The sequence below is a fragment of the Emydura macquarii genome, unplaced genomic scaffold (assembly GCF_026122565.2).
Source record: "Emydura macquarii macquarii isolate MOO-44397 ecotype Brisbane River unplaced genomic scaffold, CSIRO-AGI_Emac_v2 contig_705, whole genome shotgun sequence".
Classification (NCBI taxonomy): Eukaryota; Metazoa; Chordata; order Testudines; family Chelidae; genus Emydura; species Emydura macquarii.
The window spans coordinates 133,137-204,773 of record NW_027130842.1 but is presented as its reverse complement, the minus strand read 5'-3'; the positions used below and the strand labels follow the sequence as shown (position 1 = coordinate 204,773).

Genomic DNA, 71,637 nt, shown 5'->3' with positions numbered 1-71,637 from the left:
GTTGCTAATTTTGGTTGGATGTATTTCTGGACATTTCATCACAAGATGTAATCTTTAATTAAAGATTAATTTTTAATTCCTAGAGGCTCCAGAACAATCCTGGACGATTGGCAACTCTAGCTAGTGCTGGGACCCAACTCACGGACTCCTTCTCCCCAGCTAGGCATTGAGAGAGGAAGCCAGAGACTGTCCGTTGTGCAGCAGATCTGAATTTGGCTCACAGATGATTGAGGAAAGACTGACTTATCCCTTTAGCAATGTTCTCGGTGTTGAAGACAGAGTATTAAGGCTGTGTGGCTACATTAAGTCTAAGAAGAAAAGACTCATTGTATGATCAGATTCATGGGCTATTGGTCTTGGCTATAACAACCAGTATTACCAGCTAGTATTGTTCAATCTAAGCTGGTCACAATACAAAATTGCCTCACTCTTTTTTGTTTCAACTGGACTGCTTTTGCCAGATGTACAGAGCATTGGCCTGAACTCCAGCGTGTCAATGCACAAGACTGTGACTTAAGGGAGACTGTGCATGGGATGGATTTGTGCATAATGCTAAGACTGTTGGTTAGATTTGTTGCTTTTGAAAGCTGCAGCCATTAACTGATCTATTGAAGTGCTACCTGCTGACCTCATGCAGTTATAACAACAGAACCTGTATTAATCCACTGCATTTGCCATTGTATGTTGCTTGGATAACTTTTAAGTAAAATTGTGTTGTTTCTATTTTGGGTGTTTATTGCCTGTCTAAGCATATATACTTCTGTTCCCAGAGGCAACTGAGATACACCTTTAGGTGTGTACAGTGTCTGACTAGGTGGAGGCATGCCAACTATAAATATTCACATAAGGAAGAGGATTTCTGCAGAGCAGTGACTAGAGGATTTCCACCTCATTCCCCATCTCAGCTAGGACTCCCAGAATTTCCATTATCCTTAATGACATAAGACCAGGCACCTGTAACGATCTTGAGGGTCCATTAAAGACCACACTATTGAATGAGTAAGGAATAGAACTTCAACAACACACACAGGTGTGATTCCCAGAGGTGCAGCTGAGAGCAGCCATGTTACATCTGATGTAGGGCACATCTCCCAACTCACCCAACATTATCCCATCCTAGGGAATGTCTCTAAATCACAATGTTCTAAAACATCTCTCTACAGCAACAGGCGTGAGTTGCCTGCTCCTGAATAACTTAGGAAGGAAAAGGGGATTATAGGGCAGTGTGGGAACTTGACTCCATATTCCCAGGAATCCCTGGGTGAATCACTAGTGTCCCACAAAGCACTGTGAAAATGTCTCATCAGGCATTGCACAGAATGGCGGCTCAGGACACACTGGGATACCTATCCCTAGTGCACCACTTTTTCTATAGACACCCCCACTCTTGGTGGGTATGTACAGTGCAAGCAGCCAAGCATGGACATATCCACGTGAAATACAAATGTTGTTGGCAGTATGTCACTGTAACATACATCAGTGAAACGTTGTATGGTGGACATCGTCTCCATTTCCCATCTGTAAAATGGGAATAATAATGCTACTTCACAGAAGTAGACTTCACAGACTGCTGTACTGGGTGGCACAGAATGGGAAGGAGGCAAACATCCCGCAGTGCTGAAGGAACAGGTTCAAGACTATTTAGAAGGATTGGACATTCACAAGTCCATGGGGCCGGATGCAATGCACCCGAGGGTGCTGAGGGAGTTGGCTGAGGTGATTTCAGAGCCATTGGCTATTATCTTTGAAAGCTCGTGGCAACAGGGGAGGTCCCTGAGGACTGGAAAAAAGCAAATATAGTGCCCATCTTCAAAAAAGGGAGGAAAGAGGATCCGGGGAACTACAGACCGGTCAGCCTCACCTCAATCCCTGGAAAGATCATGGAGCAGGTCCTTAAGGAATCCATTTTAAGGCACTTGGAAGAGAGGAAGGTGATCAGGAACAGTCAACACGGATTCACCAAGGGAAAGTCATGCCTGACCAACCTGATTGCTTTCTATGATGAGGTGACTGGCTCTGTGGATGTGGGGAAGGCGGTGGATGTGATATACCTTGACTTTAGCAAAGCTTTTGATACGGTTTCTCACAGTATTCTTATCAGCAAGTTAAAGAAGTATGGGTTGGATGAATGGACTATAAAATGGATAGAAAACTGGCTACAGCATAGGGCTCAACGAGTAGTGATCAATGGCTCCATGTCTAGCTGGCAACCGGTCACAAGCGGAGTTCCCCAGGGGTCGGTCCTGGGGCCAGTTTTGTTCAACATCTTTATTAATGATCTGGAGGATGGGGTAGATTGCACCCTCAGCAAGTTTGCGGACGACACTAAGCTGGGGGGAGTGGTAGATACCCTGCAAGGTAGGGATAGGATACAGAGTGACCTAAACAAACTGGAGGATTGGGCCAAAAGAAATCTAATGAGGTTCAACAAAGAAAAGTGCAGAGTCCTCCACTTAGGAAGAAAGAATCCCATGCACAGCTATAGACTGGGGACCGACGAGCTGGGCAGCAGCTCTGCAGAAAAGGACCTGGGGGTAACAGTGGATAAAAAGCTGGATATGAGTCAGCAGTGTGCCCTGGTTGGCAAGAAGGCCAATGGCATATTGGGCTGCATTAGGAGGGGCATTGCTAGCAGGTCACGGGAAGTGATTATTCCCCTCTATTCGGCATTGGTGAGGCCGCATTTAGAATATTGTGTCCAGTTTTGGGCCCCCCAATACAAAAAGGATGTGGACAAGTTGGAGAGAGTCCAGCGGAGGGCAACAAAAATGATTAGGGGGCTGGAGCACAGGACTTATGAGGAGAGGCTGAGGGAACTGGGCTTGTTTAGTCTGCAAAAGAGAAGAGTGAGGGGGGATTTGATAGCGGCCTTTAACTACCTGAAAGGAGGTTCTAGGGAGGATGGGGCTAGGCTGTTCTCGGTGGTGGCAGATGACAGAACAAGGAGCAACGGTCTCAAGTTGCAGGGAGGGAGGTCTAGGTTGGACATTAGGAAAAAGTTTTTTACTAGGAGGGTGGTGAAGCACTGGAATGGGTTACCTAGGGAGGTGGTGGAATCTCCATCCTTAGAGGTTTTTAAGCTGCGGCTTGACAAAGCCCTGGTTGGGATGATATAGCAGAGGTTAGTCCTGCTTTGAGCAGGGGGTTGGACTAGATGACCTCCTGAGGTCCCTTCCAACTCTAATATTCTATGATTCTAAGTGTTGAGATGATTAATGAAGGTGTATAAAGTGCTAACATTCACCAAAATACACAACTCCCCCCCTAACATCTGGGCACTCCATTGACTCCCACATCCTCTGCTTATTTTGACAAATGACTCTTGAAAATATTTTTAAAATGTTGATAACTATGCACAGACCCCAGCCCAAGTGGATGATTGATCACTTTCTTTGTACATAAAGTGAGTCCGTTAGCTTTGGAAATCCACCGAAGCATCATGTTGCGTAAAATCTTTCTTAAAGTCTGTGGGCTGGTCCTGTTCATAGAGGCGTGATCAGAGTGGACAGCAATCAATATGTTTATTGAAGGAAGGGCCTAAATATTTCACAGGCCTATACAAATATACAGTACCAGACTGAGGAATAGACTGAGAGAACCAGACTGGTGGTCTGAGCATTTCAGGGCATTTATGTTCATGAGTTGACATATATAGAGAGCAAATTATTGTACTTATTGTGTTTTTATGTAGTAGACATAAATTAAAAATGCATGCAGACTTTCATCAATAATACTATGACCTGGGTGAAACATTGTTATGGGTTAAGTTAAAACCTCATTAAGATTCATAGAAGTGAATGCACCCTTCAGTTAACATAACTGTAAGGACAAGCCCCCACCTAAAATAAAGGGAATACTTAAATCTGCCCAGGAGCTTTTGAGAATAGTGTTTTGGCTGAGAGACGGAGAGTAAAAATTGGCAAAATACAGAGGACCACAGCAAGCCAAACAGCCTGAAGAAGCTGCTGAAAATCTGGCGTATGACCTTTGAAGAATGCTGGGAAGAGGATTTGGGGCTCGGGTGCAGGTTGAAAAATGTGTCCTTGGTGCTGTGAACAAAGAAGCTGATTCCTGCTATTTGATTCCTTCTGCGTTCAGAGACACAGGACTATGAACTTTCTCTGTAAATAATCAAAACTGCACCCAAGAAATACCTTATTTTCACCAAATTCTACGCCTATCTGGAATCATCTACTAGACCCCACATTTTTGATTAGCTGCCTGGGTCAAAACAGGTAACACTGGTGTTAAGAGTAGGATCTGGTTTCTAAGGAGAGAGATTGTGAACTGATACAACTGTTGAACCAAGTTGAAACAAATGACGACAGTGCTCACAAAAATCAAAGATGGCCAAAAGGAATTAAAGCAAGACCTAAAATAGGAGCTTGTTCACAACCAGCCTACAAGCATGTAGGTCACACCCTGAATGTCTGGGTGCTAGACCGCCCTGGTTTAGCAGCTCTGACCTAGCTGCTAAAAATTAACTAGCAAGCACAATTGTCTTGGAATGTGGTGCCCCCCTCACAATACCACAGTGAAGGCTTTGGAGTGGGAAAGCTTGGAGTTCAAAGATGAAATATTATATAGGAGGTGGGAGAAACCAATGAGTGATGAAGGATACAGGGACCAGTTGATTGCCTCAGAACCTCCTTTGACAATGTATCTAAGGTTATGTTATGATCTTAAAATTGCCGGACATTTTAGGGTTGCAAAAACCCTAGCCAAGCTACTGAAGAATTTCTATTAGGTAAAATGCAGGCAGGATGAAGACTATTGGTGCAGGAAATGTGATGCTTGTAATGCAAAGAAGGGCCTCTGTAAAACAGAGAGAGCCCCTTTGCAACAGTATTTTGTGGGGGCACCACTGGTGAGCATTTGCCATTGATATTTTTGGGCCCTTGCCTGAGTCAGAGGCTGGCAAGCAATACTTGCTAGTAGTTATGGACAACTTCACAAAATGGCTGTGACTGTAGGAAGGGCCCGAGTGAATGAATCCTTCATTAGATTTGGGGCCCTGGGTGAGTTACACAAAGTGTTTCAACAAGTTAGTGAGATTCTAGGGATCCACAAAAGTCACACCACCCTAACAAACCCTCAGTCTGATGGGAAAACGGAAAGCTGGGAGTTCACTTGGCTACCTTTGTGGAACAGCAGCAAAAGAACTGGGACCAGCATATCCCATTCCTTTTGATTGCTTATAGAACAGCAGTCAATGAGAGAAGTGCTGCACACTTCATACTCATGGTTGGGTATGAGCTAAGGACCTAGCAAACCTTTCGTATGGAGTTCCTGAAGAGGAACAAAGAGATTTGGACTATGTAGAAACCCTACTGTTGTGTATTTTGTGTGTCTTGCCTAATTGCCTAAGTTGCTGTAGCAACAGAGCTTAGCTTGTTGCCATAGCAATAGAGTTAGACTATTAGGGGATAGCTCAGCCAGCCCTGGCTGGTTTTAGTGTAGTTCAACAAAGACTTTTCGTGGGTTTGCATCTCTGTGTTCCGTGCTGATTTCTCTCTGGATACAAGTACTTTCCAAGAATTTAACATAACACCTACCATCCAAAACTGGGGGGGAGGAGGGAGGGAAACAAACAAACAAATAAAAACCCCTCACACCTTTCCTAGGAAAAATTTGGAGATAGAGCTTTTTCATTTTGTCAGAGGCTATGATGTAAGGTCATGTGGGGAAATTTTTAAAAGAGGGGACCTGGTCTTGTTCCACAATCCTACAAAAGAGGAGGGCAGGAGCCCAAAACTGGATAAACCCTGGGAGGAACCCTATACAGTATTCACCTGAATGCATAAAGTGGTCTATAGGATACATTTGGGTCCCAGGATGAAACTCAAAGTTATCCATAAAAGACTATCTAAAGAGGTATCATGGGGGCATGATATCAATAAGGCTGCCGCCTGAAACTGAGAATGTTGGATGTCACTGTGGAAGGCTGGGAAGTTGTGAGGGGTCTATCAGCCAGCCAGTTCCACAGAAACAACACACAGACCCCTTAGCAACACACTGTAAGGAAGTCCAGGAAGTAAAAAACCCAAAAAGATTTGGGTAGGAATAAAATTCTTTTGAGCTGATGATGTGCAATAAGCCTGACAGAAACACCCTGTAAATAATTGTAGATAATTAACCTAGTATCATTCTTAAATTTGTTAAATTGTTGGGTTTCCTCCCCGTGTTTGAGATGGGTCATATGAGGCCTCACCATTTTGAGCATCGGCAGGCTGATGGGTGGCGTTACAACAGGAGTTGTGTTATGCTGAAGGGTACTGGTGATGGCATGGATCACAAACCTTTTTGAGACTGGGTGTGAATGTACCCTTCAGTTAACATAACTGTAATGATAAATTAGTTCTAAACCCAAAAGGCTTGTGAACCTCCCTGGGAGTTTTGGAGTGAGTGGGACAAGAGGTTTTGCTGAATATGGTTTAGGTAAGGTGTGTGTGTGTAGGTAGATGAGAGAGCCACACAGACAGCCTGAAGGAATGGCTGGACGCATATTACTCTGGAAGAAAACTTAGAAGAATTTTTGAGGCAGGGGTGCAGGCTGAAAAGAGTCATGAGCAAAAGAAGCTGTTTCCTGCTATTTGATTCTTTCTGTGTTCAGTAAGACAGAAGTTTGTACATTCTTTGTAAATAAACAAAACTGCATCAAAGAAATTCCTGACTACCACCAATTTCTCCTCCTAAATGGAACAACCTGCTAAGTTTTTGTCTAGCCACTAAGTTAAAAGGAAGGATAGTGTTTATAAAGAGCATGTGGCATCAAGGCATGAGTTTGACATACCGTGTGATTTATATCCTGAACAGAGGGTGACTTTTGAAAAGTTGCTGTGGGCATAATAAAAGCAAGAAAGCACCTTTATGGTTTGTTTTTCCTCTTGTTAGGCTGGAAAGGAAATCAAAGATTGTGGCTATTAATCTTGTCACATGCTAGTGTCAAGTCCCAGTTGCAAAGTTATAGCTTATAAATATTTAACTATTTTGATCATTTCCCTTTTTAAACATAACAAGAGTCCACACTCTGGTTTAGTGAATCCATTTTTCTTTAAGAGTACATGCTTAAAGCTACATAGCAGTATAGAAAGTTCATAGCTAGTTGTACCAGGTGACTACCAGCAGAATCACTTGCTTTTTAAAATTACTGGTAAAGATCCATAATGAGAGCTGATAGTTGACTCCTGTGAGTTGCTGACAAACCCTGTATGGTGGTACTCATGGTAGTGGAGGATGGATGCAAAGAAGCTGGTGCCTGAGAAAGGTCATGAGCCTGAGGTGGGCAAGGAATGGGAGAAGGTTGTAATTGCAATGGAGGGGGCCTTTTGATGTAAATAATCTACAGCTGTAAGGGGGGCAGTGATGGCTTATGTGAAAATGTTCATCTCCCTGAACAGATTGTTTCCATTGTCCATCTCTGCCTTCAAAATGGAGGCTTGGTTTATACTGTTTCTTCCTTTCACAGCTCTAATCCCTCTCTCTGCAGTTTTCCTTGACTTCCGTATATTTTTGCCTTTTGCTCCACATATGCCAGTATTCTGTCTTTGCCCTTTTGCTGAACGGAGGATCACCAACGGTGCCTCTTCCCTTGTCATCGTCCTGAGGTTGTTTGAGGAGCAGCTTCTACAACAGATTTTTGTTTGTTTGTTTTGCTTTGCTGGAGGCAAATGTGGAGAGTCAAGGATGCCCAAGTGAAGTCCATAGGAGGAATGAGGTAGGAGGAAAATAATATCACTTCTCAGTCACTATGTGCAACATATGCTAGACCATCAAAATGGAAGGGAAGGATGTGTGACTCCGTTGTTCTGTGTGACTCCGTTGTTCTTTGTGACTGGGAAAGGATTGTAAAGTTTCTTAATCCCACTATCAGAAAATAATTCCATTCTATTCTGTCAGATAGGTTGTAGTGTTCTAAAGTTAGATAGCTGGGAACATTTGTCTTTACATTGCTCTATTGTGAATCATAATAATATAATCTGTGCCCAGATAGTATTGTGATGGGTATATTAAAAATACGTGCCCGGCACATCAGACAGACCTTGGAGAGTAAAACTGCATAGGCAAAGCATAGTAGATCAGTCTAGAAAAATCCCAGGTCTAGTCAGAACTGAGCATCCATTGATTGTAAATGGACTTGTGAGTGCTCAGCACCTCTGGAAATGAGGCCTAAAAGCCTCAAGAAGAAATGTTATCTGGGCAAGTAAAAAGCATCTACGTTTCTGCCCACCAGATAAAGACAATCAAGAAGTCTGCAGGGTGGGCTGCATGACATACAGCTGCCAATTGGAAAGCAGGGGGGCTAGAGAATTACAGCTTGGTCTACACTTAAAAGTTTCGCTGGTATAACTGTGTCGTTTAGGAGTATTCAAAAAAATCCCACACACCCCAACCATCCTAGCTATGCTGGCAAAAGCTCTACAGTGGATGCAGTTATACCAACAAAAAAAGTCCTTTTGCTGGTATAGCCTATTTTGTTTGGGGAACTGGTATAAGCTATGCTGGGAAAAGAACTATTTTGACAGTGTATAAACTGTGTTAGAATCATAGGGTGAGAAGTGACCGCAAGGGTCATCTAGTCTAACCCCCGGCCAAGATGCAGGATTTGTTGTGTCTAAACCATCCAAGACAGATGGCTATCCAGCCTCCTGTTTTAAAAGCTCCAGTGAAGGAGTTCATGAACAGAACAGCCTGCGTGTATACTTCTCAATTTATGACCTCTGAAATGAGGGACTAACAGGGTATTAAAAAGAGTCCAATAAATAAATGGTCAGTCTATTGCCCCAGCTCTGGGCTCTTTAAATTCAGTCCTTCGTCCCAAATAAGCTCCGTCTTCTTTTTGGGGTTTATGCCAATTTACCTGTTACCAAGTAACCCTTAAAATGAGGAACATACACCTTGAAATGAACATTTTTACTGGACATTCTGTATTAATAAAATATAAACACAAGCATGCATGAGATTCCTAATTCTCTGTCAACTAGTCAGAGATTATACTGAAAAATAAAATGCAACAGATTCCTCATGTGGTCTGCTGTGAGAATTTCCATCTTTCACTCCTCCCCCGTCCAATTTTTATCCCCCTTTCTCCATCCCATTCCTCCCCCCTTTCCCTCTTCTCTTTCTTTTCCCTGCTTCTATCCCCCATTCTCTGTCCCAGCCCACCTCCCCATCTTTATCCCCCTGTCCTATCCCCTCCCTTCCTCCTCTCTCAATTTCCCACCCCTTTCTGTCCATCTCTGTCCTCCTTTCAGGTGACAACTGCAACCACTCCCTCCCCGCCACTTTGTGCTCTCAGGGGCCATTGGCATCTCTCTTCCCCTTCTCCTTTGGACCCACTCCAAAGATTCTGCACAGTGACTGGTGCTGGACTGGTACCTCCTGATTGGCTGCCCTGCATGAGGGAGGAGAGGGGCCTGACGCTGCCTTCTCACTCACGACATTGTAATGGCAACATGGAAGCACAGGAGAACCTTCAAAATCATGGTTCAATGCAGGATGACCTGCACAGTGTGGGATACGTGAGAGGTATAACTGGGTGCAATTGAGGAGACTAGAAGCTGCATAGTTGGTAAGGGGATGTCACTCTGTCCCTGTTTATTGAAATTATAATTTCAAAACAAAAAAATTTACAGCCACAATCAGGACCAATCACAGATACAAGAAGAAGTCACCTGAACCCTCACCACCCCAGAGTCTTGGTCCTGAAAACAAGTAGGTCAATCCAGTATCATACATCCCCATGCCACTGACAATGGGAATTCAGTAAAGACAAGTGCACAACAATTCATTTAGAAAGGAAAAATCAAATACACATCTAGAGGGTAATACTTCAGAAAATGATCTGGGTTTATAGTAGATTTCATACTGAATATGAGTCAACCATGTGATGAAGCTGCAAAAGAGGCTAATATTTTGGGGTGTATTCAGAGGAGTGTCATATGTAAGACACAGGAGGTAATTGTCCTACTCTGCTCAGCACTGGTGAGCCCTCAGATGGAGTATTGTGTCCAGTTCTGGGTGCCATGTTTTAAGAAAGTTGTAGACAAATTGGAAAGTGTCCAGAGGAAAGCCACAAAAATGATAAAAGGTTTAGAATATGTGCCCTATGAAGATGTTTAGGCAATGGCTTCACTAGGGAGCTTACAGCGGCACAGCTGCAGCGTAGCTTCTCTAAGCCAACAGGGGAGAGCTCTTCTGTCAATTTTAATTAATCCACCCCCAACAAGTGGCAGTAGCTAGGTCACTGAAAGACATAGCGCTGTCCACACCGGCGCTTAGGTCAGTGTAACTTATGTCACTCAGAGGATGGCTTATGCACATTCCTGAGTGACATAACTTATACTAATATAAGTGGTAGTGTAGACATAGCCCAAGACTTGAGGAAAGACAACTGAGGGGGGAATCTGATAAATCTTAAGTAATCAGCAGCAAGGGAGATTTAGGTTAGATTTTAGGAAAAACTTTCTAACTATAAGGCTAGCTAAACTCTGGAATAGGCTTTGAAGAGAGGTTGTGGAATCCCCATCATTGGAGGTTTTTAAGAACAGGTTAGACAAACACCTGCCATGGATGGTCTAAGTGTACTTGATCCTGCCACAGCACAGAGAGCTAGACTAGATGACCTCTCAGACCCTTCTAGTCCTACGTTTCTACAATTCTGTGATTCTAAAAGAAGTAAACACAAATGAATTATTCCACAGGTGTGGTAAAGCTCTCATCCTTCAGAGTGCTTCTTTCAAGCTGTGCTCTCACTTCTTCCTTTCCTTAAATCATGAAATCTGTCATTTCATGATTACCAACCCAAATTGCTTTCAGTCTTCAGATTTGCAACGAATTCCTCTCTGTTAGCCAGAATTAAGTCTAAAATGGCTTCTCCTACCCACTTCTTGCCCAGCTACCTTCTGAAACAAGAATTTGTCCATGGGTGCCAGGTATTATAAGCGGGGGAAGACTTAGACTTCCCAAACAGCCAGGCGTGGCCCCACCCACCCTCCATCCTGAGGCGTTGCCCCCCTCCTGCTGGGGCTGCCAGCAGGCTCAGCCAAGGCCACGCATAGCTGGTGCTCCAGGGTGGCCAGGACCATGCATGGCTCGGGCCCCCCGGCTAGTGGTAGGGCTGCTGGCTGGGATTTGGGGCGGCTGGGGACACTCGGCACTGGGCACACCCGGCTGGGACTCAGCACAGTTGGGGCCATGCGCAGCTGGGAGTGCTGTGGCCACCTTGTTGGGACTCAGGGTGGTCTGGCTTTGGAGTGGAGCTCTTCCAGCTGCAGTAGGGAGGCAGCTCCAGGTGGTGATGAGGGAGGCGGTGGGAGGGGCATGGCCTCAGGTGGGAAGGGCGGGGCCATGGGCTCGCCTTCCCTCATGGGCAGTTCACCAGGTGCCCATGGTCCCCAATACATTGACATTTTGTATTTTGCTGTATTACTTTTCCAACAGATGTCTGTGGAGTTAAAGTTCCACATTACCACCAGGTCTTGTGTTTGGATATTTCTGTTGTCTGTTCTAGAAATGCCTTGCCTACAGGAATCCGCCTGGGCCAGATGTATGCATAATAATTTACCAAAAGGTGCCATGTGAGGTCTCTACCAAGAGTCATCATAATCATTGCAAAATGTATGTGAGGATAGTATTTAAAAATTGATGTATCTACACTGATATTTATGTTAAGGATTTGGGATTAAGGTAGGTAAACAGGAGGTGACATACCTCAGGAATGTTCCTTTCAGGTAGGTGGTAATAGATGCTTATCTCCCTGTCTGGCTATCTGTGTACTGTCTGCCTCATAATATATGTCTATTTGCATACTGAGCCTGACGCCAGTTAGGAGATTGTTAAAATTGATATGCGAGGAAGGCTGTAGGAAGATGCAATCAGCAGGGGGGGAGAAAGAGGGCTGTTTCTGAATAAGGAAAAAAGATTGTTCTGATATATCTAGGGGTACCAAGAGACACCATGGATCCTTCACCAAGGAAGCAGGCTGACAGTGTGGTTTGTCTTTTGAAGGAGGGGTCATAGCCAGCAAGGCTGCAAAATGGTGGTGAGCAGTACTTTATTAGACATGAGAGTATCTTGTTAATGAAATCTAGGCTCTAGAATGCATGTTATAATTTTATTTTAAATGTGATCATTTGTTTCCAATACTTCTGCTATTACTTTGAATCTCCATGCTTTGTTAAATAAATCTATTCTTGATAGCACTTAGATATGTTTATAGGGAAATGTGTTAAGCGGAGCAGTGATCGGAGGTGGAACTGGTAAGTTGGAGTGTACTGCTTCTATGGAAGCAGTGGATCTGTGAATCTTGCAAGTGTCCAAAGGAGCAGGGGCTAGACACTCCAGTGAGATGCTCAGAGGGCTCAGGGATTGGAAGGTGCCTATCACAAACTGCAGAGAGACAGTGGCGCTAGTGTAGGCCTGAATGGGAGTTCTTGTGTTGCTGTTTGCTGGTGGTGGGGAGCAGACCCCCGGCAGGCATAGGTAAGGCTTCCTATTGCTAAGGGAAGCTAGCAATGAGGTGCCTCGCAGCTTTGGGTACTCCCAGGAAGCATCACAAATTCATCCCTTTTTTTTTTCCTGCCTCTCCTTCTTGAACAAACCAGATCCCTCTACACCAATATTCCAGTCATGAGATTTATCCCACCCCGTCTCTGATGCCAGTCGTCATAATTTAGTTTATTTACCAATACTTCCAGGTGTTCCTGTTTATTCCTATACTCCTTGCATTTGTGATAGAAATTTAAGATGCTGAGCAGATTTCCCCACTGTTATCCCTCTTGTTGCCCCTGTGACCCTACTTTAATTTTCCATTCCTCCCGCCCACACACACACAAACATTTAGCCCTCTTTTAAGGCCAACTTTTTTTTTTTTTTTTTTTTTAAATACCTACATGTGGGCAAACAGGTGAAATTCAGTCGCAGCTCCTCATCCCTGTGCCTCATCAACACAAGGTCATGCAATTAGCTCTGCAGGTGACCTCAGCCAGGAGAAGACCCAGAACAGGATTATGGACCACTTCTACTCGCCCAGGATTCATCAAGAGGTCAAAGACTTTTATGGCTCCTGTCCTGAGTACCAACTTGTTGAACTTAAATGGGTGGCCAAAGCCCATCTACTCATGCTCCCTGCAACCTGTTTGAAAAAAACTAGGGATGGACCTGGTTGGCACCTTAGATAAGAGCGCAACTGGGTATAAATGTGTATTAGCTATGCTTGATTATGCCACCTGATATCCAGAGGCAATCCCACTGCACTCCCCTAGTGCAAGACTATTGCAGCAGAACTGCTAAAGGCCTTCGCCAGAGTCAGGATACCCAAGGAGATCCTCACTAATCAAGGCACCAATTTTACATCCCATCAGTTCAAGGAGGTGTGTGACTTGCTAAAAATAAAGCCCCTATGATCATCTGTTTATCATCTGCAAGGTTATGGTCTGCCTGAATAATTATGATAAATACAAAGGATTAAGTTGGAAAGAGGTTTCTAATGTGTTGCTGTAAGGATTTGAGAAAGTAAACATCACTCCAGTGAAATTCACTGAGATACTCAAGTGTATGAGATTCTGCCTCCCTCAGAAATATTAAAGAATAAATACAAGAAGAGCTAATATTACTTACCAGTTGTAAGAGCAGGACATACAGCACAGCAGACACACAGCTACACAAGAGCTGCTTGAGAGCAGCAGTTGCTTGTATTTGCACATATAAAGGACCAGCAGCTCCTCAAATGGTATTTTGGGAAAAAAGGTCCTAGAAAAGTGTGACCCTGGGGAGATTTGGTAAGATCAAGGCATTCACACCATTTGTGGATTTAAATAGCAGATTAAATGGCCACAGTGGAGTACTGCCATTCACTAAAAAATGTTGGAAAAAATGAGAAAGTTTTTAAGTGTCATTTAAACAATATTTGTGGCGTGACAGCACATGCTTGTTTCATCACAAGGGAAAGATTCATATTTACTTCCTGTTTAACACAGTTACTCTGTTGATTACATTGCATGTGTTTGTGTTATTCCTTGGGAGTCTCCAACTATCTAGCAAGTAACTCATAGAAACCCTGTGGTTAGAATTTTCCTTCCAAGCTTTCCTGCTGATCCTGCTAGGATGGAATGAGGGGAGTGGAGGCACTGCCAAGTAAAGTTATCAGGGAAGAGCATAAAGAAGTAAATTCGTGCTGCACTGGAGCTGGGATTCAGATGAACCTAGGCCCATCCATCAAAATCTGTAAGGAGACTAGCATTAAAGGAGGTAGCCAGGTGCTTTGGAGTGCTACACAGGTAACACTCAGCATCCATCCCTACCCACCCAACATGCCCAGGTTCCTCTCCTCTTTGGATGTGTTCTAAAATTCTTCCTACACTCTTTTTGCAGAGGGAGCCAGATGGCCTGCTTCCCTATTTGTGTCTTCATGTGAGCTGAATAAGCTAGGTCAGCTTCTCAAAATACTCCTGAAAACTTTTGGGAGAATTGGCAGCCTGTATGGACCCTCTATTTAGCAGCAGATCATAAGATGGGTTCAAGATTGGGCATAAGATGGCTCATATTCCACATAGAAGAAAAATCCAGACCTTCTGTCCAAATCTTGGCCCAGAGAAGTATGAATTGCTATCGTTCACTTTAATGGGACATTGACTCTGAAACCTAATGACAATGTACACATCCATGTTAAATACTTCACAGCACACAGCAGAAAAAGAGGCAGAATCATAGTTTGTATCTATACATTCTACTGAAAATGACATTTCTTTTCAGCATCATGAATGGGTAAAGTTTGATTGATAGGCAGCTTTTCTAAGTGTAACACCAGTTATGTTTTTCCAGTATGACCCTAGGCTTCAGCTAGCTGAAATGTCCAAACCTCAGAGACTCTTTTTGTGAACTTGGCCTAAGGTTTATGTTGCTAGTTTTTGTTTTTCATTGAGAGAGAATCATACATGTAGTAAAGGACTTGTTACTGAAAGAAAGGTGTTGTCATTAGTACCTCCTACCTGCAACTCAGGTCCAGGGGACTTTTTGCTATGGGAACTTTTCAGTGGGGTGGCGGGTGACAGAAGAATATGGGTAGGATTTAGTGTTGGGATACTTTGTTGTAATCTTAAAGAGAAAATAGGGAGTGGGGGAAGCATTATGAGAGCCAATAGCTGGAAGCTGAAACTAGATGGGGGTGCAACTTTTTAACAGGGAGGGTAATTAAGCTTTCGAATAACTGATCTAGGGAGGCAGTGAATTCTCCATCACTTAGTCTTTAAATCAAAACTGGATATCTTTCTAAAATATGTGCTGTAGCTCAAATGGAAGTTGTGGTCTTGACACAGAAATTACTGGGTGAAGTTCTGTGGCCTGTGTTATGCAGAGGGTTTGACTAGAAGATCATGATAGTCCTTCGGGTCTTGACTTCTGTGAATCTTGTGTAATGCTCACTCCTACTTCGCTACAGTCTGCGCATACCTGTGTGCACACACACCTGTCTAGCTCCCACACGTTTGTCTTCCAGCTGGGAACACTGACTGACAGGCTAACCAAAGAACAGTGACGCTGATTTGATACCAGTGATCACGTTTAATGTCCCTGTTGCCCTGCTCTTCTTTGTAACTCTTCACAAGTTCTCAGGGCAGGAAAAGAACACCTATGGACCCAAGCCACGGATCTGAAGATGGAGCCGTGCGCCTTTGAGTGGAAAACCGGGATGGCCGGGAAGGGAAGCGTCAGCTCAGCCGCTCCTCCTGTGCTGCTAATGAGCGTATTTAGTGTGTGTGCGCTGAGCATGCTCAGTAATAAGCACTGAGGCTGCCGGTGTCGTAAGCAGGCTCCCGTCCCGTCTCTGCTGGAGTCACACAATTCTTTGCCTGGTCTCCTTGCAAGTCAGTGCCAAAGAGCGGCACTGGAGGAGTCAGTCGGGCGCAGCTGCGTTGGAGTGCTGGGACAGAACTCCTCGCTATGGGCAGCCAGGAGGCAGAGACGCAGGAGAGTTTGCACAGCGCAGGTGGGAGAAGGGGAGTTGGCTTCTTTCGGATCCTGCTCTCGTTAGTGTTTTGGCGGCGGCGTTGTTGTTGTTTTCTCTCTCTGCCGGGCCAGCGGGCACCGGCCTAGCTCAGCCAGGCAGTCTCCGAATCCTTTGGAGACCCCGGGCTGGCTCCTTGCATTTGGTTTCGTGGCGGGTTTGTGTTGGCTCAAGCTGGGAGCTGTTTTGTCCCAGGGCGGCGAGAGATTTCCCGCTCCCCCGCACTCTTTGCCTTTTGTTCTGTAAATCTGCACAGCCAGAGGACTTGGAACTGCTGCCCTAAGATCGCTCCCGGCCGCTCCCGGGTGAGCTCGCTCCTTGCTGCCTCTAACCCCTCGCATGCCGTGCTGGGGTAACGTGTTCGGGTGGCTTTTTCTCTGTGTGGGAAAGCCGGCTGGAGCTCAGCGGTTAGTGAAGGTTATAATCAAAGGGTGAAGTCGGAAGGCTTTCGCTGGCTATTTAAAAACTTTCTGAAGCTAATTGCGACCCTCTCCAAATACTGGAAGGCCTTCCTGGTGGGGCATGAAGCCAGATCTGTGCAGTAACTATCCTGATGCACATGGGAAAAAGAACGAAAGGGTTTTTTTTCCCCTTGGTAACCTCTTCTGAGCACAACCTCCCGCTGGAATGCAGAGTGTCGGCAGCACTTTTCTGTTAAAGAACACCGACTCTACAAAGTATGTAGCAAACCGAGAGGTTCAAGTCTTAATCCTTGTGCCCAGTGATCAAAAGAGAGAAGTGAATTTCAATTCAGTATATTGAACATTTTCTTTGAAGGATGCAAAGAGCTGGCAGATGAGCTACACCGTATTTTGAATGTTCCTTGCATCTTTATTTGTAAGCTGATTGTTTCTGGGTCTCTGAGCTGTAAATGTGGGTGAGGTGCAGACTCTTTGCATCGCATGTAGTGATCATTAATAGGTTGGAGACAAAACACTACAACTTTATATGGCACAAATTGTCAATTGACAATTCACTTAAAGGTGCCCTGGGATGTGATCGGGCAGGCAGGACTCAGGTGGGCAGTTCTTACTCCCACAAGTAATCCCATTAACTTCAGTGGAGCCATGTGTCAGTCAGGGTGGCAGTGTCAGATCCTGAGTTATCGAGCAGCTTGCAACATCAGTGTGGAAAGATGCTGGAACTCACAGAAGTCAAAGGGACTCTGGGGGCCAGGGACTAACTGTACAGATCAGCTTGCAGGATTGGGGGGCTTCCCTTGGAAAATGGTACAATAATATAGTGAGAAAATGATGGGTGTCAAGCTCTTAATGACAGAACATCAATCACCTTTTCTGAACCTTAGATTTAAATTAATAATTCCAAATTCCTGGAGGGTATATCTCTTGTAAACAGACAGTTTGAAGTTGTTTATCAAATTACCTAGTTTATCAAAGCCTAATACAAATATTTTTAATTCAAGAAAATGGCAGACCAGAAGTTGTCAGTGAAGAGTCGAGGAGGTTTACCAGGGATCAGCTCTTCACAATGGCAGCAACAGCTTCTTTGAACTTCAGTTCAATGATCTGCTATTCAATCCTGGGACCCTTTTTTCCAAGAGAGGTAAATAAATACACAATTCAGCAAACTATTATTCACATTACCTGCATATTTTGTAGCGCGCGTGCTCTCTCTCTCTCTCTCTCTCTCTCTCTCTCTCTCTCTCTCTCTCTCTCTCTCTCTCTCTCAAATAAAGGGTTACTTTAAAAAAGAAATGTAATCAGATAATTTATGTTGCAGCATTATGTGCCTAGAGCAGTGTTTCTCAACCTGGGGTTTTAGAGGGGTCGCAAGTGCAGAGCTGGTATTGGGGGTGGCAAGAAAGGCAATTGCCTGGAGCCACAGGGGCGCCATGAAACTAAGTTACATGCCTCAGCCCCGTGGGGGTGGGACTCAGGCTTCAGGGGTACAGTAGTTTGGAAAGGTTAAGAACCACTGGCCTAGAGGCTACATATGAGCTCAGGCCCCTATTGTGCCAGGCACTGACAGTCTATTTAAATGAGGCAGACAAACTGTAGAGAGAGGTGAAGTGATTTACCCAAGGTCACATAGCAGGTCATTAGGAGAACCAGAAATAAAACCTGGGTCTCTTGATTCCCATTCCTGCCCCCGTATCACTCTATTTTTCTCAGAAGAGTAGCCATATTAGTCTGTATACAGCAAAAACAACAAGAGTTCTGTAGCACCTTAAACTTCTGCCTGCAGAAATTGGTTAGTTTTTAAGGTGCTACAGGACTCTCGTTTTTGCTCTATTTTTCTCAGTCCCCTACCCAACCACTTACAACTTCCCCCTCACCCTTTCCCAGCCTAAGTTTGCCAGGCTGGCAGCTAGGAGAACCACCTTTACTGTCATAATAACTTAGGTAAATGATCAGCAAGTTGAGAAAAATAAATAAATGAATGTAGAGCCCCAGAGTACTTCAGAGTAGAGAAAATCCATTGCTCAGAGAGAGGGAGGGAGGCCCTGGTCTGTTGGCCAGATCATCCCCACCTGGGGCAACATCTATAAGAGAGGGCTAAGGATTTTCTCCTTGAACATTCCAATGTTCCACCCACCTGCCTCGTGGAGTGATCTTCAAAGCTTGCCACCAGATGCTCTATAGCCACCAGAATCTGAGAGAATCCAGTGCCCTCTTTGCAGAGGCCTTGTACCTCTTCCTCCACCTTCTGCGCTCCCTTGGCAGTGCAGCTCCAGTGAAAAGGAAAAGTACAGCGACAGAACATATTACCTTTTCCCAGGTAATTTCTTTGGGGCCAGTGGAAAGATGTAGTCTTTCCCCCTGCCTAGTCCACACCCCCACCCCTGCAAGGATCTCAAATTGCAAAGTGTCCTTTGTGGCATCTTGTACTGTGGGGGTAGAGGAACCATGCTGTGGAGACAGAAGATTCTTTCATTTGCTCCTTCCTTGCAGAGGGGGATGAGGTCTGTGCACACCAAGTTCCACCTGCGTACAGATTAAGGGAATGCATTCTGGACCTGAGTAAGGTCCTACCACCTGACCTGTAGTGCAACACAGCAACTTAGAATATCCATCCTTCATACCTGCTTCCAGTTGGGAATGAATGATGCTTCTGACTACAGAAATAACTGATTTGTGGTGCAAGGTGATTTTAAATTGCTGCAGAGTTACTGCTGAATCTCCCACTCCTCTTTAAAAGAGAAAATACTTTGACCATACGGGCAGATACAGTGAAAGAAGGATAAAGATGCAAGACGTGATTAGAAAGTATTTTAACTTAATGCTAACGTGTACAGTGGTGTGTGTGTGTATGTCCATGTTCTATGTCTGGCTGTAATGGTGTTTCTTTCTACAGGCAGAGAAAAAGGGTGCTAGCGATACAGTGGTTGGACTGATTTTTGGATGCTTTGCTTTATTCAATTTTTTGACTTCTTTAATATTCGGCAATTATGTAAGTATCTTTACAGCTTTCAGTATTGATTTAATTATGGAATAGTACCTAGCAAGCTCACAAAGAGCTCAATCCAGATAAACCAATTTGTGATTGCTGGCACTTATAGGCTTGCTTTTTTAACCAGAGGAAAAGAAATGGGTATTTAGTGGCTAGGGAAATCTAACTTAGGCACTCTGAGACTCACTCCAACCTCGTAAATGTGTTTAGGTTGTCTCTTCTTATTTTCCAGTTGCTTTTATGGACATCCAGGGTCCTCTTGGCAATGAAAAGAGAAACTGCTTTTTTAACAGAAGGCACATTTCTCTCTGATTGAACATTCAGCTAGTTGGTTTAGAAGCAATAGTCTGTGCGCAGTTTTTAAAACACGGAGAAGGGGTCAAAAGCTCAACCAGAACATACCGCAAACGTGCTGCTTTCCAGTCTTTTTGGAGTATCTTTAAAAATTGCACTTGTGTGTCTTTTGGCTATCAGTACTTACAGATTTGAGAAATGCCTCCCATTAGATCTTCCAAAATTGACATTTCCTTAGGCACTCTCTGCATTGACTGCAGTCTGGCCAGCCAGCCGGGAGGGAACTAAATATTGCAATGAAAACATTAAGGGTAGAGAATGGCTTCTTGGTTTCTACCTTAAATGTTGCTATCAAATATGATTCTTTTAAGCTAGTGTACAGGCTGCTTTAAGGCCATAGCTACACTCTTTCAGTGTGTTAAGGTTAACTTTTCTCTTCTTGCCCCTTCCTTATCCAAAGGAAAAAGAAAAATCTTCTAGTCTTTTCCAGGAAAATGGAGTTAGATCTCTAGTGTCTCCCATGGAGACATCCCTTCTAATTATATCCCCCTCCCCCTCACAAAAAAAGGACCCTTACAACAAACCACTGATCTAGGGGAGGGGAAAAAGGGGACACACCCTGCTGTCTTCTCACCACTGCTGTTCCGTCAAGCATATTTACCCTGCAGCATTTGTTAACTACTTCTACCCAAATCCTGGCCAATTCTAAGTTTATCTTACTACTTGCTCCTCTCCATCAGTCTACATCCAACACCCTTTTTCTTCCTGTGTTTCATGTTGTTTTCTCACTATTCTCCTGTCTCTCCTCTCTCTTCTGCTACCTTCCCCTGTGCACATTAGACTTCGAGTGTTTTCACAAAGTGCTAAAGATATTCCTCTTGCTGAGCCGGGAGACTGCCTCACAGCAAGCTGTGGCTGGTGCTGTAGTTTTTTATGTATCGTGGTAGTTGGGAGTACATTTGACTGCTTACCTTTCTGCCTTTGAAGTAGGCAGGAGCTGTGGAGCAGTTGAGGCCTTCACTGGAGGTGCTGCTGTGTGAAATGCACAAAATTCATTACTAATGGAAGCCACAAGTGGGTAGCCCATAGCAATGATCAGACATCCCAGCATCTCATTGAAAGCAGGACAAAACTGTGGCTTTTGAAAAACTGGCTGCAATACAGGGACTGTTTCTTCAGCCCTGAACAATTCAAGGAAACTGAAACATGTGCTCACGTACGTGTGGGGAGGCCCAATTAGAAGGTCCAAAGAGTGTAAGATGACTGGCTATAGACCATGCCTTGAGTCATCTGTTTCTTAGCCGGTGATGAAAGGAGACTGTGCTGTCCTGCCTATGGCAATTCTGAGAATGGGGAGAAGTGAAGTGTGTTCCTTCCCTCAGAGTTGGTCATTAGTATTCGCTTCCAGTGCAGAATGATCTTTTCTCTGAATAACTAGCCTTCCACAGATCCTGCGTTTACTGCTTTGTGGGGCTTATGCAGCTCAGGGTATATACCACATTGTCTTGGATTAGCTGCCAGTGTGTTAAATAGCTGATCAAAGGGGGAGCTGACTAAAATGACTGTTTATCACCTACCTTAATAGCACCATTACTGCCTGCTATAGGCAATGCTGGAGGTATGTGTCACTCCATCTAACCGACATAAGATGCTACCACATTCTGCCACTGTGTGAAGGCTACAGCAAACAGCAGTGAGAGAGTTAGCTTTACCAGTGACTTACTGTTGGGAAAACTAGGTTAAGTCACTTAACCATTTAGAACATGTTTAGGTTTGTTTACAAGCTAAATGTGTGTGGGGAGGGGGGAAATCTGATTCTCCATCTTTGTTCTGTCAATGATTTTTCTCTAGAGTGCACACAGTGTTTTAGTTTCATAACAAAATTCCTAAAGTAAATTTCCTTGATAAAAATGGACTTGAAATAATTAAAACGTAACATTTTTCACCAATTGCAGCTTGTACAAATTGGAGCAAAATTCATGTTTGTGGCTGGGATGTTTGTCTCAGGATGTGTTACAATTCTGTTTGGGTGAGTGTTGGTTTTTTGCATCTTAATTCTAGTGTGAAATTTGCATTGAGTTCTAATTCTATGAAAAACAGATACTCTTGCTGTTAAAACTTGGGGCTAGGATTCAGAAGTCCTCAGCTCTGTTTCTGTTGTTGGGCTGATCACTTAATTTTCCTCCACTGTACAGTGGGAATAATACTTCTCTAACTCATGGTGTTATAAGGCTTGTTTAGTACTCAGATCCTTGGCTGGAAGATGCCATAAATGCAGCTTACTATTATAGTTATTGGAAAAACCTTAGCTAAATATGGTAATACGTGCATATAAATTCTAGCTTACAAAAATTGGGATTTTTAATAGTTTAAAATCCATTTGGAAATCAGAAGCTTTGCCCGCCAGTTGTAGGGGGCTAAGGCAGTAACTTGTGCAAAATGTAGGCTTTATTTCTAAGAAGTGTCTTGTTCCTATTAGGCAGCTGTGAAATTGTCAAATCAAGTCACTCATAGGTTTTGCCAAGCAACATCGCTATGTGGAGCAACAGAGGAAGGCACTGGAGTTCTTCACAGAGAAGGACCCTGTGCTGGCCTCCTCTCCCCAGCAATAGGTGGTAGAAGATAGAACTTTCCTTTTCCCTTTCAGGCACTAAGGGTATATCTACATTGCGTTGTCAGTCAGGGTCTGTAGGACCTGTGTCTGCAGACTCAGTGTTTTGAAGCCTGTGCTTTTACATCCACATTGCATAGTAGACCTGGGCTTACAATTTCTTGAACTGGGTCTCACAACCATGTGGATGCATCCATACAGTGTTACACAGACCCCAGTCAAACCTTCTGATTCAGGGGAGGTATCCAGACCTTTTAGTGCACTCTCCAGCTGTAGCCATTCTACCCCTTGGTTCATGGTGTATGAAAACTTGACTGTCCATCCCATGACACTTGACCGGAAGTTCTCACCTGCCAACCCATGCAGCTGAGCCATCTTTGGGTCTACACGCTCCTACCAACCAGAGCCACCAAGATGAAGCACCATTGGAAGAACTTGTCCAGCTTGCATTTTCACTCCTATTTCAGAAAATGGCAGAGCATCCATGATATACTGGTGGACCTTTTGGCCGTCTTTTTTTTTTTCTTTTTTTTGGTCCTACCAGAGGGACTGCTCAGAAGGGAATACAGACATAGCTGATTCCAACTGGCTGCTGACTCTTGATTATAGACTCTTCTCACGACTCTCGCTATAGCCACAAATGCCCTGTTCTAGAGCAAGGCCATGAGCATAGAGTAGTAGGATCACATCATCATACAGACCTGGGATGCCCAGCAGTGGCTCCAGAACTTTTGCATGATGTATTGCAGCCCTCCTGAAAGCACTCTGCATTCAGGCAGTGACCCTGGTTCAGCTTGGGCTTACAATACAGCCCCCATGGACTACATACTGGACAACTTGGACTCCTAATACAGCATCCATGGACTCTCTATACACCCCAGGGACAGGCCAGACTTATACTAGGACATACATCACCTAAATAACATCCTCCTTTGCCTGGGAACATACTTGTGTAACAAGGGACTATAAACACCCTCTCCCCCCCCCCCCGATCACATTTCTAGATTCATAATATAAACTATGGACTACGTACAACTCCCCCAGTGTATTTCAGACCGTTAATATGGCACCCCTGGATTATAGACACCCCCATTATAGTTCAGAGTAATTGGATGGGCAGCTCAGCATGGTCTGAGAAGACTGAGTTCCAGAGGGGTAGCCGTGTTAATCTGCTTTTAGCAAAACAGCGAGACTCATGCATCCGACAAAGTGGGTTTTTGCCCTCGAAAGCTTATGCCCAAATAAATTTGTTAGTCTTTAAGGTGCCACAGGACTCTCGCTGTTTTTTTTTTTTTTTTTAGAAAAGACTATGTAAATCTCCTTTTAACACACCCACACATCTTTGACAGCATGAGTGTCTAGTAAAAATGGAATCATAACAGCTTGTTTAACTTTAATTTTCACTTCCTAGTATTCGTTTTGAATTCCATGTGGTGGGGTGACACAATGGTGCTGGCATGCCTTCTATCATTAGTGGATACATGCTGCTACTCACAGGTTGTAATAATAATTTTAATTGGGGCATAAGCTGAATATCCATCCCATCTGTATATTAATAACAGGGAGTCAGAAACTTACCAGGCTCTTGCACTACTGCTGCCTTCTCTGCTTCTGCAGGCTGTTCTATGGGCTATCCTCAAACAGCTCCTCTGAATATGGACTCAGGGCATGCTGTATCTGATCTGGTAGCAAAACCTCTTCAGGGATTGTTTTGAGTATCAGAGTTACTTCCTGAGCTTGATCCAGTGGCTGCTGGCTCTCCTTTGGTGCTGCCTGAGACTTGAGGGTTATAAAGGTGCCATCCCTGTTCAGTAGATTGTCATGCACCACCATGGGCTCAGTGGTCAGTGCAGTTCCCTTTATCTTGCCAAATTCCTCAAAGAAGAGTTAGGTAGACAGGGAGTTCTGAGAGGCATAGTTATCATCCCTGACTTTGCAGTAGTTGTCTTGAGTTAGATTCTCTGTCTCTCTGCATTGATCAGCAGTCTGGAGGATCCCCACCACCACACATTTATCCAACAATGACTGGTACGCATGATCATTTCTGGGATTCTTGCTGAAGTCAAACATCTTGTTTGCCTCACATCAGAGATTAACCAGAATTTGGCTATGTTCCCATGGCTAGTAGCACACTTATGGGACTTGTTGTGATAATCAGGCCTACACATTTACCCTAATTGTGAGGTCTAATGTACAAGATGAATGTAAATTCATAGGATGTCACAGTAACCTATAACCACAATGGTGTAACAAGTGCAAGAGAACCAGACAAAGCAGCTCAATTAACCTAAATCACAAAGGCTATGTTGATTTAATTCAAAGACTGTTGAAATGAGTCTATGAAATTATGCTTGGCTTATAAACAGATGTGGAGTTAAATCAAAATTGGTATTTCATATATTAGGCCTAATTGGTGAACAAAATAATAAGGGTAGAGGGTATTCCACCCACTTTCATTTTGGGATCCTTTTATTTAAAAAAAAAAAAAAAAAAGGGGGGGGGAAAAACCATGTGGGGAAAGTATGAAACAACAAAAAAAAAAAAAACCAAATCCCCAACAAATAAAGAGTAGATAGACTTCTGGAGTGAGCTTCACCATAATAGCTGCCGCTCCCACCATTTCCTGGGTCCCTGGGTCTTCCTCATCCTGGGCCGAGAGAGGGAGGGACCCAAATGACATTGCTACCCCACCCAGCTCCAGTTGAATCCCAAATGCCACATGGGATGACAGTTACACCATCTTTAATACTGTGGACGTGCCCCTGGAAGCGGGGAGCAACGTCCGGGCTTTTCCCTCTCTGGGTCCTCCTCAGAGGGGGTCCACCCCTCCCGGCTACCTCCCACCGGGAGCAGTCTGGGGCCCTCCTCCTGGGCAAGCCGTCTAATGCTGGGCCCTCAGGCAGGGCTGGCCAAGTAAGCAGTTTATCACCCGGCCCTCAGGCAGGCCGCTCTCTAGAGCTGTATGGCGGGTGAGGCTTTCTCCAGGTGGGTAGGGAAAGGGGGAGGGGGACACAGGCCCGCCCGTCTCCAGTGCGTCCCAGCCCAGGGCCCTGGCAGTGGCAAAGGTGGTTGCCACGGGGTCAGCGGGGCTCCAGCCGCAACACGCCGCCCGAGTTGCCCCTGACTCAGCCACGAACTTGCGGCTATCCCTGGGCTTCTTCCTCCCCGAAACCCCCGGTACCTGCCTCCTCTGGGTCGTTGGGGCGTGGTAGGCCTGCTAGGCCCTCCTCATCCACAGGCAGCAGCTCGGGCAGCTCCATGGGCTCATCTTCAGAGGGCAGCACTTCCAGGTCCTGGGGCCCCCAGGCCTCAGGCAGGGCCAGTAAGTTCTCGGGGTCCCAGGCTCTGTACTGCTCCGGCAGGTTCGCTTCCGGCTCCCAGGCCACTGGTGTCTCAGGGGGGTTCTCCTCAGGCTCGTAGTCAGCGGGGAACCCCGGTGGGCCTTCTTCCGGCTCCCAGGCCGTGGGATACTCTGGTGGTCCCCCCTCCAGCTCCCAGGCCGTGGGGTACCAGGGGGAGGCCTCCGCTGATCCCCAGGCTGGGGTTAAGGCCGGCCGCACCCTTTCAGCGCGGCTCCCTGGCCCGGCCTTAGCTAGGAGCTTGGGAGGAGATGCGTCCTTCCCCTTCAGCCATCCCTCTTTAACTAAGCTCACCGGCCTGGCTTTTAAAGGCCTAGCTCCGCCCCCCCTGCTTCCGGTCAGGTGCGGACCCTGGGGCCTTTAAAGGCCTGGACCCACCCCCCTACTTCTGGTCAGGACTTCCCCTGGGGGAGGGCTCTATCAGCCAGGGTGGGTCTGGCTCCCTCTCTGGGTCCTCCTCAGAGGGGGACCACCCCTCATGGCTACAAATACCATCTAAGAGATTGTCAAACATGGACTTTTTTCTTCTCTACAGGGAAAGGGAACAAGTGATGTTGTTAAAATGAAAGCCTTATTTAATACTTCACATTTCAAATGCTTTAACTATTTTTTCCTCTTCTGTATCTTTAATAAAAGGATATTTATTGGTGGGTTTGCTATGGTGCTAAGCAGGCTGAAGTCCCAAAACTTGTTTAATGCTATTTAATGTTAAACAGTGACTGGGTTATGCTAACACCTTTGGCCCATTTATTCCATCTAAATTAATAAAACAGGCTGCTGCTTGTTGCTGAGCATAGGGAGCATAGGAGACTGTGTTCCCAGTTCAGTGGTCATCATGGAAAGGATGGATTGCTTCCAGTTCCTGGGAATTGAAGGGGTAATTTTGGGTGTGAAGGCCTGAAAAAAGCAGGCCCAGAGGATTGTGGTATAATGTTGACGGACCCTTTGGCCACATATCTAGGGACCAGGATTAAGCTGCATCCATGCTTCAAAAAGATAGGGCTTGGGCTCACTCGCACCCTTGCCGCCGCGCGCGCTCCCCCCCCCCCCCCACACACACACACATCCACACACACACACACACCCTGGTGGGTCCTAGGGCTCAAATCTTGAGGGCTTACAGACCCAAATCAGAATATCTGTGGTAAGGGGGGATGGCGTTAGGACTCAAGCTAGGGTCTGAGGGTGGATTTACGGTGTGCTATTAGACATACCCCAGAGATATTGAAGCTTCTAATATACTAGTTATATACTAATCATAAGCACATGCAAAAACTGGAGTCTCCAAGCAAGGTCCAGAGACCACATCTTCCACAGCAACTGGGAGTGAAAGTGGAGCTGAGCTTCTCACTGTCCCTGGACTCTGCTGATGGGAGAGCCCCCTTTGGCTACTAGGTTTCTAAACTTTTCAAGCTCTTTCTTTATATGATATTATATATGTGATAGGTAGGTGAGAGTTATTCTCATTTGACAGAGGACAAGTGACGTGCTTGCGCTTTGACCACTAGACCATACTGTCTCTAGAAGATTTCAGGAGTTTACGTTACAGTTGCGTTTTAAAGATTTTAGTTTTTGTTTTGCTAAATTTCGTTTGTTTGTTCTTTCAGTATGTTGGACAAAGCACCTGATGGACCAGTATTCGTTGGTTTGTGTTTTCTGGTTAGAGCAATGGATGCCATAGGCTTTGCTGCAGCAATGACGGCATCATTTTCTATCCTTGCAAATGCTTTCCCCAATAATATAGCTACAGTAATGGTATGTACAAAACTACACATCATAACCAAATGTCCAGAATAAAATGTTTTAATGACTTTCCTACATCTTTATGCATTTTGCATGCCATACAGCCACTGTAAAGTGTCTAGTATAAGCTCCTCAAAACAAACAAATCCCCAAACAAAAATCTCTAATTTAAATTAAAATGTATATGCCTGAAGGAATAAACATGATTCAGGTGCAGTAAAAATTATGCAGGTCCTGGAAAATGGAAGGAATGAGGATGTAAAACTGAGCTCCTTCAGTAACACATGCAGAAGTGTTGGAAAATAAAAACCTTTTATGACTTTCTGAGAATTAGTTGATGAAAGGGTTTTAATATATTTTTGTTGTGATCCATTTGCCAGTCTTGTTTGAAACATGGGTAGGATACTGACAGACAACATACAACTTGAAAGCTTTCTTAGCTTAGTCTTCATGAAAATGGAATTCCATATGGTATATGACCTAAATGACAAAAGGAAATGGCTTGGCTTATCATACAGCTCTCTACTTAATAATCTGCTTTAACCGGAGGCTTCAGTGAGGAGTTAAACCATCACATCTGGGATTTTTTCCTCTAAGGTTCATTCATTCTAATGGGACTGCTGCAGAGTACCCTGTGGTATTGTGTCCATCTGCACTGATGATCGCTTTACCAGGAGTAGATGGAAGGGAGGGATTGCCGACCAAACACTGCATAACACTAATTCTGTACCCTTGCTTTAAAAAGAGCAAGCCAGTAGCAATAGTAGAAGTTGGGATGTCAGAAGTGGACATGGCTGGAGACTTGGAGTAGGAGTTGGTGCTGCTGTTTAATTAGATAGAAGGGGGTGGGACTAAATAAAAGTTTCCTTGGGGGGGGGGAAACATTTTACAAGATCTAATCCTCCATTTCCCTATCCAAGGCCCCAGGTCATGAAGGTACTTAAAGGTGGACTTTTTTGACAGATGTCATTTTGTTCCTCCATGAGAGGTAACATAGAAGGGCATATCTGATATCTGTGAAAATAACTAGAATCACGGTTTCCTATGTTAGCAGCTAGAATCATAGAAGTGGACTGCCATATTGATTCTACAGCGTTGTGACATAAAAATCTATTTCTCTGTCTCGTCCTCTCCCCCTCCCCCAATTAAACAAATTAACTCAGGAGACCAAGGTGAGACTTAAGCCTGGTATACATTTAGGTTATACCAGTATTTTAATCGTTGGCTATTTTTTTTTTTTTTTTTTTTTTTTTACTAAAATAGTTATATTGGTAAAAGCTCTCATGTGAACACAGGTATACTAGTATAAAAGTGATTTCTATCAGTATAGTTATTCTCCTTCATGTATGGGAATAATAATACTGGTGAAAGCAGTACATCTTTCTAGTGTAGACGAACCCTTACGTGAGCTTTCTTGTCACTGTTCTATAACTTTTCAATGGATATTATGACTAACTACTCTTTTTCAGGAAAATGTCTTGGTCTAAGCATAGTCTGATCAAATGATGTAACATGTTGACAATGGGGACTAATGGTACTATAACAAGAGGAGATAAAGTCCATGTAGGCCTCCTTCATCCTGTTCTTTGAGGTAGCATCTGATAAAAGAAACCAAACTTAATGGATCAAACATATCCCTATTGTAACTTGATGGACTTCATTAGATAGTTGCAGGGGTTGAACTTGATCAAGTGTAGGTAGGTAGAAAAGTTATTCAACTGAAGACATCTTTTACCCAAGCCCCCAATGATGATCCATCACCATATGCTTACTAAGTCCTCCCCTTCAGATTCTAATGTAATTTTGTATTTGGGAAATGTAATCACTTCATTGCTGGCCTTTCTGCATATGTACTGAGTATATGGAACAGCAATGCAGGTCTTTTGCCCCAGGAAGTGGGTACATTAGGTGTCATGTGAGTGGCTAAATCTGAAAAAGTAAGAAGTACAGTTGGTCTTGCCCTCTCTGAGCTGGAATTAGAGACTTAATTAGCTTTTACCCAGACAACCCTTCAGACTCCCTTTGCTTCCTTGCATGTAAAGGTGGTAATTGATGGCTGTGATTTGTTCTAGCTCTAGATCAATGTCAGAGCCTGGCTTCTATCTACTAACCTCTGTTCTCTCTCTCTCCTTTCCCCCTTCTCTACCCCCTCACCTCCTTAGGGCACTCTTGAAATTTTTACAGGGCTTGGACTGGTGCTGGGCCCGCCTCTAGGTGGCTTTTTGTATCAGTCCTTTGGCTATGAAGTCCCTTTTATAGTACTAGGATGTGTAGTGCTGATCCTGGTGCCTCTGAACATCTACATCTTACCAAAATACGGTAGGCTTTCTTCCCTCCACTGCCTTTGATCAATATTTCAAATTTGAGATGGATGATGCATACTCTAGTAAAACCCTTTAATTCCTCATGTGTTCAGCTGTCCTTATGAGATCCCTGGAGCTGGATCAAGCACAAGAAGTCTGTGGCAAAACAGCAACTAATTGTTCAACAAGGCTCTGATCCTGAATCATTACATAACTAAAAATCATGGGTGCACATGACTTGGAATGAACCTTCTCTCTTGTGTCCGTCCCTGTAGACACTTGCATTGAAATGAAGTGAGATTTTTTTCTAGATCTGTCTCTTCGCTTTGGGACTTGTAAATGATCAGTTGTCTTAGGGTACGTCTACACGGCAAAAGAAAAAGAGAGACCTGTGGCAGTGAGTCTCCGAGTTTGGATTAACTGATTTGGGCTCACACTACTGAGCTAACGCTAGCAGTGTAGATGTTCCTCCTCGGGCTGGAGCTAGGGTGACCAGATGTCCCAATTTTATAGTGACAGTCCAGATATTTGGGGCTTTTCTTCCATAGGTGCTTATTACCTCCCACACCCTGTCCTGATTTTTCACACTTGGTATCTGATCACCTTAGCTGGAGCCTGGGCTCTGAAACCCATGGAAAGTCTGGGAGCCCCCCACTCCTGCCTGAGCAGGAACATCGAACTGCTATTTTTAGCTTGGTAGGGCAAGCCCAAGTCTGGTCTCCGAGACTGGCTGCTATGGGTCCTTTTTATTTATTTATTTATTTATTTATTTATTTATTTGCAGCGTAGATATACCCTTTGCACCTCAATGCTATTTAGCAAGTTGGAGGCTTACAGTACTGAGGACAAAAGGACTCCTATGTATTGCATTCCACAATGCAAGATATATTTTACACGTGGAAGAGAATCCAGCTGCATGCGGTGCCTTGAATTTTCATGCTGTGTTTCCATTTCATTAGGTCAAGTTTGGAGGGCCCAGTTTGGGGGAGGGAGGAAAGTAGCTGGAGGTATCTGCCGATGTAGCATAAACAGCCTAATGTTAGAAGATAGTCATTACCACATTGCTGGGGATGAAACTAATAGAATACTACAGGTGTAATAACTTTGGAGGGTAAGAGGAACTGCATGGCTAAACACTCTAAGATTTATAGAAAGCCCACAAGGGATGGTATAGTAACTATAACAAATCACAGGAGAAGAAGCACCACCTATATATATGAGTCTGTATCCTGCTTAGTACTGTTAGCTGAGATACACTGGTTAACCATTTGTCTGTCTTCAAAAGATGTTTATAGCTTGGATATAATACTCTGAATCATTCAGCTTTGGAATTCTGCAATGTGGAAGTCCATTATACCAATAGTCATAAACGCTGATCTTGAAGATAATGCATGTCAGTAGCAGTCTCGTTGTACACACAATGAGATCATACACATATTGAAGTGTTTGCAGGTTCAGGGCCATGGAGCATAATTTAGAAATGTAAAAGATCACAATGGCAACTGAAAAGTTCCTTGTCTTGACTACATACACAAGGTGCAGGAAGGCTTATCAGGTAACTGCATGAATGTTAATGGATTTGGTTTGACAATTGATGATCTTTTTTTCACTTTGGTAGCCTGTGTCTGAACAAAAAACAAAACAAAACACGAAAAGGGAAGTTCCACATGTGGGTTTATGATGTTCAGTATGGGTTTTTTGGGTGTTTTTTGTTTTTTAAATGTTAAGGCCAGAATTGACTACTAGATTAATTAGTCTGATACCATGTAATGGCAGATGAGGTATTGTAGAGAAGTGGTTGTATTTCTTATTTTTGTCTATTCTACCATCTTAGTCACTCAATAAGCAGTTGCCCAACTACTTTGTTCGAAACTGAAGGTATTAAGTTCTGATTGCTTTCTTCATTTGTCTAGTTTCCAAGTTAGGAGGCTAAAAAAAATCTGATCTTATAACAATGTCCAAAGATAAATTGAAGCAACATTGAGAATGTTACAGGTCGTGTGCGAGATGATCAAAGTAGTGGGAGTGGGAGAATATGGAATCCTGAATGCAACAAAGTGGGTTGTGAGCATATCAAAACACAAACCATGCTACCAAAGAACAGTTTCTTTTCTTCTTTTAATACAGATGGAATTGCTAGCAAGGACTCATTCTGGATGCTCATTACTCTGCCAAAAATTGTACTTCTCTGTTTCACTATATTTTCACTAAGTGCATGTTTAACGTTTTTGGATCCCACTATGTCACTCTTCGTTTCAGAGAAGGTGAGTCGTTTTAATGTGTAAAAGATTGATTTTTAAATTATCTGGATTAAAAGTATTTCATGTTGCTGAAGTCATAAATCAATGTCCCAATAAATCTTCTTCTATCAAATGTGCTTATCATCATCATTAGTTGAGCCTGATATTGTACTGCTCGCTTTCCATTCAAAGGAACTTGACTTCCATGACGCTGAGCATTCAGAGCTCCCATTTACTTGACTTGCAATCATAGATGCTCAACAGCTATGAAAATCCATCCCTCGTTCTTCTTAAATATATGCTATTTCCAGTTGCAAGTGGCTTCTCTGTGGTTCAAACTATGACTGCAATTCTCCCTCTCATGCACCACTGTCTATCAGATAAAATAAGTAAATTGTTTGCCTATGGGATAATAGTCACTGTGACAGAACCTTGTCTTGGGCAAAATAATGTTATTTTGGGGTATGAGCTGTCTTGGCTCCATCTCTACTTTTAACTACACAAAACACTTTACCTGTTGCAACAGTCTATTCTGTTGACACTATCTTGGCCTTATTACTTATCCATAATATAACTTTTTTATATGTTTGCCTGAGGGGTTGAAATAAAGTGCCTGCTAACATATACATTAAGTATGTATTCATGTTGTCATTGTCTTTTCCCATCAGGAAACATGAAAAACCAGGTTTAATTGCTACTTTCTCACAGGCAAAACTTGTCCTGATTCTTACCTGTTGCAGGGCATTTCCTGTCTTTGGCTAGGTATGTACAGATAATGCGAGTGTAAATGGTAGGAGGTTCACTTGCATGTGATTGGGTAAGAAGAGCGTTTTCAGACTTTGCAATAGCTGCAGTCCTGGAACATTTGAACTGACTGAGATTTTTAATCTAGAATTGTGAATTGTTGATGGCATTGGTCTATAAATCTAGGAAAAGACAAATGACAAGTGAACAAAGCCTCTACTCTACTACATGCTAACTTGTCATTCTATTGTTGCAGCTGCAGTGTGCACTCCTTTCCTTTCTCTTTCCCATCCCCTGTGCTGACTCTTTTTTTTCTGACTTAAAAGCCAAAGATTTGATTTTTATTTTTTTTTAATTGGGGGAGGAAAGTGTTTTAAAGGCAAGTCATGCTTTAAAATAAATGTACCAAATAGGAAGCTATGAATGCTATATAGTATTCTACTAACTATTAACAAACTAAAAATTAGAGGTGATGTGAATCCTAGAGTTACTTAATACCAACCTCTGAAATGTAGATTTCAATCAACCCCAGCTTCTGAGCTATTAAATTTGTAGCATTGTGGATTGGAGGCAAATCTCTGTTCCCTTTTGAGATTAGACTTGAACTGTGTGTGTTAGTGGATTGATAATACCTGATGGAACTAAAGAGATTCGAAGTAGGGAAGGGAACCCAAAATCTACTCTTGATATCCAAGTAGTGAAAAATATACGTCACATAGAAATAGGGGGGGAAAAAAAATTGACTTCAGGCACTTAACCTAAAAGATGAGATTAATGGAATACTTTGCTAATTCTGTGCTTTTGTAAAAAAATTTTGTTTTACAGTTCAAATTACCAGCTGGTTATGTGGGATTAGTATTCCTAGGTTTGGCGCTCTCCTACTCTCTGTCTTCACCATTGCTTGGGCTTCTAAGTGATAAAATGCCAGTGAGTATAATCTCTCGTTGCATGTACAGTGTCATAGGTACATGGCTATGCAAATTAAAAAAACCAGAGTCTCTGTTCTGAAGTCGTAGACCCGGGGCCCAGTTCTTCACAGCCCTTGCATCTGCGCTGAGTCCCATTTTCTTCAAGTCAATGGAACTCTAAAAGGGCCCACCTGCATGTATCCCTTTGCAGGATCGGGTGCTACCATAAGTCCATAAATAGATACATATACTTGTCCATTATATTTACTGTATATTATAGCTGGTATAGAGCAGGATTTTAGGTGGGCTTAATGCATGGTATACCTCTGATTGTATGGCATGGTATACCTCCCTATTTCAAGTAGAGCTGGTAGCAGGGGGGTATGGGAGAGTGAACAAACTATCATGAAATTGTCTTTTTCCTCTTAGGAAAATGTTTGGCCTGCTGTATCTTCACATTCTCAATGTATGAATATATTTCAAATGAGCTCTGGGAACATGCATGGTGTAGGAGACTCGTGACAGTCTTTTATCTTTGGAGATTCTTATCTAAGTCTTATCTGATCATAAGTGAAAATGTGTTCACTGTTTTTTGATGTAGAAATGTGATATGCACTACTGCCATTGGCTGTCACTAATTGGCTGAGGAAAACAGGAAAAGCAGAGGCACTGTATGTCCAAAATGAGGTGCATTGTCCACTTTCACTTGACGGTAGTGGGAGCTATTAATCTCACATCAGCATCCCATGTACATTCTTTTTTGTTTTGTTTCCACTGCAGAAAAGTAGGATCTGAATCATTCTGTTAGTGGAACACAATCTTTGGGCCCCATGTAGCAGAATTTGCTTAGAGTGGGGGCACAGTAGCTTGAGATGTCCTCACCACCTGATGCAACCTGTGTAGTATGGAGTACTTGCCAGGGACTAGGAAGTATACTGATCAGTGCTTTTCTTGTGCATCCATTGCTGGCTGGGGTCCTGGGGAGTCCCAGTCATAATGTAAAGCAGCTTTCCCCAGGGGCCACTTCTAACATCTGATTTTGGAGGTCTGAGGCAGTCAAGTTAAACTCTAAATTCACCTCTGGTACCTATTATAACTACAGCAGCATCTTACACTTGGAATAGGCGATACTGCGGCGCATAACTAATGTTGAGTGTAATGACTTGTACTGTGTTGTTATGAGGAGCGAATATTAACTTTCTCCAGACAACTATTCTAAATCCCTCTCCCCCTTCACCATTAGAGGTGTGAGCTGCTTCTGAAGGAAAGGAAATCCCAAATATCTTTCATGTTTCTCCATCTCTTCCCCTGGTGGGTTTGGGTTTTCAGAAGTGCCTTAGCCAAATTACATTTACGTATGTGCTCGTCTAGCAGATAAGAGTTTGGTTGAGTTTGGATTTATTCCAAACTTTAATTTCTCTTTCACAGCACCTGAGGAAATGGTTTATGGTCTTTGGAGGCTTACTGACGGCACTGTCCTTTTTCCTGTTGGGACCTGCTCCCATTTTGCACATTGAAAGGTACAGTTTACCTCCTTTTATCTCTATCTAATGCTATCAACTGAGTCTATTCAGAGTTGTATCTACTCACTTTAATCTGTGTGTGGGGTGGAAAATAATAAAGTTCAGTTTTCTTATTATTGGTCAGTCCTCCAGGACCAACATAGCTGCGGGAGAGCAAAGTGGTTTATTTTGTGACTTGTGCATCCCAAGAACTAGCTACGACTATGTCTTCACTGTGGGGAATATCCCACCGAGAGAGCCACTTTAATGTAATATTCAAGTGGAGACAGGTACTATGGTTTTTTTACCTCCGTGTAGCTAGTTCAGGTCAACACTAGAGCCCACATTTGGTGTTTACCTCAACTAGCTACACTGAGTCAAAAACTACAGTGCCTGTCTCCACTTAGATATTCATGACACTGAAATGGCTGTCAATGGAAAATCATTGCCAAAAAAAAAAAAAAAAATACGAAGACCATTTGTGTTCCATTTGTAAAGCCACCTGTTCTACCCCTTTGTCTTCAAATGATATACTCTGTTATCTGTGAAATGGCACTGGTGCCAAGAGTTGCCCAGGTGTAGAGCTGGTCAAATTTTTTTCTAACTTTTGAAGAATAACAACCAATTTCAAACATTTGTGGGAGGAGGGGTGAGTGGAGGAAAAACTTCAGGAAACTATCTTGTAGGGTTTTCCTCCTCTGTCTCTACATTGATACAACTTGGACTAAACTATCCTAGGATCAATTTGCAGGGGCAGCAATTGGTTAAACCATTTTCAGTTTGTGAACTGAGCTCCTTATATAAGGAAATCTGTTGATGTAGCAAACATGAAATCACAGAATTATTTACTTTTCACAAAGTCCATTTTTTCAGAGTGGAGCTTCATTCTTAAGAAATCTCTTCTGTCAAAACATGTAGAACTATTTACTGGGTAATTTTAAAACTAATATTACACCTAATGATGCTTTGGAAGGGAAAACTAATCTCTGAATCACGGAGAGCTGGTGTAACAGTCCTCAATAATGACAGTAAGGCTTTATTTGAAAGGAATGGTGTAAAACTTCTTTTAAATGTTTATTTTGCAGCAAACTCTGGATGTTTGTCCTAATGCTGGTTTTGACTGGCTTTTCCCTTGGGATGTCTGGTATCCCACTGTTCCCTGAGGTACTCAGTTGTGCTTAGTAAGTAATACTGTCTGTCACAGCTTTAATTGTGTTACTAATACTTGGAAGCTCTTCAGATAATCTCCGGACAGCATTTCCGGACCATCTGTCAGCTTTCCTTCCCCTATGTCCCATCACAAGACTGAGGCCTGGTCTACACTTGCCTTCAAATTCGGCGGCAGTCGACAGGAGTTACGCAAGCTACTTCATAACTCCTCTTCTGTGCGGCATCTTCACTGCGTTGTGCCACTTGGGAGGGTGGTTTTAACACGTTGACTTCCAGATCGAGAGCGCAGGTCTTCACTGACCGCTCAATCGATCCAGAGAGATCGATCTGCCAGAGGCAAATTTGCTGCCGTCAGTGAAGACGTACCCTGATTATGCATGACATGGATATCCAGTTATCACACTGTCAAAGGTGATGATACCGTAGTGCTGGGAATCCCACTTAGCATTGTCCTTATCTCCCTTCTCCCAGGGAGGTGGTGCAAGATGGCTAAATGGGCATGGCATGGGGCAGAAAGCTTGTGGATCCTCTGTGCAGAGAGGGGGTCTCTGTGCTACGATGGATGCAGTCCTGTGTATGTTAATGTATTTCCACATGGGGTGGACATCCTGCTCCGCAGCTCTTTAAAAGGAAAGTAGTGTACCTAGTGGAAATAACCTATCTGTCTTTCTCTAGTGAGAATGGATTCGAGGAGGGGCTAAGTGTGTTAGGACTGGTGTCTGGACTCTTCAGTGCAATGTGGTCATTAGGGTAGGTACACAGTCAGTCTTTATAAACTTCCGGTGTTTTTGTTGCTCTGTGTTACCATAATGTTGCTGGGCTGCTCAAGTGTGTAAAATGGCCTGCTTCCCCCTTAGTGTCCCCTGCTGGCCAAGCGTGGCTCTTCAAAGCTCTGCCTCAGTTTCCTCTGCTCTCAGGACCCCTTAAAAACTCCACACAGTCCAAAGATATAAGATGAAATTCCCCTGCTGGGATTCTACTTTATTAAAGTCCAAAGACATTTGAAATAAAGTGCCTTCTGCCTAGACTCAAAATAAAGCTTCCCTGGCCTGTAGTCTGTCCCCTCAGGTTCCGGGGTTGCACAGCCCTCTTTCTTGGGGGGTGGATCTGTGTTTCCAGGCTCTTGGCTGCTTCCTTGAGAGACCCTTTCAGCAGCACCCTATGTAACTTTCTCTTCTTTCTCTATGTTGGGAGAAATCCATGGATAGGCCTTGCACTTCTATTGTCTCCCAGATGCCTTTTCTTAAGCCTGGTTGGGCAGCAGGTAATCAGTGACAGGTGCATTGGACCTCACGCTCTTTAAAAGGGTCCTCTCTATATATTAAAGGCATGCATTACAAGCCCAACTAGCTGTGAGTTGTCCAACGGGCAATCTGTGGTCAGATTTGACCTGTGGGTCGATTCTGTCTGGCCCCCTAGAAGACTCCATTTTGTAGAACAGTATGATGTGTGAGTTTGCACCACATGAATGATGCCCTGGGTGGTTCCCAATGCCATGCATTGCCAGGCATGTGAGTTGTTGCAAGCCTTACTAAAATGGTCATGGCACCCCCCCTAGACTCTAAACTAATCTTCCTTGTGAGAGGCACCACCATTTCACCAGGAAATAATTTCAGTTGACTAAGTCTGGGTGAGCCTTCACTTCCCCTGTGGGCATGGTAACTTCTTGGCTATCCAAACTCTCACTGAGGACTAGTTTAAAGATAGATATCTAACTTCCCAATACTACAAAGAGGGAGGCTTGTGTCTGAAATGAAGGATGCAGTGAAGGTCCCGTCACTATCCCCAAATTCTGCCCTCTGTCCTCCCCCTTCTCTCTCCTCCCAATTGCCACCTTTCCCCTTCATTGCCTGGGGGGGGGGGGGGGGGGGGGAGGGGAGGGGTCCCTCAGTTTCTCCCACTCACTCAGTGGCTGCAACTGTGAAAGCTGGGGTGAGATATGAGGTACACCACAGTCAGTGCTCTGCCCACCCCACTTGTGTTGAGAGCAGCACATAGGTAAGAGCAGTGCAAACCTTTGGGCTGCATTTTTCAGGATTTTCGTCTGTCCCACTTTATTATCAGTATTGGCAGCTGAGTACTGAAATGCTGGCTGTTCTGCTTAGTGCTGGCCAGTTGAGAGCAATGCTGGGAATACATGAGCAGCATGGTGGGCGTAGTATAGATAGGTGCAGTTCAAGGTCGCCCATACAAGTCCTCTCCTGTTACTAAATACGTCTTTAGGTTGTGTAAATTGAAGCAACTTTTTAAAATGGTTTCTACTTCACAGTTCTAATATGGGCATCATGGCATGGGTCAGTTACAAGGCAGCTGACATTTTGTGACTCATTGGCTACGCTAATGGTAACTGTCTCAATGCTACAGTGTGCTTCCCCCATCTGTTTATATTGATCTGTTGTCTCAGTTTATGCTTGTTTTTAAGATGGTTGGGGCAGAGACCATCTGTGAAAGGGGCCTAGCACAATGGGGCCTGCACCTCTAGGCACTGCTTCAATACAAATAATAAGTGAAGTCAATTGTCAACGAACAACAACATTGTGCTGCTGCATGAGAATGACACCGCACTGTGCTTTCAGAGGAGCTGAGCACTCACTATGCACACTGAAGTCAGTGGACCTTTTAAAGTGCTCAGCACCCCAGAAAATGAAATGCGGGCACCAGTATAAGTAGGTTAAATGCAAGGCCCCACTCCTGCACTGAGTTCTAGCACAGGCCTGTGCAGGTTTCCATTGAAATCAGCAGGACTGTGCATGATCACAAGACTCAACAGCACCCAAGTTTGGAAACATAGACTTGTTTTTATTTTGAGTGCTTTTTTTCATCCACTTCACAACATCTCAGTTTGGTGTATGGACTACACTGACAGAGTCCCTGTGTCAGTCACCTTTTGTACTGGGCAGCTCTGTGCCGTGTGTTCATAAGCTATAGATCTGAAACCTTGTCTCAATGTATTGTAATAAAGACTCTCTCTTACCTGTAGCTATTCTAGTCTCTTCTTTTGGAGATACCCATACTTCTTCTCTTTGATATTTTTAGATCTTTTGTAGGACCAACATTAGGTGGATTCCTAAATGACAAGCTGGGTTTTGAATGGGCTGCAGCCATACAAGGAGGCTGGGCGTTACTAAGTGTAAGTAAGCTAGTATTCTCGCATGTTGCTTTTATTGCAGACTGCATCTGTAAAATATTGCACCAATATTACAACTGTAATAATTGATGGCTGTTTCTTTAAAGGGATTAGCTATTGGAATATTCTATATACTAGAGGCCTCACAAAGAAGAAGGTACTGTTGGACTTTTATTCTATTCTTCCATTTCAAAGCAGATTTAAAGGTTTTCATTAAGGAAAATACAGATTTTCAACCATATGTCTTTCTTCACAAAATCAGCCGACTAATGAAAGACTTTAAACATTTCTGGGGGCACTGACTACATTTGCATTTGTTTTTGTTAAATAATTTTAGCATTATGTATGAAAATGTATCCAGGAGTTCTGTCAAAATGTTTCCTTTTTCCTTCCTTTCCTCCTTGAACAGATCCAATTTGCAGACTCCTCTGGGCACAAATGGAGAAAGAACTCACCTGTTGGCTACTGAGACCTAGCTAGGAATATTTGTGGATCAACGTTCACTTTAAGTTAACTTACTGATGAGAAGAGTGGATTTAACACACAAACACAGTGTTGCATAATTCTAGAGCCACTTCCCATTATGCATAATACATTGTGGATTATTTGCAGTTGCAACATATTGCCATGTTGCTGTTCTGACACTCTATTTAAATACTGAATGCTTTTTTTGGGGGGGGGGGGAAGGGGGTGAATGTGGATTGATTGAACTGGTAAATCAGATGTCAGGCAGCTTATGTGTTCACTGTATAGTGCACTGAAAAGAGATTTTGCACAATGTATAGGAATTGTGTTTCAGAATGTTCTGTTTTTGACCTTGTATCTTCCGTGGAACTATCCCAGGTAGTCTGTCACTACCATGTTTTATTGTGATGTGTTTTTACCTTTTTTAAAAGGAAGATAATGGTTTAAAATATCATAAGATGTTCAAAGGAAATTTGAAATAGTGAAGCAGTGAGAGTAATGCTCTGTTAAATAAAACCAGGTAACTTTTTTATTTCTAAATTTTGTGAGTTTCTTTAGCCAAATGAGATTACAAGTGATGGTGGAAAGGACGTCTGTAATCTCCTATGTTCTCTTATTAAACATAGGAGTGGGAAGGAAAAGCTAATATTGGGGAATGGGAGAGCTGAATTAAATGCTGGGTCATATTCAGTATGGTGTTGGGCCTGTTTAGACCAGGACTGAATTTGGCCCACAATGGAAAGAAAATGGGGTGGAATTAGAGTTTGCATTGCTACTGGGTGTGTACCCCATAGTTAGCATTAGCATTTATTCTATTCAGTAGTAATGCAAGGAACTTATAGGCCTTGTATCCTGTAAAACATTGGCTTCAGCAGTTACATAAGGGTTGAGGTCTATGAACTTAGGCCATTTATCTATGCTAAACAGTCATCCCTATCTATGCTAAACAGTCATCCCTAAACTGAGAATGTTTAAGGGGGAAGTTTGTCCAGAACAACACCAGCCAACCACAAGAACATGAGCTAACATCAGCTTTTGGATATCTTAGGATGGGAATATCTGCAGATGTCTGACCACAAGACTGCTATGGCAAGGAATTAACATATGATAAGTTGAAACCATTAATATACTAACGAATAGGAAAAGAGCATCCCAACATTAGTAGGGTGAAGAAATACAAATAAGAAAGAGGGAAGGAACCCCTATTAAATATGCATTAGGCATAATGGTGTCAGCTAACATTTATAAAAGTTGTATTCCCAGCCTGCAGGCAGGAGGAGAGAGATGTTCAGATATACTTTCTACGTTCTCTTTATCTATCTTGCTGGGTTGTCATCATTATCTATCATGCTTATGATTTTGCTAAATGTATTAAACTATTAAATACAGAAGGGTTTCTAAAGTGTGAGTTGCAACTGTGCACATCCGGGATCCCCAACTAAACAGTAATTTTAATAATACTGGACTTAATCTTGGGACAAGAACCTATCACATTTCAGAATAACTGGGAATTCTTACGTAAACCATATAATTAATATGTGATTCATAGATCAGGCTACAGGTGCAAATTGGGCCACTTACCCCTGCAACTATAATGGAGTTTATTTCTTCAATGTATAAAAAGTACATGCAAGATCCTGTCTCAAAAAGCTCTTGAGCATCTTACCAGCACTTTAAAGCATCATAGCTTATATTCAGGAACCTCCAGTCAGCCTCACCCCTTGAGAGCAGCTGGCAGCACTCCTAATGATAAACCCCACGTTTGCTGTAGCCTTCCCTAAAGTCCTGGAGAGACAGAGGGGCATGAGCGTCAAACTCCAGGTGCTCTCAGTGAGATCAAGCTGCCAACAGAATTTTTTTTCTGTTTTTATTTTAAGCACCTCAGCTGACCCAACTGTGAGAATATTGAATTGGGAGGGAGTTTAAACTCAAGGGTTTCTTTGGAGTGGGGAGGAGGGGAAGGCAGGGAGAAGTTGGCATAAGCCTACTTTACCTTTAGATGTATTGCTCTGATAACACAACCCTACATTCCTTTCACAGTTAGGCTTATTTCTAAAAGTGTTTCCAGGCTTTGTCTCCTTGATGCAAGCAGAAACCTGGAATTTCTTTGATTAGCTAATTATATTGAAAAGTTGTAAAGCTAAATATGTATATTCTGAGCCTGCTGCCTATAACACTTTTGTAGCTGTATCTTAATACTCAGTAAAGGAGCAAACAAGTTTGTAATGACTTATTTTTAAAAAAAATTACTGTGACGGTTTTGCTCTACTCACGGCATGTATGGTGCCTCCACCTGGCTGTTCTGGGGAATAGCTCACCAGGTCACTATCCCTTCCTGCAGTTGCATGCTGTCCTTCCACCTCTGTCTCTTTGCCTACAGCCCCTCTTTTGCCCCAGAAGCTACTGCTGCAGGCTGTGACGCTGCCCTCCAGCCAGGTCACTCAGTGTTTCCCCGTTCTGGGGTTTTACCCCAAGTCCTTCTGCACAAACAGCCTCATGCAGTCTTCTCCAGCCCTGGCCTGAGGATGCCACTTCCTCAGGGGCATAGGGGAACCAGGGCCTACCGTCTACTCCCAGTTCCAGTCCAGGTCCCTCAACTCAGCAGTTCTTGGCATTTCTCCCCCAGCCCTCACTGTTCTTTCCCTAGACTGCTTCCTACAACTCCTGATTTTCCTCCTTGCCCTGGATGTACCAGCTCCAGATGCTCTTCCCAGGGAGTAGCTGCCCTTTCTCAGCAACAGCCCCATCTGTTGCCAGCTTCCTGGTTTTATGGGCCCCACTTATTCCTGCACAGCTGAACCTGCTTGCAATCAATTCCCTGCTCCCTGGCTCTTCCTTCAGGTGCAGCCGATGGAGTTAATAGGCCTATATGTCCACCTTCACCCCTTCCAGTCCTGTGTGAGGTGGACACCCCATAACAGTTACAGTAATTTTATTAATATCATATTTTGCATCAATATTGAGGTTTCTCCCCCAACAAATGTCATCTTGAGGTGTCTTTTGAAAACAGTTTCAGAATTCCTATTCTGTAGGAAACTTTGGAATTTTACTTTTTTCATTTTGGCAAGAAAACTTTTCTGAAACTTCAGAATTTTCTGTGGAACAGGAGTTCACATTTATAGCCCACATCTATGAGGCGAACTTGCAGAACACAGAGCGGTGCTATCTGCCATCCAAATACTCTGCAGGATCAGGACCTTACACTGTAAGATCTCCAGGACAAAAGCTTAATCATGTTAACTTTGTGAATCCAAGTAGTCCCACTAATTTTATTGGGACTACTTAGGTACATTAAAGAGGAAGGTCCAATGATTAGGGTGCTAAGCTGGTACTGTGGAGATCCAGGTTCAGTTCTCTACTCTTAGATAATTTGATTTTTGATTAAAAACAAACTAACAAAAAACTCACAAAACAATTTAGATTGGAGCACAGAACCTGTTCCCTACACACAAAAAACCCCCTATGTGAAATGGTTCCAGCAATAAAATACTGTAGAAAGAGGCTACCCCTACCCCTCTTTCTGCTCCCAATAATAAGAATAATAACGCAAATAGGCTAATAATAGTAATAATACAATTTATTGCACAGGGATTGGTACAATCTTAAAAGTTGGTTTCGGCTGGATTTTGCCAAGTATAACATTTGTCTAATACAATGCTCTATTATATAGGTCTAATCATTATTTTTATTCTCCCTTTACTTCAGGACTATGCAGTTCTGGATATCTTTAATCAATAATGCATCAATATATTGACTGGAAAAGGTAGTTAAAAGCTGGGTGTTTTTTTTCCCCCCCCTCTTAGCTGTATTATGTTCTTCTCACTTAGTTGTATTATATGCAATATTTTTGTTCTCTGTGCTACTTTGGAACTGAATGTTCTGGGGATTATATTAATAATTAACCCTTTTATTGCCTGGAACAGGAGGTTAAAGGTCAGTTTGGCCTGTTTTTTCGTAAGTAGTGTGTTGCTCAGTTGTATTACATGTATCTTTTTCCTTCCCTGTACCACTTTAGAACAGAATGTCAGGGCAGTTTTAGTAATAAAGCTATTTATTGCCTGTAATGGTAAATTAAAGCTCAGTTTGGATGTGTTGTTCATTCATACTGTGGTGTTCTCAATTATATAATTCTGGCTGTATGTCTGACTTTACAACCGGTTTTTCTGGGGCATTTTTCAGGTTAAACATGGTTCTGGACCAGAACAGGTTAATGACAGTGTGCTATTAACTGGTTTTCATTACTAAAATATTGTTTTCAAGGTTGTCTAACTGTATCTTCTATTTTTAAAATAAGTTTTTATTTATTAAAATGCCCCATTGTGGGCTGTTCAGCTTTTTATCCCCTCCTGTGAAACCCTATTTGGTTTACTCATGCAAACAGTTCTTTTGCAGTAAATAAACTACTTGTGTGATTTAAGGCAGAAGGCTTTTGCATGCATAAGTATGTAACTGGATCCTGCTGTGATTCTCCCTGCTTGGTTTTTCTATGGAGCTGGCTAACCTTGAATTCACACCATTGCCTCTGCCGTAGACACACACTATTTCTAAATCAGCAGTGCTGTGTTTCTGCAGCTTTTGCACAGTGACTTCTATGACAACAGAAAGGTAATTAAAATGGCACAGCTTCACTGTTGCAGTTTGTGTCCTTTATGGTGTCCATACATCTTTCTAGATGTGGTAACTGTGTTGCACAATGTGTTGCACAATGCTGACTTCCTGTAACAGAATGCCTTGATTAAACCGATAATGGAGGTTTCCAAAGTGAGGCAATCACTTTTCTGATTTAATCCCCTGGACTTCCTTACATTTGTGGTCCATTTGAGCAACTACCAAATTTCAAACATGGTCTGTTCCCAGCCTCATGTTCACGCTATCATTTTTATTCTGTCTGTCTTTGAGGCCGGTGCCTTGGACAGCTACATTGCAGCAGTGTATGAGCACTCAGTTATATTGTCAGAAGACACCAAAATACCTGTTTCTCCTGAAGATGCTTTGATGCTGATGAACAAAAATATGGACATTTTGGAAGGGGCCATCAAAGCAGCAGCCCTGCAGGTACTGTCATTGATTATTCTGTACTTGGATGTATTTATTTAGGTGGAGACTCATTTATTTTAGTCTGTCTTGTCAGGGTGCACGTATCATTGTGACTCCTGAAGATGGTATTTACGGCTGGGATTTCACAAGGGAAACCATTTACCCCTATCTTGAGGACATCCCAGATCCACGGGTGAACTGGATTCCATGTACTGACCCTGAAAGGTATTGTCTTTGCTACAAAAAGGGGTAGTGGGATGGTGGGGGCGAGGCAAAATTTTTCATTCAGTAGTGTAGATGATTAACTTCATAGCAGTTTGTGTGGATTAATTGCAAGAACATACTATTTGAGAAGTCTGTCATTATTATTTTCTCCCCATAAAATATAGTGTAATTACAGTTTCTCAGCTTCATTTAATGTACTTGATGGATTATCTGAAAGAAAAACATGAAATGTAAGTTACAAGGGCTCTGCTTTTTCAGTGAGCGCTATGTGGGTGTTGGGACAAGATCAGGACTTCAGAAATGTTCATTATTACTATGAGGGAAGCCTGCTCAGAGGTTGTTTTTTATCTGAACCCAAACTGAGCAATGAGACATGACATAGTGATCTTTATTTAGTGCTTGAACATATTTTTTGACGATTTAAGTAAAATCAAAATCCAATCAGTGTTAACTGGCAATCTTTGTTATCAAGTCCCAACAGATATTCTGTGGTGTCACATTGCAATGATTTATGAAGAACACATATGAAATAGAAATATTTATTAGATGAAGGAATAACTTTATTTTAGTAGGTTTTAGTGCTAACATGTTAACAGTGTAAAGACCAACACTACTGAACAAACAAACAAAAAATCAAAGTTGAATTTGAATTTCTTCAAAGAAGGACTTTCAGACCTTATAAGTTAGTGTCCTTGTTTCTTAAGCTATTGCTATCTCTGTGTCCCAACGCCCAGTTAACCAGAATTGGGAAAGAGTTATAATGTAAAGGAAGCTGTCAACCTTTTTCTTTTTCTTTTTTTACTTTGTAAACTGTAACATTAGTTGAGGATATAATATGCCAGTTTTTGAAAAATAAATGTTAATGAACCTAAGACACATCATATCGTCTTTAGTATTGTAATATGTCAGGATTGCAGGAATCTCCTGAATCAGCAGCTAATAAGATAGTAATATAATTATGACATACTAGGGTACAATCCAGATTAGTAAATAGCTGTCACTCCTACCCTCTAACTCGGAGTGTCCTTTACACTGCTTTGCTGATGTAGCCACCAGTCTTAAAGTTACCAACATTGTATTTCAAAAATAAGGGACTGTTTTCTTAGCATTCCCATCCCACCTCTCCTCCAATATTATTAATTATTATTATAGCTAATAATAATAAGCAGTACTCACCTATATCCTCCAGGGGTATTTCTTGCTGCTTTTTGCAGCACTTTGAAACTCCAAATGTTGTACAGAGATGAAGAAATAGGGAAAGTCATAGAACAGCTGCTATGTGCATTTTGCCATGATATTATTGATCAGCAAATTGTGCGTTTTTAAAAGATATCTCACAAACCATACTTTGTACAAAGTCTATTACAATAGTGTGTAAGGTGTGGACATGGATACATTTTGTCACAGTAATGTCAATATATGATTAGCAGTTGTGCTCTGCTACAATTAAAGATTAACCGTATATAGCCAGAGAAATATTTGTTAATGTTTTGCCGCTAGATGGCACTCGTGGGATGAGTCAGTTCAACTAATGCAAGGATTATTTTTCCCAGCATGTTGGGTTTGAAAAGTTTCGCCATCACTTGTTGCTAAGTAAAGCCAGAGTTTAGCCATCTAATATTTATAAAAGCTGAACATACTGGCTTTGTGTTTCAGCCGTGTTTCTCTTTTAAACATTGTTTTGAGTAGTGACATTGTAATAAACATTGTATAAAAGTAAGGAGATAAGTGGTAAAATCCTGACTCCACTGAAGTCAAAGGCAGAAATTTCCACTGATTTCATTGGGGCCAGGATTTTGCCCATGATCCCTGTATCAAAGAATTTACAATTCAGGGCAGAAACAAGCAAACGAAGCTCAGATATTTGTAAGCTGGAGATTTAGGCTGAAGCGGGCCTTGTTTAAAGGCTTAAACACAAGTATGGGTTCCTAGAGAAAAATGTTTAATATATCTTGGAGCATCTTTCAACAATTTAATTTAAAAAAAAATGCATGTACACTCATTTCTGCAAACTCTTATGGAACAGCCCCAAATTTTAAAATAAGTTAAAACTCACCCACCCTGCTACCTCATTCTGGGTAAGTATGTGTGCAGGCACCTAGACAAAAAGCTTTAAGATTGAAACCATGTGAAAATGTAAGGGTAAAAAAAATTACAGGGATGTTTCAGTTATCCCAAAAACTAGCATTACAAATAGAGCTGGGATTTTTTTGTTTGCTGGCAGTTTGGAATAATTGAAAAACACTTCAAGTTGAATTGAATCCAGAATTTCTTTGGAATTTTGACTAATTGAAAATGTCTGTTTTGTTCATCAAAATGTTTCATGTGACCTGAAACATTTTGTTTCTGGGCATTTTAAGGGCTAGATTCATAAAATTGGGAATGGGGTAGAGGGAAGGAAAGCTGGTGGTGTTCGCATCCTCCTTTCTCCCCAGAATCTGTAGCCCAGGGATTAGGTTATTCACCAGAGATGTGAGAGACAGAGGTTAGAATCCTTGCACAGGAACAAGGACTTGACCCAGGGATTCCCTGCTCCCAGGTGAGTGTCCTAATCACCAGGTAATTTGTTACTTAGGGTGGGTCTCCAGCAGCTTCTCTTGTTGAAGCTGTTCATCTTTGTATGAAATACCGTCTGTCTGTGTGGAGTTTATTGTAGGATCAGAGCCTAAGAAATGTTCAACATTAAGATGGGGTACCTGCTCAAAGATAAAAAGGCACACAATCTGTGCAATGGTGTCTGAACTCAAAATGAAGAGTGAGATGTGATGTCGTTTTTCTATTATATTTTGGTGACTAATTTAAACATTTGGATTTCAAGCATGCATAAACACACACACACAATACATCCTCCCCTGGGATATTTGTGAAGTGACACAAAGGAGGGTTTGTTATGATGTTCTCTCACTTTTCCTCTTTCCCAAACCGAATTTCTGGCACTTAATTCTGGCATGTCATAATTTTGGGGGGCTTGACTTTTCAACCTAAATAATGTTCTTTTATTGTTTTGTGAGGATGTGTGTGGGTTTTTTCCCCCCCAATGGAACAAGGAATTGGGTTTGGTTAGGTGAGAGGAAGCCAGTCTAGGAGGAAAATGAGGTGTAGTGGGTGCAAAGAGACTCAAAGTCCAATTCTAAACTGTTCTGTCCAGTTAGGCTAACGCATAGTGGCAGAAAGAGTGACTTGGATTTTATTCCGAACACTTTTTATAGACTCACCAATAGTCTATTCTGTGCCTTGATTGGCTTACCCAACAACAGCAGTCTTCTAATTAAAATGACTAAGTTAAATCCATTGTTCTTCTGCTCCAAAGTCTTAAATTTAGAATTTGTATTGACTTCTTGTTTACAATTCATTAGATTTGCTCCTGCACCAGTGCAGGAAAGACTCAGCTGCATGGCACGGAGCAATGCTATCTATGTGGTTGCTAATATGGGGGACAAGAAGCCGTGTAATTCCAGTGATCCCAAGTGCCCCAGCGATGGTCACTATCAGTATAATACTGACGTTGTCTTTGATTCAGAAGGGAAATTGGTGGCACGCTACCATAAGGTAAGAAATTTGCACAGTTCAGTGCAGTAACTGACTCCTTTTTTTATCTCATCTAGCATTTTTTCCAAATTCCCATAGCTAAAATGAGGGTGAAATAATACGTAGTGTCATTCAGAGGATCAGAGTGTAAAGCCATGTTAAAGCAGGAGAGGTCACGTTTTCAGTGTCTGTAGTCAGAGGAGAGCTTTTTCCTAGCCACAGTTGCAGAGTCCTAGCTGAGGCAGCTTTAACTCCATTTTGTCAAAAAAATTAACCTTAAATGTTCCAGTCCGATCTAGTTCTTGCTTCAGTGGGCAGCAGAAAATGAACGCCACTGGTGACCCTCAGGTAACCCCTACTTGGTCTCTCTTAAGTAGTGACATACGTAGTTAGCTGAGCTTGTGGTGTCTTACATTCAACTTGATGGCATTTCTTTGTTTGTTTGGGTAAAATGCGATAGCTTTTGAACGCCGCATCCAATCAATTCCAAAAGTTACAGGGAATGTTCTAGGCATCAATGGGCAAAACCCTATTTGTTTTGGTGAAAATTGGGACAATCTCAAGGGCATGAAGAGGGACACATGCAGCCCCAGGCATCTGGTTAGCAGAGCCAGCAGCTGCAACCTCTTCCGTAATTGTCTGTCGATCAAAGAACTGATTGATGGCTGCCATTTACACCTGCCAGCCTAACAGTGTTCTTCGCCCACCCCATCTCAGCTCTGCCCATCCACCCAGTATCTAAAATGTTAACACCCTGAAAGAGAGAGAGAAAAGAATGAGAATAAAAATGGTGGTAGGGAGCCATGAGGGTACACACAAAGCCCCTGGCATGGGGGCTGAGAATGGGGGACCCGGGAATGAGGGAGACAGAGAATCTGGCATTAGGGGTCCCTAAAATGGAGGGGGATGGGAGGGTGGCAATGAGGAAGCTGGGTAGGGGGTTGGAGGTGTGCAAGGAGCCATGGGCATGTGCACCCTCACTCCCCTCATGGCTCAGTGTGTAATGCTCAGCCTACAGAAGCAACAAATCATGTCACCCTCTAGTAACGAATGATGTGAACAAACTGTGACACTATGGTGGGTTCCCCATCTGACCCGTCCCGTGCCCAGGGTAGCCAACTGATAATGCCAAGATCAGGGCAGGCTGCAAATGGAGAGCAGATTCTCCCAGCACTGGTGGGTGGCACTGAAGCCAGACTTCCCAACCAGCCACAAACTGCACTTCTGAATCCCCACAGAAGCCAGTATACAAATGCACACAGCCCCCTTTACTGCATTTCAGCCTCTGGCTCCCAGTCAGCCACTAGGTCCAGTAAAGAGACCAGTTATTTAAACTCTATGCTCTTTACTAAAGAGGTTCCCTCTGACCCCAAAGGATCAGACACAATACCAGATCAATATAAGTTTGCATCTTTCCTAAAATACCACACTGCCAGCCAATCCATTAGTAACCAAAACTAAAAGTTGATTGTAAAAAGGAAGAAACAAACAATGAGAGAAATGTTTAAAGGATTAGAGCAATCAGATACATACAAATGATTTGAAAGTCCATATACATCAGGTTTCTAAAACGACTGTGGAGTTGCAGGCTTGTATAGTTCCTCTGGCATACATCCAGTACCTGAATGGGTCTTAGTCCTTTTGGTTCAGTTGCAAATGAATTAATCCAGAGGTAGGTGTGTGTCTGTAGCTGAACAGGAACAAAGACAAAATGGTTTCTGTGGCTTGGCCTTATATACCCTCTGGCCCTGGTCATGCGGTCTTGTGGAATATTACAAGAACTAAAATGGAGTCCAGAGTCACGTGGGCCAATCCTGGTAACTCTTCAGGTATACCTTTAGTTTCTTCCTGGGCCCTTTGTATCTCTGAGTGTCTTAATGGGCCATTAAGTAGGCTGTTATTCTGCCGCCATCCTATCTGGGGTATTATCCAGGCAGCACAATTTGAAATACAGATATCTCAAATATATCTATAACTTCCATTTCACATATTACACATGAACATAAGTGTCATCATCTGACTTAGCATATTATAACCTTCCTAACAGTACCTGACATGTTTTATCTCACATGAATTATTATGATTTTGACATTTTGATGTCAAACAATATAACACATGCTCTCTCTTCCCTCTCCCCCCTCACATCTAACCAGCATGACACCCCAAACTTAAATGAATTTGGAACTAAAATCATGGTTTAAAAGCAAGGATACTAGAAGTGCTAGGCATTAACTTGCTAAACCACTTATTCTGCTGTTGCTGAAATTAATTAATTAATAAACTCCCAAAAGGCCATTTTTTACCATTTATAAATCTGAAGGGACATACTCTGTAGGGTGTGAAAAATCCAGTATTTCATATACTCCCTCCCAATGAATAAATGAAAATACTGTTCATGGAAGAGAAAAGGGAATCCTGTATACTCCTGTCTGACTTTTCTTGTGTATTGAAATTCAGCCTGCTTCAATGTGGGAAAAGAATTTAACAGAAGCGTAGATTCTATTCCCTGTATTTATGCAAACATTTTAGCTGCACTGAATTCTGATTTATATGATTTAACCCATCCTAATAGATTTCCTCTCTCTCCTTCCCATAAACAGTACAACCTCTTTGTGACAGAAACTCAGTTTGATTACCCTAAGGAGCCAGAGTTTGTCACCTTCAATACATCCTTTGGAAAGTTTGGCATTTTCACTTGTGCAGACATACTTTTCCATGATCCTGCTGTGGTCCTGGTGAGCAAGTTACAAGTGGATACTGTGTTGTTCCCAACAGCTTGGCAGAATACTCTACCACTTTTGTCTGCTATTCAGTTAAACTCTGCATGGGCTATGGGAATGGGAGTCAATTTTCTTTCAGCAAATATACGCAACTCCAGCTTCGATATGACAGGTAAATTACAATCTTGGGTTAACTGATTTGGTATTTTAAGTATTGATCCTGCAAACTCTCTTATGCACATGCTTCAAGTTCAGCATGTGAATAGTCCAACTAAATTCAGTAGAACTACTTATGTAAGTGTTTTCAGGACCAGGGTCTTAATAAAGAATGTTTACACATACATCAGAAATAAAATGTTAAATTGAGAATAAGCTTTTTTTTTTTTTTGTTTAGTTTGTAGAATGTAACAATTCCTTATTAAATAATAATTATTGCTGAAGTTTGAATTTGTAGTTCAATGTAGTCTCACCATGGACCTTGATTTTTCAGCAATGCCATGTAACTATCCTTCCCACTCACTGTGTAATTTACACCAATTTAGTCACACTTATCTCCCATTACATCACTTAGGTGCCATGAAACCTTTGAGTTTCGCCTAGTTCCCTTATACTTCAGTGAGCATTGGATCAGGCTTCTAGTGTGTAAAAGCTTTGATTTTGATTTTTAAAATAATTCTGTCAGTAACAGAATAAAACTGTTCATGTTTAACATGTGAAGATAAACTGCATAATATGAAATGGCTAATTCCTTTTTTGATTTAAAAACTCCCTTCTTGTCTACCACTCCCAGGTAGTGGTATCTATGCACCAAATGGACCCAGGGCATTTCATTACAATACGGAAACAGAGGATGGTCACCTCCTGGTTGCAGAGCTCAGTTCACACCCTCGTCTTTCTCCCACCTACCCTGCTGCTGTCAACTGGAGCTCGTATGCCACAAATGTCAAACGATTATCACCAGATGACCAGGATTTCAGTGGAGTCATTTACTGTGATCAGTTCACCTTCACTGAACTCACTAAGCCTGAAGAAAACCGTACAGTTTGCCAGAAAGACCTTTGCTGTCATTTGAGCTACAGAATGGCGGAGAAGCGAGAAGATGAAGTTTACGTGCTGGGTGCTTTTGATGGCCTTCATGTTGTGGAAGGAGAATATTATTTGCAGGTAAAGCTTTTTACTCTTTATTTCGGGTGGGGTGGGGTGGGCTGGAACATGCCTTTTTCTATTTGGAGGCCTTCACATCTGCCCCAAGGGATAGTTAGATACTTCATCACAAAGTGCTTTCTTAAAACAAATGTTTGAGAAATAGGGTGCTATTAACCCCACAGGTCTTCTTTACCCAGTTTAGAATGTTGATGCCTCCTGTTCTCTCAATGATGTAAGTGATCAGAGGTCTGTGAGGTCTTTTTATAGCCAAAGGCATGAGTTTATCTTTGGTTATCAGAGTTCAAAGAAGTTTGTTTGTGTATCTGGAAGGGAAGGCACACAGCCCCTTCCTAGAACACACATGAACTTTTGGCGGACAACTCTGTTGGATCAGCAGATACACTCTGTCCTATGAGACAGCTTGTTTCAGCTGTGGACATTTAGCTTCAGGCTGAAGTGATGCTCATGCTGATAGGACTTTTTAATTTATTATTGTTATTGCAAGTTAATGTATAAAAGAAACATGGATATAATCCATTCTATACACACAACTTTTGAGCTTGTTCTTATTTCCTGTGTAGTACCATTTCTGTAGCATTGTGTAAGCCTAAATGGATCCTTTTGTGTAGGAAAGTCAAATATCCCCATTTCACTGACCAGGAAACTGGGACAAAAGTGAAGTGATTTGCCCAGGCCACAAACCATGTCAATAGCAAAGCTATAATTGAGAAGGGGGGGAGGGGAGGAGGAAGAGAGAGAGACACACACACAGACATTGGGTTGAATTACAAGGCATCAGAGCATCCATGGGTCTAACTTAATTAAACGAGTAAATATTTTTATAATGCCTTGACAATGAGAGGTTTCTCCTGCTATCTAAGCCTGGCTCTTGTTTACTGTAAGCTCTCCGAATATATCCCTCCTGTTTCTTCCTCATAGATATGCACACTACTGAAGTGTAAAAACACAGACTTGAAAACTTGTGGGCAGCCAGTGGCTACTGCTCAGACCAGCTTTGAAGAGTTCTCTCTCAGCGGCACGTTTGGCACTAATTACGTCTTTCCAGAAGTCTTGCTCAATGGGGTTCAACTGGCGCCTGGCGAATTTCAGGTAAGAGAATGCGCTTGAGCTGTTTCAAACTTGCATTTCAAAGGATCATAGCCTAAGATGACACAGGCCAGTGCTAAACACAAAAATCGTCCAATGAGCCCTTCTGCTCTTCATATTTGGCTTGAGTGAGACATTGAGTTGTACAGCACATATCTTTTTCCAAGCTAAGCTAAAATACCTTAACATATTAATGTTCTCATTTGTTGCCCACACACCATGCTATATTACTGCTCCGTTAATGGTTCTATTAATCTTTCTTCTCTCAAACTAGGTATTAAATGATGGACGTATGATAAACCGGAATGGTACATCTAAGCCAGTCCTGTCAGTGACACTGTTTGGGAGGTGGTATGAAAAGGATCCTCCACACCCACAGCAGGCTTCCCCATGATGTGGCTATTAATGCTTTTTAGCCTTCTCAGAATAGGAATTTCATGTAATGTTAATCTGTGTTAACTAGTTATTATCTAGTATTTTTCATATTCTGCAATCTAAATGGGTTCTGTCTAGTCAATGCACATTACTCTATTGCCATGATTCCATTATAAAACCAGGAGTTGGGGTAGAGGTTAGCTCTGGGATTTTGTTCAGATCCACTTCTAAACAAAACTGTTTATAAATCAGAGATGAATATAAACTATTAATTAGATCCATTCTTCTGTGTTGTCAGTCCAGTACCTTCCGTGGGTACTGTAATTAATTAATTTGAAAAAGAGGAAAAAAATGAAATCCTTCAGTTAGATAATGTCGTTACATTTTCAAATAAACATTCCTTTTAATAGACTATCTCATCACACCAAACTATAGTTTCAAATTATTCTAGTTTCCATATACAATGCATTTTCCTGCATGTTGTACATTATGGGCATATTTTAAATGTGTGGAAAATGTGCTTTTTTTAAAAATGGCAATAGCTGTGCTATAGGTTTCAAACAGTGATCTGTACCCATACAAAAAGTCTTGAAAATCTCAGGAAATGTGCAATAATGTCCACATACGACTATGTAGCCTCAGTATTTCTAATGCACCAATTAAAATTACAAAATGAAACTGATTTGGTTGTATTTTTAGTTGAATGTTCTGTGTTTTTAGGGTCTTATCCTGGAAACACTTAAGCATATCCTTTACTTTACCTGTATTAGTCATTCTGTTGTGGTCAGTATACTCACATGTGTAACTTCATATGTGTTAGTGTTCACATGACTGGGGTCTATACTTAGTCCTATTTCCAGTTATGTGAACTTCCTCTTTCTGGAGTGATTTAAACTGGATGTTTGTTTTTTGATTCTGTTACTTTTCAAAGTATGTCCATTTTCTAATTACAATTAAATGCAATTGTTTAAGATTAAAAAAACCCTGTGTTCAGATTGTAGTCTTTAACAATTTTTACTTCTGTTTTATTTTGTAGATGTACTTACTCAGGTTTTCAACTATTGCACCCATGACCAAGGCTAAATATCATAAAATAGAATCACATTTTAGTCTGTATGTTTTCACTAAAATATAAGCATCCTACATAATCCCAAGGGCAGCCATAATAAAGAGAATGGGAAAAACTCCTTTTGATTTAGTTACTGCACACTGTGGGAGCAAAAGTGAGTTGGAAAGATAAGAGGACAAAATGGAGAATGGAGAATATATGGATCGGGGAGGAGGAGGAGGGGGGGACGGACATCAAGTTCAAGAAGGGGTGAGATTCCAAATGCCATGACTAAGAAACCTACTCTGTAAGGCAAGGTTTGAATAAGAGTCTAGTGATTCTGGATTCTAAGATTCCTTCAGCCTCTGAGAAACAGCCTTATTAAACACAGTGTCTATCTGTGACACCAAACTATCAACAGCCTCCATCCATGTTAGAATGCTCAGTACAAGCCAAGCAGCAAATCTAGGGGGGGCATCTTGTTACCTGGGGTTGTTTCAATCCAAAACTCTTGGTAATTTTACTTTGTGTGAGGTGGTGTCAGGATATAAATCAATGGTGACACAGTCATCTGACCGATAGATGACTTGCCAAACAGGACAATACAAGAGTGCTCTCACTTATAATTTATAATTTATAAATTTATTTAGTCTCAAGCACTTACACACATCTGCCACAGGTTAGTAAAATACCTCCAACCCTCAATACTTAATGAAGTTTGGTGTGGCTGTCAAGTGGTATACCGGCAGCCTTCCAATGGCCAATCTTCTGTGCCAGTGGAGATCCATAGATGCGTCCATAAAGAGATCCAACTAGCCCAAACTTCTCCCCCCTTATTTATTCTTGTTAGTAGACAATGACATGCCAATAAAAACTTATCAGGCAAGCAATTTCAAAGGCTAGGCAAGAGGTTCCCTCAGATTACTAATTAGCCAGATGTGTTCTTGCAGAGTTTGTTTGACTTGTGATCCTGACAAACCCATCTCATAGAGCAAATATAGATAAACTTTTTGTTTTTCTCCTAAAACACAGACCCCAGCACTTTCAACAGAGATGTCATCAGGGAGAACACAGAGTCAGACAAAGGTTGAGCAAGAGGCTTCCTTCCTGTGGTCGCCAAACCCCCTCCTCTCCTGGCTTAGACATGCTAAGGCTAAGGCTGCTGCACAGGCCTACAAAAAGGCCTACTCGTTTGTCTATTAGCGACAAATATGATAATTAACATTACACTATTGTTAGGATCCTTGCTTTTTACTGGTCCTTCCTCCCTGCACCGGTGGTACAAAAGACAATATGCAAGTCAAAATACTAACACTATGAATTGCAAAAGATTATCTAGTTATCAGGAGGTCATTTAAATACCTCATTGCAAAGGAACTCTGAGTGGAAGGCAACCTATATGCAATGGCTAGAAACATGGAAATTCTGGAATGCAAAGAAGCTGTGATGTAATAGGGAGCAGGTACATCACATAGCCTAATTTACATTTTTCAAACCTAGCATGGGATTTGATTCAATGCTGACTGAAGTCAATCAGTCTTGATATTAGTGTTAATGGGAGTTGGACTGGACCCAAAATACAAACCTAGTACAAATTCTATTCTGCAAAAGTCCACTGGAGTCAATGGAATGACTCATAGACCTTAAGGTTAGAAGTGACCTTCTGATCACCTAGTCTGATCTCCTGCACAATGCAAGCCACAGAACCACCTCATCCACCCACTCTTGTGATAGATCCCTAACCTGTTACTGAAGTCTTCAAATCGTGGTTTAAAGACTTCAAGGTATAGAGAAACCAACAGCAAATGACCTGTGCACCATGCTGCAGAGGAAGGAGTAAAACCCCCAGGTCCTCTACCCATCTGCCCTGAGGGAAAATTCTTTCCTGACCCCAAATATGGCAATCAGCTAAACCCTGAGTATATGGTCAAGACCCACCAGCTAGACACCTGGAAGGAATTATCTGTAGTAACTCGGAACCCATCTCATCTAACATCCCTTCACAAGCCATTGGGCATATTTATCACTAGTAGTCAAAGATCAGTTAATTGCCAAACTAGGCTGTCCCATCATACCATCCCCTCCATAGACTTATCAAGCTCAGTCTTGAAGCCAGCTAGGTTTTTTGCCCCCACTGCTGCCCTTGGAAGGTTGTTCCAGAACTTCACTCCTGATGGTTAGAAACCTTCATCTAATTACAAGTCCAAACTTCCTGATGGCCATTTTATATCCATTTGTTCTTATGTCCACAGTGGCACTGAACTTAAATAATTCATCCCTCTGATGTGTATTTATAGAAAGCAATCATATCTCCCCTCAGCCTTCTTTTGGTTAGGCTAAACAAGCTCAGCTCTTTGAGACTCCTCACATAAGGCAGGTTTGCTAGTTAGAACAAAGCAAAATTTGGGACACTATTTCTAGACATGTCATTTAGTGTTTCTCTTTTGCATTGGCACAATTATTCGTATGTCACTAGTGCAGAGAATATTACTTACCTATTTAACTACAGATAATTTGATGTTGTAATACATTTTTTAGCTCTGGTACTCTTTTTGCACAATGCTGTGTTTTCCTCAGTAATTTTGTGGGAAATTGTTGCCAAAGTAAACTAATAAGAAAGCTGGACTTTGCCACCCAATCTTCTTTTCTCCCTTAGTTTTTAGACACTTGCTTTCAGTTTTACATTTTCCACTGAGCTTCAACAATGATCTCGTTCCAGCTTCACATATATGCTACACTTATTATATACTCAATCCTTCAGGCCTTTGCCTTGGACAGCTACATTGCAGCAGTGTATGAATACTCTGTTATATTGCCAAATGTCACTGGGGATCCTGTTTCTTCTGATGATGCTTTGGCACTAATGAACAAAAATATGGACATTTTGGAAAGGGCTATCAAAGAAGCAGCCCATCAGGTATTGTGTCTTGATTTTCTTGGTTGTTTTTGTTCTTTGTGGTAAGTACTTAATTTAGCCTGTTGTTTCAGGGTGCACATATCATTGTGATGCCTGAAGATGGCATTTATGGCTGGGACTTCAAAAGAGATACCATATTCCCCTATCTTGAAGACATCCCAGATCCACAAATGAATTGGATTCCATGCACTGACCCTGAAAGGTATCACATAAGCAGCGTCTTAAATAGCTTTAAAATACTGTGTTAATGGTCTTAAAATGAGTGTATTAACAATAACTATGAAAGGCCTGAGAGATCTTTTGAATTTGACTCCAAAATATTTGTGCACAACAGTTAAATAACCTAATGTCTGAAATATCCTGACAAACTGAACAGGCAATTCAAATAAGTATTTCATAAACCAGGCACTTATCAAGATGAACTCCGTAGCTGGGCAGCAATGCACAACCCTGGGTGAAAGGTTCTAAGGTAACATCATCATGTTTAGAGAAGATTCAGCTGCTAGAATTCATTCTAATCTCCTTTTTATATATTTTCTGAATACAATTTATCTGTGAGCTTATCAGATAATAACAGGTGATCGAGAGTTGGCCTGGAAAGTTCCTGGATGGGGGATTTCTAAAGAACATTCAGTGTGTGACAGGAATTTGAGTTGATAGTTTTATTATTACTTGTTCCACAGAGAGGCCCCGATCAGATCAGGGCCCCTAGCAAGAGCTTGTCCCTGCTCTAAAGAGGTTTTTCTGCCTAAGTTAAGACAAGGCACAAGTGTGCAATGCGCTGAGGGAATGGAGGAAGGAAGAATAAAGGTAACTGTGATGAGAACACAAGGCTGCACAGTCATACTACAAGTAAAATTTGCAGGGTTTGTTTGTGTAAAAAGGTACTGTTGACCGTTTATTGTTAACTTCATACAGGGGTGGAGTCTCTTAGGCTATGTCTACACTGCAGCACTAATTCGAATTAGCTTAATTCAAATTATAGAAAGCGATTTATAGAAAGCGCTGCAGACTGTCCACACTATAGTGTTTGTGCTGATTTCTTGCATCCACACTGGCCAGCCTTAATTCGAATTAGAAAGCAGTGCAATGTGGGAAGCTATCCCACAGTGCAACTAACCATAGAGGCTGTTGTGACGAGTGTCATCATCCCAGAATGCAGTGCTGCTTCCCCCACCTACCTCCCCCACCCTCAAACAAACAGGAAAAGGATTTTCATGCTGTTTTTTTACTCCCCCGATCGCCATTGCTGCAGGCACATGGAGCCAGCTGAACTATGCTCTCATTTTGACCGTGACAAATATATCACAGATTATCCTGGATTACTTTAGAACTGTATGCTGTTTGCCTTCTATGCTCCCCCTACCACCCACTGTATATTGCTTGCCTTTGATTTTGATTCTACAGGTGTCTGTAGAATGTAAGATAAATAACAACGGAGTCAGTTAGTATATTAATACAGTGATACAAATGTTTCCATTTCACTGATGGAAAGCATGATATAATGTATCCACGTGTAGCACTGTGAATAAACTCTTAAGAAAATATCAATTTCCATGGTTGGCCACTGAAACAATGTAGCAAAGAATTTCCTCTCACTGCTGGCATTTAAAATGCATTCACCACGCGGGGAGGGGAGAGGAGTTGGGGGGTTGAATTTTTTAAAGGAACAAACTTTGAAGGGCTAAACTTTCAAAGGGACAAATCTTAAAGGGACAAACTGCAAAGGGCTTGCTGGGCAACTAAAATGCATTCACCATGCGGGAAGGGGGTAGAGGCGGGGAATCTTTCAAACCCTTAAAGGGACAAACTGCAAAGGGCTTGTTGTGTATCTGTGGGTTGATCGCAGCTTGGATTTGAAACCCATTCACAGCAGGAAATGAAGATTTAAATCTTCCCGGGGCTGCTTTGGGGAGGGTACTGAAATGGGGCATCATGGGATACAGTCTGGAGGCCAATTAATTTGAATTAAGTCCCATTGAGTCCACACTCACACTAATGCAAATTAATTAATACGCTTCAGGCGCTAATCCACTTGCAGAGGTGGTTTTATTAATTCGATTTTAAAGGCTCCTTAATTCGAATTAACAATGCGCAAGTGTAGACGCGGGAGTAATTGATTTGAATTAAGGGACTTTAATTCAAATTAAGCCACCAGTGTAGACCAGGCCTTAGACTATGTCAGCACAGAGCTGGGAGCATACTTCCCAGTACAAGTAGACGGACATGTGCTAACTCTGCTCCAGCTAGCGATTGAAAAATAGCATCGTGGCCAGGGTGGCATGGGAAGCGGCTCAGGCTAGCCACCCAAGAATGTTCCCAGGGGTCGGGCATGATTGTAGCTCCCAGTGAATGTGGTGTATGTGTAGTGGAGGTGTGTAAAGTATATTAAAGATACCTTAAGTGGAGCTTTCATTGCTTTCAAGATTTTGTGTGGATGGGTATTTCTCTTACACATCCTTAGTTGGTTTCTTATGAATTCTTTGGTTTGTGGGAGTAGACAGTCTTTTTGTGTGTAAACCACACCTCTGAATGGCTTAGGGCTGGTTTATACTGGCAGCAGCAGTCAACGGGAGATATGCAAGCTACATAATGTTCAAGTAGTGCGGCATCTTCACAGCGCTGCATTAACACATGCAGAGTCCTCCAGTTAGGACAGAAGAATCCCATGCACAGCTACAGACTGGGGACTGATAGGCTAGGCAGCAGTTCTCCAGAAAAGGACTGGAGGTTACAGTGGATAAGAAGCTGGATATGAGTCAGCAGTGTGTCTTGGTTGCCAAGAAGGCTAATAGCATATTAGGCTGCATTAGAAGGAGCATTGCCAGCAGATCACGGGAAGCGATTATTCCCCTCTATTCAGCATTGGTGAGGCCGCATTTGGAGTATTGTGTCCAGTTTTGGGCCCCCCACTACAAAAAGGTGTGGACAAGTTGGAGAGAGTACAGCAGAGGGCAACAAAAATTATTAGGGGGCTGGAGCACAAGACTTATGAGGAGAGACTGATGGAAGTAGGCTTGTTTAGTCTGCAAAAGAGAAGAATGAGGGAGTATTTGATAGCAGCCTTTAACTACCTGAAAGGGGGGTCCAGGGAGGATGGAGCTAGGCTGTTCTTAGTGGTGGCAGGTGACAGAACACAGATCAATGGTCTCAAGTTGAAGTGGGGGAGGTCTAGGTTGGATATTAAGAAAAAGTTTTTCACTAGGAGGGTGGTGAAGCACTGGAATGGGTTACCTAGGGAGGTGGTGGAATCTCCACTTTTAGAGGTTTTTAAGCTGCAGCTTGACAAAGCCCTGGCTGGGATGATTTAGCTGAGGTTAGTCTTGCTTTGTGCAGGGGGTTGGACTAGATGACCTCCAGAAGTCCCTTCCATCTCTAATCTTCTATGATTCTATAACAGGAGATGCCCTCCCGTCGACGCAGCCTTACTCCTTTCGGGGAGGTGGATTAATTCAGCCGATCGGAGAATGCTCTGTAATCGATTGTGTAGTCTCCAATCTATGTAGACCCACTCAATTGATGTAGCTGCATTGATGCCTGCTGCCACAGCAGTGAAGACATACCCTTAGAATATTTGCAAAAGGGTTCTCTTTCATATTAGTTTATATAGGATCTCACTGTAATCCAATGTGTAAAAGATAGGCTCCTAATAGAGTCTATAGCCTTTGTGTTTCATTTTACCTGCATTTCGGTGTGAAAGATGAGACTTTTAAAGATTAGGGTTATATAAGATTGTACCATCCCCCAGGCTCTGGAATGACATGAAATAATAGATCACGGAGCTCCCAGGTATTGTGCTCTCAAGTCTGTTGTTGGCCTGCTGAATGGGCAAGGGCTATGACATTTTAATCCTGTGCATGTCCGAAGATTCAGGAGGAATTCTCAGGTCATTTGCACAGGTCTGGGGCATTTGTGCTGAGGATCAAGCTCTCCATGCTGCTACTACAGATCTCTCCTATTGACCCCGCCACCACAAAATAGCACATGAATCTGTATCTAGAATTTTGGATGTGTAACTGAATATTTCCATGAATTTCTAAAGGGAAAATGTTCTGTGTGTTTGTAACAGTTTGATAGATAAAAGTGTCTTTTCATTCTTTTTTTCATTTAAAGGGATAGATGAACCAATTTTACTATTTTGAAATGACATCTGTTTGGGACATATTAGAACTCTGCTCCATGAGCCATCATCCTGGCTATCATTTTAATTGTTTTTTATAATGATTATATATATAATGGCAGGTAAAGGTTAGACTGATGTTTTGAAAATCATTGTAAAAACCAGCCTGGGATCACACCTGCCCTGTCTGGGGGAGTAATAAAGAATAAGAAAAGCAGGCCCTGCTCCTCCATTCCTTCCCATTTTTAAACAAAAGGCACAGCGAGGAGAGAGGAATCAAAATGCATTTCTTAGCATCAAATATTTATACCATAGTATGGAGTTGGTGAAATGTTTTCAACAAGTATATTTTTCATTGAAAAATGCATTTTGTGGTACTCTGAAACTATTCATAAACCCGACAAATACTTTCAGCTGAGAAAAACAGACATACCCTGAGTCGACTCAAAATGAATTGACAACCTAAAATATTTAAAAACTGTTTTTAGTTTTTTCAATCTGAAAAATTTAGAAAATAAATTGGTTTTGTTCCTAACTGAATTGAAAAATCCATACTACATTTAACTATACTGTAATAGCCTCAATTCAGTTTCAGGTGATTGTGCCAGGTGCTGTACAAATATGTAGGAGGATGCACAACCCTATTCCTTGCAGCTGACATTCTAAAGCCTGAATCCTACAGTAGGATCCTTGACGGCAGACCCCTCCACCCATGCAGAAGTCCACTGAGGTCAAGAGGCTGTGTATGAATTCTGATAATATGTCTGCACAGCTCCAATTGCAGGATTAGAAAATAAGCAATATCTGTTGGGAGTCCTCCCAGTACTCAGTTGATCCATAACACCCGCTACTCTAAATTCCAGTGTTTCCTTAAAATATTAACTTTGAAGCCTATTTTCTCATTTTTTTCAGCTTTGAATTTAGTTTGATCCTGGATTATTTTTTGTTTTGTGCTTTTTCCTTTTGCCAAAAATGAACTAGATTTGCTCCTGCGGCAGTGCAGGAAAGGCTCAGCTGCATGGCAAGAAATAACTCTATCTATGTGGTTGCCAATATTGGAGACAAGAAGCCATGTAATTCTAGTGATCCCATGTGCCCCAGCGATGGTCACTATCAATACAATACTAATGTTGTCTTTAATTCTAAAGGGAAATTAGTGGCACGCTACCATAAGGTAAGAAATAACATTGTCTAGTTCTTTTCTGTCAGTCTGGGAGGGAAGCTTTTCAAGGTGTCAACATTTTTAAACTGCATTGAGAGGAGTAATTGAAAGGGGAGAGAGGGTGGAAGATGGGGAGGGAAAGGAAGGGGGAGGCTATTAGGTTAGAAGATGTTAATGGCTGCCATCAACTAGTTCTTAGATCTACAGACAATTGCAAAGATGGTTAAAGCTTCTGGCTCTGCCAATCATGTGTCCCCCTTTATTCCTTCACGTTTTCCTGATTTTCACCCAAATGAATAGGGTTCTGCCCATTGATGCCTAGAACATTCCCAGAAATTCTGGAATGGATCAGATGTGTTGTTTAAAAGCTATCGCATAACAGAGAGAGAAATACCATTGAGTAGAATAGTAGACCTTGCTTTACTCAGCTGGTTATTAGGAGGACTTGGAAACATAGGGTATGTTTACACTGCAATAAAAGATTTGTGGCATGGCTATGGCTGGCCCAAATCAGGTGACTCACACTGGGATTGTGGAGCTAAAAATTTCCATGTAGATGTTCGGATCAGGCTCTGAGATCTGCCCCCTTGTGGTGTTTCAGAGCACAGACTCCAGCCTGAGCCCAAATGTCTATGCTGCAGTTTTTATCCCACAGCCCAAATCCCGTAAGCTCAGTCCTACTGACCTGGACTCGGACACTTGGTACCGCGGGTATATTATTGCAGTGTAGACATACCCTTACAGGTTATATATGAAAGCTTTTAGAATAACTAATAAACAATTCAGGTCACCTTTAACAGTTTTATAAAATGTTTCCAGGCTATTGCATTAGGTGCCTTTTAATTGTTTTCCTCCTATGATTTGTTTTGTCAGTATAATCTCTTTATGTCAGAAACTCAGTTTGATCACCCTAAGGAGCCAGAGATTGTCACTTTCAACACACCCTTTGGAAAGTTTGGCATTTTCACTTGCTTCGACATACTTTTTCATGATCCTGCTGTGACCTTGATAAGCAAGTTACACGTAGATACAGTGCTGTTCCCCACTGCTTGGATGAATGTCCTACCACATTTAACTGCTATTGAATTTCACTCCGCCTGGGCTATGGGGATGGGCGTCAATTTTCTTGCAGCTAATATACACAACACCGGTATGAATATGACAGGTAATTTGCAGTTTGGGGTAAGTTGAACTGTCTTTATAATACTGGGTCTTTATTCTCTGTCTCTTCTCTGAGATTGTTTGATGCTACACAATGTATTTCTTCTGAAGCCAAAATCTCTCACCACCACCTCTGACCCCTGTGGTATCCTCATTCCTAACTTCAGTATTCCTGATGCAAAATGAGGGCACAGCAAAACTCACTGTGGTTTGTTTTTTTGGTTTTTTTCCTCTCTCCTTCTTAACTTCTTAGGCTCTTCCTTAGTTCTCTTTACTGACTTTCTGTGTGTGAGCGGAATCTTGCAGCTTCTTTGCTTGGTTCCCTGAGTTGGCGATTCTAGCTGTTTGCTGATAAACGGCCCTCTTCAGTCTCCTCTCCTTTCTCAATACATGTCACTGGTTTGCTTTCACCCTCAAATGCTCTCTAGTTCAGCTAGTTCATACAAAGTTTTCAGCAGCTAAAGAACAGGACTCATTTTGAATCACTATAAAATACAGTCATAAAACTGTGTAATAACTGAAAACCAGCACACAAGTGTCCATTTATACTAACCAAATGGAAGACTAGGCTGTAGCACCATTCAGCAATATTCAACACCTTAGAACCAAGTTTTCACAGGAACACTGTTCTTCCCCCACTTCTTTTAAAAGACTGTGACCTTGTGTTTACTTACAACTAAGTGGATGGAATATGATCTTTTAGCCAAGGCCCACATTTGCATTTTGAAATCTATTAGAGATGAGTGATATCTCATGCTTGCATGATTTTAGGGTTGGGTCACCAATGGTATTCATGTTGTCTGAAATACAAGGGATAGCTCCCAGTATTTCCCACATCTGTGATATAAGGACTCGTCAATCTAGCAGACAAAGGTAATAAGATCCAGTGGGTGGACGCTGAAGCTAGACAAATTCAGGCTAGGAATGAGGACAGTTTTTTAACCATGAGGGTGATTAACCATTGGAACAGTTGACCAAGGATTCTGATGGATTCTTCATCACTGGAAATCTTTAAATTAAAATTGGATGTCTTCTAGAAGATATGCCCTCATTCATCCCCAGCTAATGGAATTGTAGCAGGAATTTAATAATGGAAGTCCTAAGGCCTCTGCCTTGAAGGAGTGTTCAGATGAGATGACGATTGATGATAATAGTACCTTTTGGCCTTACATTTTATGAATGAATGAAATATGGGATACCTGTCATAGGATTCATCCCGTGCATAAAAACTCTTTCCCCGTGCTGACAGAATATCATGCTGGGAATATCAGATATTTTGTCCTGCATAATCCATTCTGACTGGCAGAAGTGCATGGCTTCAGGAAAATATATAGGTGTGGCATGGAATCCCATACTCACATAAATGCATTGGGCTAGTTTCTCTCCCTGATTTGGCTTTATCTGGTCAGCCAGATTCCCCTGAGGTGGAGGAGTTCTCAACTGGTGTATAGCCAGCATAGTCAGCTCCTGTGTCATCTCCCTCCCAGCCCTGGTGTAGGGCTGGATGATGAGTATGCTGGGCTCTGGCTGTTCTCAGCTGGTGGATGGCCCTTTTGGGTCTGTTGTCAGTTAGCATAGGTCATAGCAGCTCTCAGGCTGCTCTGTTCTGCAATGGGGCCAAGTTGGCAGGGAATCAGAGAGCTATAATTGGATCCCTGACAGTGTCCATGCTGCCACCCCCAACCCCTCTCTATTGTGCTGAGGAGATCTCAGCCACAGTGGAGAATCTAGCACCTTGTCTCAATAAGATCACTCTGTACCCTGTCCCCTCTCTAGGAATTATAAGAACAGACTTGAGTTCTTTAAAGGTTTAATTTTGGGAGGTTAATTTTTGGTAATGTTCTAAAAATCATAACAGAATACAACAGCACTGGGGAAAATGAAAAAGACAATATTATTCAAATGGCTGAATCCCCTGAATTGAAAAATCTGCCTGTCCCTCATAGGGAGTGGTATCTATGCACCCGATGGACCCAGGGCATATCATTACGATATGAAAACAGAAAACAGCCACCTCCTGCTTGCAAAGCTGAGTCCACACCCTCGTCTTTCTCCCACCTACCCTGTTGCTGTCAATTGGAGCTCGTATGCCACAAGTGTCAAGCGATTCTCACCGGATGACCATGATTTCAGTGGAGTCATTTTCTTTGACGATTTCACCTTCACTGAGCTCATTAAGCCTGAAGGAAACCGTACAGTTTGCCAGAAAGACCTTTGCTGTCATTTGAGCTACAGGATGGCGGAGAAGCGAGAAGATGAAGTTTACGTACTGGGTGCTTTTGATGGCCTTCATGTTGTGGAAGGAGAATACTATTTACAGGTAAAGCTTATTTTTGAGGATATGTGTAATGCTCCATGTATGTTTTTAGGAGGCTTCTTTGCATGGGAGCTGCTTTTGGATCCTGGGGAAAAAGACAATGGTGTTTTCCCATGTTCCCTTGCAGAGCCCTTTTGGTTGTCAGTGATGAGTTGATGCTTTAATTTCAAAATAGCAAGTCTTGGAATGGTTCTGGGTACAAACACAGAGTTCACTTGAAAAGAGGGATTGATTTTATCTGGTAATAAATTATTCCACAATAGAATGGATCTTTGTATTCTCCACCCCTTATCCCTCCCCCTCCACATTTGTACTGACCACTATGCTGTCTTAGAGACAGACATCAATCAGGATGGTAAGTAGCAGAAAGATATATTTGTGATGCTGTTAAAGGCTTTCAAAATTGGAATGCAACAATGTCTTTCTACCTCTTTTGTATGAGTTAATCTTTATGTGATGATTATTTTAAAAATACTAGTTGATTGCATCCAACTGTACATGATGTTTTTACTCAGTTGAATTCACAAAGATTGAGTGTTTTCTTATTTGCCATGTCATATCAATGAAGGTTATATAAGTATCAAAGTTTATTGGAACTGTCCAATATTTTGCTCTGTTAACCAAACTTTTGGGAACGACAGTAATTTACCATTAAGTGCTATCTTGCTGGAGGTATAAGTTTGTTTAGTCACATTACCTAATATGGATTGTCCCTTTTTTATATTTGAGCAGATCTACTGCACCCACAAATTACAGACAGGTCTGTTTTTTAATATACTCTTGTACCTGCCAACAAGCTTACCATCTGTCACACGTTATAATCCCATTATGTGTCTTGATGTTTTAACCATCCTATATCTCCTCTGATACATTTTTTTCAAAAAGTCACTTTGATGGAATCAAAGATCTTGTTCAGTTCAGCTGATAAAATTTTAGTTCTTGCCCAATGTCCAGTGCTGAGGACCAACTCTGATTTCTCTACAAAAGAAGCTACAACAGTTCTTGCTGCCTCACATTGCCCTCTGATACACATCAGCCCCAACCTGGGATGAAAGGCGAATTCAGTCTCTGTGCCCATTCAGACCTTGGCATCTCTGCTGAGATGGCCAACACAAGGGTATCAGTTGTGGTGCTGGTTTTATTATGTAGACACCTATCCCCCAGGAATTTGATGGAGACAACCAAATTCACTTCTCTTAGGCCACCAGACAGTCCAATAAGTGATTTTGTTGCTAGCAATGTGTATAAGATTGCCTGAGTCCTTCATCAGAGAACTTGTGTTAGTTTTGTTTGTAAAAAGTCAACTGTTCGATGGAGGAGTGGGAAGAACAAGTGGAAAATGTAGAGGTGGCTCTTAGAGAGAGCGTAGGAAAGGGTCTAGGCAACTGGAACAGTTGGGGGGGGAATCAGACAAAAAAGTTGTTCTTGATGCACCAGGATTGTTGCTGTAAGAGTTGAGCTGAGCTGATTGCCATATGGTCTTGAGGAAAATAGTCAAATTTTACTCCTAGTAAAAATCAAGCTCTTATTTTTTGCTCTAAGATTCTCCTAAATGTGTGTTCCTTTGCTCTTTTCCATAGATTTGTACACTACTGAAGTGTAAAAGCACAGACTTGAAAACTTGTGGGCAGCCAGTGGATACTGCTCAAACCAGGTTTGAAACCTTCTCTCTCAGTGGCACATTTGGCACTAGATACATCTTCCCAGAAGTCTTGCTCAGTGAGGTTCAGCTGGCGCCTGGCGAATTTCAGGTAGGAGGATGTCCTTGAGCTGTTTCAGACTAGCTTCTCAGGTACCTCGTAGAGGAAAGGAACAAAATATTGCAACAAAGTCCAAACAAAGCTAAGGCAAACTTGTTAACAGTGGAAAAAAATGTGTATTTGGTGCCCATTCTGTTCAGTAACTGACTTCAGAAAGCAATTTGGCTTTGTTTGTCATAGTCCCAAGACTTTACTTCATTAAACTGTTTCATCAAAATATTTAACATTCACCTTATAAATTCATGTCACTTGTGCCCCATGTAATATTGCTGCTTTGTTAATGGTGTCATTTTATTATCCTCTTCTTCAACTAGATATTAAGTGATGGACGTTTGATCAGTCAGAATGGTACATCTAAACCAGTTTTAACAGTGACACTTTTTGGGAGATGGTATGAGAAGGACCCACCACAACCACAATGATATTACTGGATTGAGGCATCCCCATGATATTACTGGATTGAGACTTTCACCATTGCAATCATTTCAGAATAACAACATCCCATAATGCATCATCTTCTTAAACAATAACCACTTGTTCCTTGTTGCCTGTTATAATTGTGTTTTGTTTAGTAAATATAAAGCAGCATATTTCATTGCTATCACATATTGAGAAATAAATCAACTATAGCTACTATTTTATGACTGCATATATTTTATCACTGTTGAATATCAGTTGCTTTTGGCTCACTGACTTCTGGAATTTGGTTTTTCTAGCATGCAGAAAAATTGAGCATTATGAACCTGATAACTGCATATCAAAATACTATTACATATTTTATAATTTTAGATAACTATGGGATTAATAAATAAAATAACTAAAGGCCTGATCCTGCAGAATAAATGCCAAACAGAAAGGTACACAAGTCAAGGAATAGACCCTACCCAGCAAGCTGCCCAAGGATGTGTCCCGTTCACTTCCTGTGTTTCCTACAATCAGTCCAACACTTGCCATACTTACCCACAGTTCCTTCCTTTCACATGGTTTCCCCATGACTTTGTGTGTGCCATACCCTCATGCTCTTTGGCACATTGGAATATTGCAATATATGCAAGGCCCTTCATTTTCAGTTTTAACCAGTTTCTACGGAAAAATCCCTGGGTTTAAAAACAAAATAATGGCTTTTTTTTAAACCAATTTTCATGCAAATTTTGGAAGTCTCAGCAGTCCCTGGATCCATCTCCCTGCTGCAGAAGGAGGGAGGGGTGATGGTCAGCTTGGCGACACTGACTCATCTCCTGGGAATGTAAGGGCAGAAGGTTTAACAAGGGGCAAGACCGGGTGCTAGAAGATTTTCTCCAGGCAGCAAGCTCCCACTCTCCCTCCCCTCGGGGTGGTGAATATCAGGTTTGGTCAAGACCTGCTGTGGGCATTGTGCTAGTCACCCTCACCACCAGATTTGCTTAGGTGAAGTGGGTTTTTTTTTCCGCCTTCCCCGAAGTGGGTTTCAGGGAGGATCTGCTATGCCATGGTGAGGAGGAAAGGGGGTTAGATTGTATGTCTCAACTCATTTTGTAAGTATGGGGGTGGAAGCAGGATTGCTAACCTTGCATTTTAGTTTTAACTGACATGAAGATCTGAAGTTGATTTTTTTTTTTTTTTTTACTGACACAGTAAACTTGTTACTGACATCACTAAAAATACCATAAACAATACAGTAATGTCACAAAAGTGTGTAATCTCCTGTGATATTCTGTCCACAGGAATTTGGAATTACACAATTGTTTTAGCTGCAGTTAATTGATCAGTCGGGTTCTTTGGGCATGTTCAATAATAGAAAACAGGAAATTAATAAACTCATGATCAGTGTAGTTTTATGATACAAGAAGTGATTCTGAATGACGACAATCAATACAATGTCAAAATACAATGTTTTATTTTGATCCAATTTTACAGACATTTTCATTTATTTACGGATTTACTGACAGAGTTAAAATTGTATATTTTTTTTTACTGACTGTCCATAAATTTACGGATGGTTGGCAACCTTGGGTGGATGTCCAGTGAAGATACTCCATAGGGAAGGCATCCAGATAAATGGCTTTGTAAAGGACTTAGAAAGAAGGTGCTGGTTAAAGGAAAGGAATGAGGGGGCCAGTTCAGCACTCCTATGATTGGTACGGCAGGGATCCAACCCCCCCTTTCTTATAGCCTACATTAACCCTCTTATGATGGGGCATGGTTGGTAAGATCCAAGCTGTGGGTTGGCTGGAGGACCTGGATGGAAAAAGAAGGGAGGCTGGTGGAAGCCCTGGGTAGCTATTTGAATGAACACAAGGTTACAAATTGAACATGAGTTAACAACATGCAGCAGTTGTGAAAAAGGAATATCATTCTGGCAGGTATTAAAATAAGTGCTGTGTGTAAGACATGGGAGGTAATTGTCCCAGTCTACTCTGTACTGGTGAGGGCTCAGCTGGAATACTGTGTCCAGTTCTGGGTGCCACACTTTAGGAAAGATGTGGATAAATTGGACCGAGTCTAGAGAAGAGCAACCAAAATGGTAAAAGGTTTAGAAAACCTGACCTGTGGGGTAAGGTTAAAAAAAAACGGGACCTGTTTAGTCTTGAGAGAAGACGACTGGGGGGGGGGACCCGGGAACAGTCTTCAAATATGATAAGGGCTGCTATAAAAATGATTGTGATCAACTGTTTTCCACGTCCACCGGAGGTAGAATTAAAAAATAATGGACTTAATCTAGAGCAAGAAGTATTTAGGTTAGAAATTAGGCGTAACTTTCTAACTATTAGGGTAGTAGATCTTGGAATAGATTTTTCAAGGGAGGCTGTGGAAATCCCCATCACTGGAGGTTTTTACTAACAGGCTGGACAAACACCTCTCAGGGATGGTCTAGGTTTACTTGGCCCTGCCTCAGCACAGAGAGGAATTGATGACCAGTTGAGGTCCCTTCCAGTCATACATTTCTATGAATCTATGATTCCAACACTTAAATGTGAGAAAGGAAAAAAAGTGGGGCAGCTTCATGCAAGATTTGTCATTTTCCCCCTCATCATGTGTTTTTTTTCCCCCCATTTAAACTACTGTGGCTCAACAGTGTTAAATGAAGATGGTTGTAACAATACTACATTTGGTGGTTATCTCATCTGATTTCAGGCCTACCAGTATATGGATGG

General features: G+C 42.2%; 2 protein-coding genes across 4 annotated transcripts; both read left to right on the top strand.

The window, feature by feature from the left end:
* The first annotated feature begins 15,555 nt into the window (after positions 1-15,555).
* Positions 15,556-55,011, top strand: LOC137149026 (MFS-type transporter SLC18B1-like). Of its 3 annotated transcripts, XM_067542243.1 has the most exons (19): positions 15,556-15,985; positions 17,427-17,566; positions 19,319-19,414; positions 21,664-21,737; positions 27,286-27,433; positions 29,584-29,740; positions 31,852-31,988; positions 33,534-33,635; positions 35,045-35,136; positions 36,204-36,299; positions 36,964-37,038; positions 39,325-39,418; positions 39,523-39,572; positions 44,999-45,142; positions 48,499-48,691; positions 51,271-51,562; positions 52,181-52,554; positions 53,476-53,646; positions 53,918-55,011. In XM_067542243.1, the coding sequence occupies exons 1-19, from the start codon at positions 15,940-15,942 to the stop codon at positions 54,035-54,037; spliced, it is 2,601 nt and encodes an 866-aa protein (XP_067398344.1). In that variant the 5' UTR covers positions 15,556-15,939; the 3' UTR covers positions 54,038-55,011. The 3 variants fall into 3 exon arrangements, with proteins under 3 accessions (XP_067398344.1, XP_067398343.1, XP_067398342.1); XM_067542242.1 differs by lacking the exons at positions 44,999-45,142; positions 48,499-48,691; positions 51,271-51,562; ... (1 more) ...; positions 53,476-53,646; positions 53,918-55,011 and adding an exon at positions 39,825-40,420; XM_067542241.1 differs by lacking the exons at positions 15,556-15,985; positions 17,427-17,566; positions 19,319-19,414; ... (8 more) ...; positions 39,325-39,418; positions 39,523-39,572 and adding an exon at positions 39,900-44,935 and having other exon boundaries at positions 45,012-45,142.
* Positions 55,012-57,737: 2,726 nt separating this feature from the next.
* LOC137149024 (pantetheinase-like) lies at positions 57,738-69,139 on the top strand. Its single transcript, XM_067542240.1, has 7 exons — positions 57,738-57,983; positions 58,055-58,185; positions 63,085-63,277; positions 64,139-64,430; positions 66,373-66,746; positions 68,324-68,494; positions 68,818-69,139. The coding sequence occupies exons 1-7, from the start codon at positions 57,771-57,773 to the stop codon at positions 68,923-68,925; spliced, it is 1,482 nt and encodes a 493-aa protein (XP_067398341.1). The 5' UTR covers positions 57,738-57,770; the 3' UTR covers positions 68,926-69,139.
* The last annotated feature ends 2,498 nt before the right edge of the window (positions 69,140-71,637 follow it).

Coding starts and splice junctions, on each gene's coding strand:
- LOC137149026 (XM_067542243.1), top strand. CDS start 15,940: ATGGGCAGCCAGGAGGCAGAGACGCAGGAGAGTTTGCACAGCGCAG. Junction 33,636..35,044: donor TTCTAAGTGATAAAATGCCA/GTGAGTATAATC, acceptor TCTCTTTCACAG/CACCTGAGGAAATGGTTTAT. Junction 53,647..53,917: donor TGGCGCCTGGCGAATTTCAG/GTAAGAGAATGC, acceptor CTCTCAAACTAG/GTATTAAATGATGGACGTAT.
- LOC137149024 (XM_067542240.1), top strand. CDS start 57,771: ATGATCTCGTTCCAGCTTCACATATATGCTACACTTATTATATACTCA. Junction 57,984..58,054: donor TCAAAGAAGCAGCCCATCAG/GTATTGTGTCTT, acceptor CTGTTGTTTCAG/GGTGCACATATCATTGTGAT. Junction 66,747..68,323: donor AAGGAGAATACTATTTACAG/GTAAAGCTTATT, acceptor TCTTTTCCATAG/ATTTGTACACTACTGAAGTG.